Below are 69,709 nucleotides of genomic sequence, written 5' to 3' on the forward strand. Positions count from 1 at the left end.
TTTCAAGCTTTGAAGTGAAGGTTCTGACTGCATGAGCACTGCCTTCAGCTCCAAAGTTGCCTTTTCACTAATTTCTAGATGAAAAAAAACCTGTGACATTTCTTAAAATAATCAAGGGCTGTAAATGCTACTGCTGACATACGAGAGCGATGGGAGCCGCAGCTGCCGCCTCCTCCACGGGACAAGCCAGAGCCAGCACGGGGGTCACCGCTTGGCTCCCTGCTGTGGCTGGCACCGCCGCTCTGAGACTCGTGATGGCCCAGCCAGGGGTCATCTCCTCCCGCTGCCCCATACTGCTGTCCATGCTGCAACTGTCGGGATTTTTTCTTGCACCTACTCCAGCATTACTTTAAGATCATGGCCAGGAATAACTTTGCCATGCTTTTTAAGGAGTGCATTCACCAGTTCATACATGTCTCTCTCTGAGGACGACTCCTGATTCCCCATTTCAATTTCCCACCGCTCACCTCGCTTCCTGGAGGGATGAGTTCCGCACTGCAAGCCCTCAGAGGTCCATTGTGCTCCGTACGCACCCAAAGAAATAGGTACCAAATATGTTTTAAAAGGTTCCACAGCGGACTGCAGACTTAAACAGAAATCCAAATTACTCGTTTGGTTAGCCCACAGGATCCACATATTAGTCCTTGGATCTATCGATGTAATTGTCAAACCCATCAGGGGCATCACCAAAAGCAAAGGAATCTTCATTGTCTTGTGTCACTTGAGTAGGGAGATGCACAGGTTGAGTCCACTTGCTTGTAACCCACAAAGGACCAAACTGTATCAAATGTTCAGGGTGCTTCTTTAAGTCCACATCCTCTGCTTTTTGTTTCTCAAGGAAACTTCGAAGTCTTTTTGTTTCTAAATTTCCTCAAGGAAACTGCTGAGTAAACTAAGGGCTACTTTGCTCTCGAAAACCTATCTGGCCGGATATATTACCTAGATATCAGTTCCTTAAGCAGCCTAAGACCTGCGGATATCTTTACCTTAGTGCAGCCTTGAACCCGAGAGCCGGCAGCCCTTGCCCGTATGGCGAGCCTTACTCGAAGGTCTGGCCCAGGCACGGTACGAACTCCCTTCACCAGCGATGAGTCGCACTTCTGCCCATCGACTGCTGCTAATCGACACCTCCTTCCCGGGACTCACAGTACCACCGGAACAGCCTGAAGGTCTCCAAGGGTCCCTGTTCGGGCGCCATTTGCTGTCGAACGCGAGGGAGACGGGCAGAAACCAATCTGATTTACTGGTGAAATGTGAGGGAAGACGAGCGCAAATCAATGTGATTGATAAGCAAGCTTCAACTTTATTGTTCAATTTTCAATTTTTTCACGTTTTCAAATTACACAGCTTATATAAGATCTCAGCAAAAATATGCAGAGAGATGGATGTAAGTGGTGTAAGCTAGCCCAGAATTGCAAGCTCCATTTAGACTCTCTCCTCAAAGGAGACCAAATGGAAAAAGAAATTTGGTGCTAGGAGGTTCTCTTCATGGGATAGGCCCCAATGATTTTCTTTGTCGCTGTGAGCTTTTAAAGCACCTTTTTTCCACATGCTTAGACATGGCTATAACTGGTGACAGGAAAGAGCTAGCTAAGAATTGCAAGCTCCATTTAGTCTCTCTCCTCAAAATAGACAAAATGGGAAAAGAAATTTGGTGCTAGGAGGTTGCCTTCAAGTGTTAGTCCCCCATGCTTTCGTTTGTCTCTGTGCAGCTGGTAAAGCAAATTTTTTCCACATGCTTAGACATGGCTGTAACTGGTGACAGGAAAGAGCTACCCCAGAATTGCAAGCTCCATTTTGTCTCTCTCCTCAAAAGAGAGCAAATGGAAAAAGAAATTTGGTGCTAGGAGGTTCCCTTCATGTGTTAGCCCCCAATGCTTTTGTCTGTGTCTCTGCGGCTTGTAAAGCAACATCTTCAACATGCTTAGACATGGCTGTAACTGGTGACAGGAAAGAGCTAGCCAATAATTGCAAGCTCCATTTAGTCTCTCTCCTCAAAAGAGAGCAAATGGAGAAAGAAATTTGCTGCCAGGAGGTTCCCTTCCTGTGTTAGCCCCCAATGCTTTATTTGTCTCTGTGGGACTTGTAAAGCAAATTTTTCCACATGCTTAGACATGGCTGTAACTGGTGACAGGAAAGAGCTAGCAAAAAATTCCAAGATCCATTTACACTCTCTCCTCAAAAGAGGGCAAGTGGATTACGAAATTTGGTGCAAGGAGGTTCCCTTCATGTGTTAGCCCCCAGTGCTTTTCTTTGTCTCTGTGTGGCTTGTAAAGCAACTTTTATCCACAAGCTTAGACATGGCTGTAACTGGTGACAGGAAAGAGCTAGGCCAGAATTGCAAGCTCCATTTAGACTCTCTCCTCAAAAGAGAACAAATGGAATAAGAAATTTGGGGCTAGGAGGTTCCCTCCATGTGATAGGCCCCACTGCTTTTCTTTGTCTCTGTGAGGCTTGTAAAGCAACATTTTTCCACCTGCTTAGACATGGCTGTAACTGGTTACAGGAAAGAGCTAGGCCAGAATTGCAAGCTCCATTTAGTCTCTCTCCTCAAAGTAGAGCAAATGGAAAAAGACTTTTGGTGCTAGGAGGTTCCCTTCATGTGTTAGCCCCCAATGCTTTTCTTTGTCTCTGTGCAGCTTGCAAAGCAACTTTTTTCCGCCCTCTTAGACATGGCTGTAAGTGGTGACAGGAAAGAGCTAGCCAAGAATTGCAAGCTCCAAGATGAGCAGCCTGGCTGGAACATGGCTGAAGTCTGGGCTGCAATGGCACCTGCTCTGCTTTGAGCTGCATTAGAGAGTTGGAGCTGCTTGGCATCAGAGAAAACCCCTGCCAGGCCTGCCTGCAGCAGGTAGTCCTGGCACAGCAGACAGTGCTCCACACAAATAATGCTGTTTGCATAATGACAGGGAATCATGAAGTAAAGACAATCCTAGAATAATAGAATCATGGAAAAGTCCTTCAGATCCTGGGTTCCAACCATGCCCTGACATCTCCCTGCCCAGGCTCAGGCTGGGGGATACAAATCCCCATCAGGCTATCAGCAATGCCAGCAGATGTGGCTAGATGCTGCCTTACCAGAGGTGCCAGGCCTGTGCTTGAAGACACAGTAAGCCAGCATGTGGGCACCAAGTTGGGATTTGGCCACAGGCTGATGGTAGCACATCTTGTCCTTTCCTCAGCAGCCAGTGGCACTGGGAACAGGTCCTGGAACAGACTCAAGCCATGCCCAGCTGAAGCAGAGGGCAGCCTGGCCATGTCCTACCACCAGCTGCATCCAGAGGCTGGACAGGGATGAATTCTGCCCCCAGGGCCATGTCCATGCTGGAGGACATCAGCAGTGCTCAGCTTGGCCTCCTGGCTGCTTGTGGGACAGTGGAAGAGTGAAACAGATGGCCCTCAGCTCATCGAGCTGACCCTACCCCCCAGCCCTTCTGCAGCTTGGACCTGCTTGATGGATCTGCAACAATGTGAGCTTGTGAAGAGTGGGTGTCCTGCTGACAGATCCTCTCTGCCCACCCTGCTGTCCTGGTCTAGAATTGCCCTCTTGCCTGACACTGCCTAGGTGTAGGGAGGCCTGAAGCTGTCCCATCAGGGCTGCAGGGCTGCTGGGCTCAGGATGGGAGCTGCTTGCTCACTCTTCCCATGAGCCTCTTGCAGTGCATGAGGAGGAGAAAATACAACAGACAAAGGGTGGGGAGGGCTCCCTCACCGCATCTGGTCCTGTGGAACAAACAACCGTGGTTTGGAGAAACAAAATCACCTGAGCTTATAACAAACCACCACCAAATTCCCAACTGAATGAGAGCAGGATAAATACCACAGGATCTCGAATACAACCTTGCCCCCCAGCCCCTCCCTCCTTCCTGGCACCAGTTCTGCTCTCTCCTTCTCACCAGTGGAAAATAGAGGCAGGCAATGGAGGTTCTGGTCAGTCAAAATCTACTCCATGTCATATCTTCTGCTCCTTCCTACTCTGGAGGAAAGCAGCTCACAGTCCTGGCCTGCAGCATCGGTGCTGTCCCTGGCAGAGCAGGCAGTGCTCAACACTGCTGAAGGAGGTTGTCTTAGGAAGAGTTGCTCTTTGCTTGCCTGTGTTGGCTTTCTTCAGACATTGATTTAGGTCTGCCTGTAAATATGTTTGGTTAGATCTTCTGTAAATGTGTTTGTTGATGTCTTTCTGCAGATTTCATAGATTCATAGTTTTCATAGGTTCATAGGTTCATAGATTTCATAGATTCATAAATTTATAGATTCATAGATTTCACAGGTTCATAGATTTCTTAGATTCATAGAATAGTTTGGGTTGGAAGGGACCTTAAAGCTCATCCCGTTCCAACCCCCTGCCATGGACAGGGACACCTCCCACCAGCCCAGGTTGTCCAAGGCCTGATCCAACCTGGCCTTCAACACCTCCAGGGGGGAGGCTTCCATGACCTCCCTGGGCAGCCTGTTCCAGGGTCTCCCCATCCTTACTGTAAAGAATTTCTTGCTCCTCTCCAGTCTCAATCTGCCCTCCTCAGGCCTCAGTTCCTTGCCTCTCATCCTCTCCCTCTCAGCCCTGGTAAAAAGTCCCTTCCCAGGCTTTCTTGTAGGCCCCTTTCGGGTACTGGAAGGCTGCTCTAAGGTCTGCCCAGAGCTGCCTTTTCTCCAGGCTGAGCAGCAGTCTGTGTCTGTATTTCTCTCAGTCCCTTTGTTTCTCTTTTCCCATCAATATAGTTGTTTCTGTTTCACAAGCTCAGGCTGTGTCTCATCCTTGCATTTCCTTTGGGCCCTGGTGGGGTTTGCCTGGTTGTGGTTTCCACTTGCTCTGGGTTGGTGGGCTAGGGGTGCTGGCAGGGCCACCCTGGGGTAGGGGTTGGTGAGCAGAGCAGGTAGGATGATGGTGCTGAGCGGGAGCTGCTTGTCCTTGCTCCATGGCCATCTCCCACTTTGCTGCACACCCGGGGCTGCTGCTGGTGTCTCTGGCACAGGCGCAGCTTGGGTGAGGAGGGGCCATGCCAGTTGACCCAGGGCAGGTTTAGCTTAGGGGTGAGAAGAAATTTCTTGACTGAAAGGGCTCTCCAAGCCTGGCACAGGCTGCCCAGGGAACTGGTTGAATGCCCATCCTGGGAGGTCTTTCCAGGAGGCAGAGCCTTTCCATGGTACTGAGGGCCATGGTTCAGCCCCAGCCTTGGCAGGGTCAGAGAATGGTTGGAGTGGATGAGCTCAAAGGGCTCTGTGATGTGTGTACTGTTCACATCCAGCTGCTGCCCTGCTCCCAGGCCAGGCTGGCTGCTTACCAGTGGTGATTTCAAGAGGACAGTTGGGCTGGCAGTGGAGAGCCTGCCCCAGAGGATGTGCAGTTGCCCTTGCAGAGCAGTTTCTTGACTGTCAGCTCTTAGGTAGCTGTGTTCAGTTTCTGTACAGGCTGGTGTCACCACCTTGGCAGGGGGTGTGGCATGGTGGGGCAGGAACGGGGCGAGCATCAAACCTGCCTTTTACACGGAGAGCAGCATCACAGAGGGAAGCCAAGCACCCCCTGGATCCCCTGCAGTGCCCATGTGGGCTGCAGTGCCCGTGCCCATGGGTGTCAGCACAGACTTGGTGCCAGGGCTGTGTGCAGATGCTTGCCCCTGGAGTGCTGGGGACTTGGACAGAGGACAGCAGGCATGCAGCGTGTTGGGGCCATTCTGATACCCGGGAGAAAACAGCCTCGAGGGCCATGCTGCCATTGCAGGGGCTTGTGGGGAGGCATGGGAGGAGGCACACAAGGGAGTGGTGGATCAGATGTGCTGCGGTTGCCAGTGCCCAGCTCAGGCTCTGCTCACTGAGGGACTTCCTGCAGCTCAGGGCAGGGTGGCACAGCCAGGGGTTGCTGCTAGCACTGAGAACGTGATGGGAGAGCTCCTGTCAAGGGCTGAACCTTCAGTGCCACCTGGGGCTGAAGGAGCCAGAGGGCTGGGCCAGGAGCAGGACTGAAGGGCTGCAGCGGGACCAGGGCACAGGGGCTGTGTTGTGCCCATTGCCAGGCACAACTGCACAGCTGCCCAGGGTCCATTACTGGCTGCCCAATGAGGATGGGCACAGCACCTTAGGCAGCTGCAGCTCCCTCAGGGAATTTTTCCATGCCCCTGGAGAGGGATGGAGCAGACTTCTGTGCTTGAAAGGATGTGATGGGCTTGTGTCCAACAGGGTTTGGGGAGTGAGGCTGGGGCTGTGGCATGGTGCAGGGAAGAAGCTTCCAGAAGCTTCCTCCACTCCAGACTGGAGCTGCCTCTGGCCAAGGCCAAGCCAGTCAGCACCTCTGAGAGGACAGCACTGCTGCAGCGGTGCATGGCTGAGAGCACTGCAGCCCATGGCAGGGACTCCTGCTTAGAGGAGCAGTGTGTGGGACCCAGCCCCTGATGGCAAGGAGTCACCACTGATGCTGGGCACAAATCCTAGGCTTGACTCAGCAGCAGATGGGAGCTGCGCTCAGGAGCTCGATTCTGGCGGGATGGTGCAAGGGGCGGGGCGGGGCGGGGCTGCCCCCGAAGGCTGTAGGCAATGCTGGGGGAGCGACGGCTTGGGCTGGGCTGGGCTGGGCTTGGCTCAGGGAGCGATGGCTTCGGCTCTGCTGGGTTCGGCAGGAAGAAGGGAGAGAGACTTATGGGCTGGGAAAGAAACTAAAGCAGCTGGGATGGAAAGAACAATGCCATGGGACAGAGACAGAGAGGCATAAAGCATTGTGGGACCCAACCCCTATTGCAAGGAGTGACCACTGGCACCACTGATGCTTGGCAGAAGTCTCAGTCTGGGCTCAGCAGCAGATGGGAACTGGGCTCAGGAGCTGGATTCTGGACCTGGATTCAGGAACTCATGGATGGAAATCAAAGGCAGAGGGGACAGAGTGCTCCTGGGATACCGGCCAGGGAAGAAGAGGCTTGGCCCTGGTGATCCCCCAGCTTGGCCCTGATGATGCCATCCATGGGGTGCAATCCCTTATTGGGCAGTTTGGGGTCACCTGAGCTGTCTGCTGCTCCCCACAGGTGCCACCTCTGCCTTCCTCCAGCCCCAGGTGGCACTGAAGGTTCAGGAGGTAGACCAGAGCTCCCCCCAGAAACAGGCAGGTATTGCCCATCCTGTGCCCACCCTGCTTCAAGATGCTGCAATCCCGACAGGAAAGTGCTAGCCCAGAAGTACAAGCATCATTTGTACTCTCCCTGAATATACACCAAAAGGAAAAAGAAATTTGGGGCTATATTTTTCCCTAAAGATTTTACCCCCTAATGTTTTACTTTGTCTCTATTCATCTCAGAAAGGCTCCTGTTTCAAGAGTTTTAGGAATGGCTGCAATTCCTGACAGGAAAGTGCTAGTCCCTGTGTACCCAGGGTGCCCCTGAGTTATGCTGCAGCACGGAGCTCATAGGGACCACAGAGGGCTGGAGGAGGTTTTAGTCCCTGTGGCCCACAGCACATTTGGGATGGGGCCGAAGCTGCTGAATGGATCCATCCTGCTGAAGCTGCCTGCTGTCCCCATCACCCAAGGTGCCCCACAGAGCCACTCGCATGGCCACAGCACTGTCTGAGAGCAGAACCAGCAGCTTCTGGCTCTGGCAGGGAATGGCTGTGGCAGAGGGAACCCTGCAGGCCCCAGCAGTGAGCCTGTAGCACCCAAACACTCCCAGCCAGCCAAATGCAAACCAGCCTGGGCTCCCTCCTGCCAGCACCACCCAGCCAAGAAGCTGGCACTGTCTGTGCCACTGACAAGAGGGATGGGCAGGAGAACTGGACAAACCCAACACTTCTGGGGATAAGAACTGATGAAGTTTGAGGTCAGCCCTCAGCACCTGGGTATGAAACCCTCTTGAGGAGCAATGAAATGAAGTGGGGGAGGGTGAGGAGTGACAGGGACTTGGGGGACGGGGACAGCTGAAGCAGTGGAAATGTCTCTTTCTGGATCAACATCTTCAGTACTTAACCAATATAAGGGAGCAGTTAGCAGGGATAACACTAAAGTTGTGGCTGCTACTGGGAAAACTCAAACCAAATTCTTTCTGGAATCCCTCAGGTTAGCAGTGGGCAAGCAGGGGATACCACAGCAATTTGTACCTCTGCCAGGGTGCCCAGTGAATTTGCTGGGGTGTCATATGCTCAGAGAACTGGGGGCAAAATTTTCACTCAAAGAGGAAGAAATATCACTTGGAATGCCTGAACTTCAGCTGGCCAAGGCCAAGGGGTTTATATCAGAGAAGAGAACCCAGACTGGTGTGCCCCAGAGATGGAGACTGAAGTGAACCCTGAAGTATGAGCAGCTCAGTGCCTAGGAAAATCAAGGGAAGCCATCTGGTGACCATTGAAGTGCAATCAGCCCATCCCATGAGCAACTGAAGTCCAGAGCTAGAGCAGTAAGGCTGAAGCAATATCCCATTGCCAGGCCAGCTGGAGAGGGGCTGCAAGAATTGACAGATCCATTTCTTCAGTGTGGTCTCTCAGGGGTGTGTGAATCCCCTCAGTGCCCCTGTGCTGCCTGCTCAGGAGCCCAGTGAAAGCTATAGAAGGGGTAGGATTTAAGGGCTGTCAATAAGATAAGAGAGGAGATCCACCTGTCCTGGCAAACCCCTCCGCTTTTTGACTGCTTGAGTGACAGCCAGAAGTGGTTCTCAGTGTTAGACCTTAAAGATGCCTTCACCTGCAGTGCTGCTGCAAGAAGTCCAAAGCAGCCCTACAACCTTTGGTGATGTATTGGCAAGACAAAAGGGCACAGCTGGGAGCTGGAGCTGTAATGAAGACAAGCAGGAAACATGGAATAAGAGTCAAGATGATGCCAATTGCTAAAGCTGCTAATTCCGTCATCTGAAATTTAGAAGAAATCTCCTCAGACAGAGGTAGGGAAAGGGAATATTGGCAAGGAATGACTGGGACTTGTTCAGGAAAGCCTGAAGCTTCTCCCTGTTGCACCAACAAAGCTCAGGAGGTGGCAAAATTCTTGTGGAAAAAAAAACAACATCCAGTTTCCATTCTGGAAATGCCATCCCCATTAGGATTGTTGGCAGAGGACCTCTGTCATGGAAAGGGAGAACAGGGATGGAGGATGGTGATTATTAATTATGAATTATGACCATATGAGTTATGAAATTATTGTTTTTTATTATTAATAATATTCGATTAATTACTTTATATATATTGATTCGGATGCACGGTTGTAATAATATAGACCATAACTGATTTAGTATTTACAATCATACCCAATTATAATGTTTACAGTCAATTTCAAATTAAGGGAACGACAGGGTGCAGTTCCACCGCTTGTCCACTAGATGGAGACTCGTCAAGGCGCTTGCGGCTGCTAGCTAGGTATAGAGATATTTATAATGTTGTCACGAGGCAGGTTAAGCTGGAAATATCACGCGGCTACGCGCGGGCGCTTTGAATAGAATGCTACTAAATGTTATACACATGAAAGATACACGCAGCGAGACAAATTGCCGGATCACACGGGCTTGCTAGGTATCTGCTTCTGTCCGAGGATGGCCCCGTTTGGGCGGTGCTTTCTTTCTCCCTCCTGGCTCTGGGAGGGGGGGCAAAGTTGGCTTTCTCCTCCCGCGGTCTGCAGGAAGGGCAGTTCGCTTCTTTGTCCTCCCGCGGTCTGCGGGGAGGGTCTGGCTCCCTGACTGGAGGATTCGGCTCAGGAGGGCCAGGTCCTTTCGGTGGTCGGCCCTACGATCGAGGGCGGTTTTCCCGTAGGCAGGTTTCGGTGGGGGTGCGGTGATGCGATGCTTCCCCCCCTTCGGCTCGGCTCGAGGTGAGCTGACTGCTGCTTCTCTCAGCGACTGCTTCCATTTAAATTATAATGGTACAGTCATTGCCTTGACTTCAATGGAGAGGCTAATCTTTTGCTGTCTCTTTTCCCTCAGGGAAGTCCCGAGTGTTTCGCCCTGATACTGGCTGCGGAGCGGCTACAGGGGGCGGCTGTCCTTCACTCCCGCGGCCCGCAGGGTCGCCACGCAAGATGCGTTTCTGCTTAGGCTACTTAATTAGCTCGCAGCGAGTGTGGACTGCCAGGCTTGGGCTAGTCCTTCCCCCTTTGGGTTACAGCTTACCCTCTCTGGTGGCTTCCCTCAGTCCCTTTCGACTGGGTCTACGGCGCCTCTGGTGACGGGATCATCCTTTGTGGGTCCTCGATGCACACTCTGTGGGCTGGCTTCCATGTTCGCAGAGGCTTCCATTATGCTTGCGTGGGGAAGGCTTATAGCTTACACAATTGTCAGTTGCGTGATGGGTGAAAGCAAAAGGAGAGAGCAACGTGGCAGACAAATGGGGTAATACTTATAGACACTCGAGGCTGGAGCTGGCCAATGGGCACATTCACCAACAACCTGCTTCCACCTATAGAAAAGGTGAAGCTAGAATTATGCCCGTAGATGGCAAGAGCATAGGCATGCCATTGAGATGGGTGCCTGCAGTTGTTTTGCCACTTAGGAGACAGGATGGAGCCTGAGCCTTTTGTCTTCCCCTACTGAAAGGAAGGTGGAAGGGGGACTTCCCAGAACATGTTGGGACAAGTTAGGTGGTATCTGGGGGCATAATTCTGGGCATGTGATGCCTTCACGGCAACCTCATCTTATAGCAGAATTGGACAAAACTGATCCAAAATGCAGGGACTGAAGAGACAATAACATTTCAGCAGAAACATCACTTCAAGGGCTGAAGGATTCTTACCTTTGCCTTCCTGAGAATAAGTCAACCAAATACATCACAGAATACATCCAGTTGGTAGACACCTTAAAGATCATTCAGTCCAACCTTCAGCCCAGCACTGCAGGGTCAACATCAAACTATGTCCCTCAGCACCAGGGCCACACACTGCTTAGCTACCCTCAGGGATGGTGACTCCAGGACTGCCCTGGGCAGCCTGTTCCAATGTTTGGGAACTCTTCCAGGGTAGAAATGTTTCCTCATGGCCAGCATGGGCCTCTTCCGGTGCAGCTTGACACCAAGGAGCCTCCAACCTCCCTTCAGGGAGCTGTAGAAGCAATGAGGTCTCCCTCAGCCTCCTCTTCTACAGCCTGAGCACCCCCAGCTCCCTCAGCCCCTCCTCATAGCCCAGGTTCTCCAGTCCCTTCTCCATTCTTGCTGCCCTTCCTTGGACAGGCTCCAGCCCCTCAAGGTCCTTCCTGAAGTGAAGGGCCCAGAACTTAACACAACACTCAAGATGTGGCCTCCCCAGTGCTGAGTGCAGGGGGATGATCACCTCCCTGCCCCTACTGCCCACCTTTCTGGATAGAACTCACAAAATACATCCCAAGGAGTGTTGGTGATTAAGAGGGAAGACGAGCGCAAATCAATATGATTGATAAGCAAGCTTCATCTTTATTGTTCGAATACCCAGCTTGTATAACATCTTCAGCTAAATATGCACAAATGTCATTATTCTATTGTTACAACTCAGGTGAATATGCACAAGTGTCATCATTCAATAGGTTTTTGGTTAAAAGCTACATTATAATATCCAGCCCACTTAAGTCTACGTGCCATTTCACAGGCTTCTTTCTAACTAGATCTTTGTTTCATCCTGTAAATTAACCACACAGCTGCAAGCACTGTCACAAGGGCATAGTGACCTTGCCATATCAGCATAAAAGCTATCTACAAACAGTAAGCAAAAGAAAGGAATACGGCCTACACATTTTGCTCAAATAGTTGTTCTATAGCACCATGTCCCTGGGATTCAAGCCATTCTCCAACAAAGGAGCTGTGCAGGCAAACCTCTCAGTCACTCCAACCCTCCACAATAAACCAAAACAAATGCTAATACACAGAGGAAAACAACCATTTACAAAAAGTCAGACCCTGAAATCCCAAATGCAACAGAACCTGGGGTGGTCTCATTTTAACTTCCAATTCTGTTTTTCCAACCAAAGAAAAATATTCATTTGTAATCAGGCCCTATGTTGGGCACCAATAATTCTGTCCTGGTTTGAGCTTCCAGCTCAGGATAGAATTTACCCCAAAGGAGGTAAATAAAAACAGAATTGGAAGTTAATAAAAGTAATATTTGCAAAAGTAAACAAAGTGCAAAAGGAATTAAGGTAAAAGGGATATATATACCAAACCAGCAGTGGCAGTGGATTAGGCCTCCTGATGGACTGGGCTCCACTACGCAGCAAGAGGAGCCTCCTGGCAGCGAAGGGCTCCGTCCCACACAGGCAAAGCCAAGAGTGCCCAGAGCCAAGATTGCCCAGAGCCAAGAGAGCTAACTCTGAAAGTTCTGTCTCTTAATTAGAGATTGTACAGGAAAAGGGGTGGAATACCATATTACAATATCTGATGCCTCCCTCTTGGGATGGACTTTCTACCCTCTGGGAGGGAGTTCCACTCTATGGTTTAGGAGTTAACCCTTAATCTACAATAGAAGCCATTGGCTTTCTTGGCCCTAGGTCCCTCTTGGCATTGCAGCTTTCCAACCACGCTCACCATGGGGTTGTTGTGACCTAAGTGCAAGACCTGGCCCTTGGCCTTGTTGACCTCTATCCAGTGAGCCTTGGCCCATGGGTATCACCTGTCCAGATCCCATTGTAAAGCTTCCCTGCCCTCTAGCAGATGGGTACAGCCACCCAGCTTGGGACACAGCCACCCAGCTTGGGACACAGCCACCCAGCTTGGTGCCATCTGCAAGCTCACTGAGGCTGCCTGGATGCCCTCACCCAGATCATTGATAAAGACATTAAAGGGGACAGGGCCCAGCACTGAGTGCACCCCAGCTAGGTTCAGCTCCATTCCCCACCACTCTCTGGGCCTGGCCGCCACTCAGTTTTTATCCAGTGCAGAGGACACTGAGCCAAGCCTTCTGCCATGCTTGTGTGGGTTCCATGTTCAGGCAAGCTTTATGCTATAGGCTAAATGATCTTGGTTTTCTCTGATGCCATTGGACACTACTGTCCTTGGCAAATACCAAACACAGGTTTAAGCCTGGTTTGTCCTGCAAGCTGCGAACTGCCTGCCCCATGCGAGCCACGAGCTGGAGCACTGAGAGCCGCTCCCCCTGCTGCCTCAGGGGAACCAATTTTTCCTCCCTGAGCTGCAAAGCCAAGGAGGCTTCTCCTTCCCACGCAGCACAAGTGCTCTGGAAAGCAAAGCTGCAAACTCTCCAGAAAGTTTTCCTCTGGCAAAGATCTGCAAAACTTTTCCTCCAGAAACTTTCTGTTGCGGCAAAGCCACCAAGTGGCAGAACTCCATTCTTGCTCCGTTTGCTCCTGCGTCTGCTGTGTCGGTGTGAGCTGAAATTCCCCCCCCACCAACAATAACCAGGCTAGCCCAGTCTGGAAGCAAATGAAAAGCTGTATTTACAAGCAGAGTCTAAAATCTACAATGAAATGCAATGAATATGTACAAATATACAAAATTCACAACATTCACAAATATATACAATCAACAGAAAAAGCACAATCGATCTCCCTTTGCTTCCCCCCAAGGGGACCCTCCCAAAGGGGCCTCCCTCTCCCAGGAGCTTCCCCCCCAGACCCCCCTGGACAGAGAAGCAGAGTTAGTTAAGCAGAAAGTTGTTAACTTAGCTGCCAAGGTCAGTACGTGTTATCTTCAGCCAGAAGAGAAGAAGAAACAGCAGCCAGACAGCCCAGCAACTGCCCCCACTGCCGAACGCAGAATGTGCAGAGTGCCTACTTTGTTTTGGGTGATAGTTCTTAAACATTTCTATCTATCCAATGGAAGTGTTTAGAACAATCCTTATTTTGCTTTCTTACACCCAATAGTGACTTATTTACATTCTTTCACTTTCTCTGTTCTGAACTTTGCAAGGAAAAATTAAAAAGACAGTTTCAAACCACCACAGTCTGCATACTTGGATTATAGATTGCAGCGCCCAGAATGCCTCTGGGAAAGCTCCGTTCCTGAGTAATTTTGGGCTCCTTCCACATATAAAGTCTGCGTCAGGTTCTTGCCGGCTGCTCTGGTTAGTGAGCAAGGGGCTCCCCTTTGTGGACCAGCTGGCACTTGCTGCTTAGCTCTCAAATCTATTGTTTCAAATTTCTGGTTTTGCTTGAATTGTTTGAACTGTGTGTGGATGCATTTTGTGGAGACACTTAACCCCAACCGATACCTTGTACACTAAAATTGTGATAAATTCAGCAGAATTTTTGAACCAATAAATAATTAATATCTTTTTAATAATATTTCTGCCTGATTAAATATTAATAATTCGTAACAGGGACAGTGTCAAAGGCTTTGCTAAAGTCCAGGCAGACAATGTCCACAGCCCTGCCCTCATCTTCTAGGCAGCTCACCTTGCTGCAGGAGATCAGATCAGGCAGGCAGGACCTTTGCTGACTGGGCCTGATCTCCTGCTTGTCTTGTGAGTGTCATGTGATGGCACTCAGGATGCCCTGCTCCATAGCTTTCCCTGGCACCTAGGTATGACTGTCAGGCCTGTAGTGCCCTGGATCATCCCTCTGGTCCTTCTTGCAGATGGGCATCACATTTGCTGGCCTCCAGTCAGATGTTAGCCAGGACTGGTGACAAATAGCTGTGAACAGCTTGGTGGGCAAATCATATCACTTCATCCCAACATTCACAGAAGCACAGAATCAACCAGGCTGGAAAGGACTTCAGAGATCATCAAGTACAACCTATTACCTAATACCTAACACCTCCTGACAACTAAACCATGGCTACAAGTGCCACATCCAATCTTTTTCTTAACACCTCCAGGGACTGTGACTCCACCACCTCCCTGGGCAGCACATTCCATGGCCAGTTACTCTTTCTGTGAAGAACTTTCTCCTCACCTCAAGCCTAAACTTCCCCTGGCATAGCTTGAGACTGTGTCCTCTTGTTCTGCCACTGGTTGCCTGGCAGGAGAGACTAACCCCCACCTGGCTACAACCTCCTTTCATATAGTTGTAGAGAGGAATAAGGTTTCCCCTGAGCCTCCTTTTCTCCAGGCTAAACACCCCCAGCTCCCTCAACTTCTCTTCATAGGGCTTGTGCTCAAGACCTCTCCCCAGCCTTGTTGCTCTTCTCTGGACACATTCAAGTATCTCAATGTCCTTCTCAAATTGAGGAGCCCAGAACCAGACACAGGACTCATGGTGTGGTCTAACCAGTGCTGAGCACAGGGCAGAATGACTTCCCTGCTCCTGCTGGCCACACTATTGCTGATCCAGGCCAGGATGCCATTGGCCTTCTTGGCCACCTGGGCACACTGCTGGCTCATGTTCAGCTGCTGTCAACCAGCACCCCCAGGTCCCTCTCTGCCTGGCTGCTCTCCAGCCACTCTGACCCCAGCCTGTAGCACTGCATGGGGTTATTGTGGCCAAAGTGCAGAACCCAGCACTTGGACTTGCTAGATGCCATCCTGTTGGACTCTGCCCATCTGTCCAGCCTGGCAAAGGTCCCTCTGCAGAGCCCTCCTACCCTCTAACAGATCGACTCCTTCCCCCAACTTGGTGTCATCTGCAAACTTACTAGTGGTGGACTCTATCTCCTCATCCAGATCATTCCCAAAGATCTCAGTCCAAATACTGCAGACTAATTTTTTTCCCAGTGAGATTTCCAGGGCTCAGCACTGGGGGCAGTTCCATTCAGTATCTTAATCAATGATCTCTACAAGGGGATCACTCTCAGGCAGGCCTGGAGTGGCTGGAACCTGCCCAGTAAAGACCTGAGGCTGCTGGTTGTCAGTGGCTGAAGATGAGCCAGTGTGTGCCCAGGTGGCCAAGAGGGCCACCAGCAGCCTGCCTCGGATCAGGAGAAATGTGGGCAGCAGGACCTGCCTGTTGTCCCCCTGAACCCAGTACTCTGAATATTTGAGCTGGTTTTGTTCCCTCACTCCCAGAAGAACACTGAGGGGCTTGAGTAGGTCTGGAGATGTGGTGCTGAGGGATATGGTTTAGTGGTGCCTGGCAGTGCTGGGTTAAGAGTTGGACTCAATGATTGGAAGGCTCTCTTCCAACCAAAACCTTCCCATGATGCTGTTCCGTGCAGCCAGGCAGAGCTCCAGGGCATCTTTCTACCCAAAGAGCTGATGAAGGTTGCTCCTTAGTGGTGGGGAAGTGGACAGTGCTGAATGGACTCCCCCAGGACATTTGGCATGGATTGATCTGCCTGAAGGGCAGGGTGTGCTGGTTTGAGGCCAGCCAGAACATCTCTTGCCCCGAAAGGGACAAAAGAATGACACACACAAATGGATTGGAGAGTGATGGAAAAAGTTTAAATGGAAAAGCGATTGGTGAAACTACAGAAAACTACAAACTACAAAGCATAGTGGAAAAGAACATCCTAAAGCATACAGAACCCCCTCACAGAATTCCCAAAAGCTTCCCAATCCCTTCCTCCCACCTGAGGGTCTACCCAATCTGGGCTCTTCCTTCCCCCCCCCTCTCCCACTACTAGGCAAGTCTCAGGCTGGCCAGGTCTGACACTGCCCCCCCTCCCTCCATTCTCCTCCTGGCATTAGGCCTAGTCAGGTCTAAGAGGCCTGAGATACCCCCCTGGCATTACCCGATAAGAGAGGACATCTCCCATGGGAGCAGAGAGGGAAGAAAGAGGAAGAGAATGACTCTGCAGATGGCCTTATAGGGTGCAGGATTTATGGGTAGAAATACGCCGTTTCCTGTGTCCACCCCTCTGGGTTGGTACCTGGGACACCAGAGGTGTATCTCATGCAGCACTGGCAGAGGGCACCCAGCCTAAACTGCCACACAGGGGAAGGACCTGAATGGATGGAAAGCATCCTGCTGAGAGAAGGGCATGGGGAAAGTGCAGGGTGACAACTCTCCTGTGTGCAGCCATGAAGGAAATGTTGATGGGCAAGGAGCTGTGAGCTCAGCCAGCAGTGTGCAGAGCTTCTCACCCTTGCTTCATGGAGCTGCACTAAGGGCTGAGGAAGATCTCAATCATTTGATGGCAGCCTCCTGTCTCTAGCTGCAGGACCTGTACCACAGCTCACACCATGCTGGGGCCCTGCCAACCACATGCCCTGGCCCTGCTCTGCATGCCCTAAGGGGCAGGACTTTGGCTTCTGGGCCCTGAGGCAGCAGCATGGGGTTGGGCTGCTGAAGGTGTTTGGGCACTGCCACCTTGGATAGCTTCACAGCACAGCCTTGTGTTCCACACAAGGCAAAAGGATGTGGTTCCTGCTGCCCAGACTCGTGGACATCCTGCAGGATGAAGATGAGGGAAGGGTCTGATGACCCTCTGTGTGATCAGGAAGGTGCTCCAGGCCATCAGCAACATTGTTCCTCCACTGGCTGAGCTTCTCCTGCCACTGTTCCCCAGTGCGAGGCTTTGTGTCCCCACCCATGGGCATTGGCTGATGCCAGGAAACTTGGTGCCCCCTAAGCTTTCAGACCCATGCCCTGGTGGTCCTGCAGCAGCTGGTGCTGAGGTCTTGCTCCCTTCCTTTCCACAGGACACCGACTACATGCAGCTATCTCCATGTGGCTCTTCCAAAAGCTGATGGATTATATCATGGAAGATATAATATATCATGGGAGAAAAGCCACTGCAAGTGCAGCTGCACTGAAGCCTGCTGCCCCTCTTCTTCCACCTCCATGGGCAGGACCAGCATGTGGCAGAGGTGAGCACAAGAACCATCTCTGTTTAACAGGGGAAGGGAAGAGGCAACGGCATCATCCTGCTGCCCTCCCAGCTCATCCCACCGTGCCAGAGGAGCCTTTACAAGAGCAGGGCCTAAGAAAAATCTGCCCAAAATCTTGCCCAGGGAGGCAAAAAGGAAGGGAAGTGGAAGCAGGGGGCAGCCCAGGGATACAGAGCCCCAGGTCTCACCTGGCCAGTCCCATGACTGTGTGGTGTGTTCAAGGCATTTAAGCGCTGTCCTATATACAGCCAGAGGACAGGAAGGTGCCAGTGCTGTATCTTACAGCTTCCAGGCTGATGGCAGAACCAAAGCAACAAAGGAAAAAACCCAAGAAAGGTAAAGGCAGAGCACAGGCAGGGAATGAGCTTCCTTTGGGCATCCCTGCTGAGCAGCTGCCTGCTCAGCCCTGCCACAGAGAGCGGCAGACAGAACAGGGCCAGGCCCCCCAGCTGGAATGAAGAAGTAGAGAATGTGACACATAGAGCAGGAGGTTGTTTGGTACATTCAGAGTTTATATTTGTGGAAAAAAAAGGGAAAACAAAGAAGAAAAAAGAGGAGGGCTTGGACTAAAACCCAGCACTGAATGGTGAAGCAGCAGAGTCCCTCTAGCATTACAGAGCCGCACACGACACGCACGGACACACGAAGGTTTCACAACACCAAACGCCCATGGACTGCGATGTGCTCCTCAGCCTCTGGTCTGCTGACACTGAATGCCTGAAGCACACCAAGCAGCACTGGAAACATCTGCATGGCTTGAATGGGAATCCTCCAGATGAAGAAAAGCTGCTTCTCCCCATGGCTGCGTCGGCACATCCCTGAGTCACATCTCGCTCCTCTGCTTCAACGTCAAGATTCTGAAGCAGGAAAACTTGAGGGGGAAAGAGGAATAAAAAAGGAAGGGAAGCACTGTCAGTGGAAGGGCTGCTGGCTGCTGCTGATGCAGACCTGACTGTGGGGTCAGCCCAGCAGAGGGAAGCTGGTTTGCATGCCAGGGTCCACATGGCCTGCTCCCAGGAATGGGCCATTTGCTGGGGAAGAGCCACAGGCATGGATCCTGCCTTGCAGAGGGGCACAGCCATGCTCACATGCAGCCCTTCACCTCTGTCCTCCCCAGGTTCAGGCTGTTCCTGTGTTCATGGGGAGAGCCTTCCACACGGTCGTCTTCAACATCTCATCTGAGATATTAATCTCTGAAGGATCAGGCCTGAAATCAATATTTTTCATAGTAATCTAAATATGACCCAGCAGTCTCCAGGTGGCCAAGAAGGCCAATGGCATCCTGGCTTGGGTTAGACACAGGTGGGCAGCAAGGTACAGGAGGTGACCAAACCTCTGTGCTCAGCACTGGGGAGGCCACATCTTGAGTGTTGTGTTCAGCTCTGGGCCCCTCACTGCAGGAAGGACATTGAGGGGCTGGAGCCTGTCCAGAGAAGGGCAGTGAGGCTGAGGAAGGGCCTGGAGCACCTGGGCTATGGGGAGGGTCTGAGGGAGCTGGGGCTGTTCAGGATGGAGAAGAGGAGGCTGAGGGACACCTCAGTGCTCTCTCCCAACCTGAAGGGAGGTTGGAGCAAGAACAGGGCAGCTTCTGCTCCTTGGTGGTGACAGGACCAGAGGAAATGGTTCCAAACTGTACCAGGGGAGGTCTAGGCTGGACAAGAGGAAATATTTCTGCCCTGGAAGGGTTCCCAAACATTGGAACAGGCTGTCCAGGGCAGTGCTGGAGTCACCATCCCTGGGGGTGTTCCAGCAGTTGTGGTCCTGTTGCTGAGGGCCATGGTTTGGTGCTGACCCTGCAGTGCTGGGTTGAGGGTTGGGCTGGATGAGTTTGGAGGCCTCTTCCAACTAGATGGATTCTGTGACCCTGTGATGAAACTGATGCCACCAAATGCAGTAACATCAGGAACAGGGGGGCCCAGACAATCAAAGCTCAGCGTGGTTTGGTTGGTTTGGTTTGGTGAGGAGAACCTGAGAGCTGCAGAGCAACAGCTCCATGCAATGGTTCTTGAGGGTGTTTAGCCCTGGCCTGGGCTCCAGAGCCACAGTTGGCACAGATCATGCCTGCAACAACTCATTTTTCTGTACAAGAATCTGCAGCTACCCTCAAGTGAGTGATGCTGCAAGATTTGGGGGTCAAATGTGAATTGGGGGTCAGAGCCCTGTGATCACCTCCTGCAGCCCTACCCACAGATTTGATTTTCCTACCATGCTGACCTCTGGTTTCCCCTGGATGCTCAGTAAGGATGCAAACAGAGAAAACTGTACCAAACACCTCCCAAATAACCTTGCAAGGGCTACTGGCACCTGGTGCCACTGTCACTGCTGTCACAAGTGTTTACCTGTCACTGCTTTGCTTGGGGAGATCCAATCCAGCAGTCTTCCCCAGCTTCAGCTGAACTGAATTTGCTGCAGCAGCTTCCATCATCTTCTGGGACTCCTGGAATAAAAAGGGACAAGTCAAGTTCTCTGCCTTTGATCAGAGTGGAGCTAAACCAAAGAGCCAACCAGAAGACCACAAACTGTCCTCTCCCCCTGGCCCACAGCAGCTTTAGTTCTCAGTGCAGCAGGGTCAAGAACTTTGCTGGGTGTTACAGACACCCTCATGATCAAACCTCTTCATAGCCAGCAATCATTTTTGTGAGGCTCATTTTAAAGATCTCAGCTCTATTCCAGTGCTAAGCTCACTGCTAACTGAAGAAACAAAATGTGACAAGGTAAGATCTCAGCTCTCAGGATCCGTTTCTCTTGAGTTCTGACCATCCTCCAGCATTTCAGGACAAGCTGTGATAGAAACAGGCAAGCTCCCAGCCTGAGGGGGATGTCCAGGCCCAAGCACCCAGCAAACTTTACCTCTTCTTCTTTGGCTTCATTTTTGGCATCATCCAACTTCTTCTTCTTGCTCTCTGGCATAAGGTCATCCAGAAAGCTGAGCTCTCGCTTGGAGAAGCAGAAATCCATCACTTTCCGGACAAAAACAAGAGCCAAAACCTTCAGGAGGAAGAGGAACGCCACAGTGAGGCCAGAGGTGATGCTACACCACACTCCAAGGCTGCAGACAGCCCTCTGCAAGCAGCAGCAGCTTTACCATCATGGGGAAGATGATGGCAGCCCGGGATGCCTTGATGGCCCAGAGCAGGGCGAGGCAGAGGAGCTGGATCAGGGTGAAGCAGTGCACCTTGCGTAGGGGGACATGCCGCAGGTAGATGAAATCTGGCTGGTGCTTGGCTGGCATCCAGAACAGCTTCAGGCGATCGAAGAACTGCCAAAGGAAAGGGGAAGAGCTGCAGAAAGCTTCTGGCCCTGTTGAGACCTGGTGAGGTCTCAGGTTCTCGCCTGCAATGAGAAATCCTGGAGGCTGCTATGCCACTCCGGGCTGCAGCACTCGCTTTCCCTTTCCTCCCTCTCGAAGCCAGGTTGCCCACCACAGCTGCCCACCAAGCTGCATTTGTGCCATGTTCCTCTGTTGTCTGCCTTTCTTGGCCCACTGGATTCCCCAGCAAGAATTTCCACCAGGAGCTGCCTTCATTTTGCACTAAATTCCCTCATTTTCACACAACCAAACCCTGCCCTGCCCTGCATCCCAAACAGAGCACACTGGACATGCCAGTTCGTCTCAAGCCCTGTAGACCTCCTGTGCCCCAACCGAGTTTTCCCTGATCACAGAATCACCTGGTTGGAAAAGACCAACCCTAATCCAACAGCTCCCTGTACACAACTCTTAGAGCATAGAATCATAGAATCATGGACTGGGTTGGCTTGGAAGTGACCTCCAAAGGGCAGCCAGTCCAACCCCTCTGCAGTCAGCAGGGACATCGTCCACTGGATCAGGGAGGCAGTACAAAAAGCATCCCTCCTCCTGTCTCTGCAGGCCTTCTTGAAGGCTGCTTCAGGTACTGGAAGGCTGCTGTTAGGTCTCCCCTGAGCTTTCTCTTCTCCATGCTGAACAACCACATCCCAAAGTTCCTCATCCAAACAAATTGTAAACACCTCCAGGGTCAGCAATTCCATCACCCTGCTGGCCAGCCAGTTCCAGTGCCTGATGACCTTTTAGATGACGAAATTTTCCCTAATAACCAAATCTATCCCAGTGCCCTTACAGCAAACATTTCCGTGGTTGTTTTTGGGGGAGGTTTTCCTCACACCCCTGCTTTCTGTGGAGGGGCAGCAGCAGGGAGCAGAGCTGCTGCACGCCGCGGGAGGCCGTACCTGAATTCCTCGGAGTGACGACACCCCCATGTAGAGAAAGACACCGTACAGCACAGGCATTGGGATGAACTGGGGAGAGGAATTGTCCTAGTTTAGAGTGAGACAGATTTGCTCTTGTACCTCCTCCAAAAGGGGCACAAGAAAACCCCTCTCACAAAGTATTGGATTGCGAAGTTCAGATGGAAAGGCTGCTCACAACTGCATACAGCAGCAGAGAGCAGATAAAACACACAAATCCACAGCCTGGGATTGACACAGAATCTCAGTAAGCCACAGCGTCACACAAACCTCCCTTTAAACCAGGCCAACAAACCCAAGCCCCCATGCCCCTACCCCAGCCTCTCTACCCCTCACACAACCCCATGGTGACACAGCTAAAAGTCAGACAGCTCCAGGCCCCAGTCAGGGTGCTCCAGGCCCCAGTCAGGCAGCTCCAGACCCCAGTCAGGCTGCTCCAGACCCCAGTCAGACAGCTCCAGACCCCAGTCAGGCAGCTCCAGACCCCAGTCAGGCAGCTCCAGACCCCAGTCAGGCTGCTCCAGACCCCAGTCAGGGTGCTCCAGACCCCAGTCAGGCAGCTCCAGACCCCAGTCAGACAGCTCCAGACCCCAGTCAGGCAGCTCCAGACCCCAGTCAGGCAGCTCCAGGTCCCAGTCAGGCTGCTCCAGACCCCAGTCAGGCAGCTCCAGACCCCAGTCAGGCTGCTCCAGACCCCAGTCAGACAGCTCCAGACCCCAGTCAGGCTGCTCCAGACCCCAGTCAGGCTGCTCCAGACCCCAGTCAGGCAGCTCCAGGCCCCAGTCAGGCAGCTCCAGGCCCCAGTCACACAGCTCCAGACCCCAGTCAGGCTGTTCCAGACCCCAGTCAGACAGCTCCAGACCCCAGTCAGGGTGCTGCAGACCCCAGTCAGGCAGCTCCAGGCCTGACTGGCAGCATTGCCAAGACTGACACCTGGCCTCCTCCACAAGAGATAACAACACCCTCTGTGTCCTCCCAGGAGGAGGGAGGCAGAACAAGCAGAAATGCTTTGGTTTATAGGGATGGAGGACTGGTGGGAATGAAATACCCTTTTCCAGTCCACCTCCTGGACCTCTATGACCTCTGCAAGTCTGTAACTTTGTAGTTCTTAAAGGCACCCAACCTCTAAACCACCACAGACTGCAAACCTTTACTGGTTTGAATGGCATTGTCAGTGCTGCCACTCTCCCACTGCCCAAGCTTCCCAGCTTCCACAGAATCACAGAATACACCTGGCTGGAAGAGACCACAAAGATCATCCAGGCCAACCCTCAGCCCAGCACTGACATCTGTTGGGCTTTAGTCACTGGGGATTGGGTGTGTGTCTGAGCCAATGCTCTGCTTTAGGCTGAGCTTTGGAGGCCTGGTCCATCAGAATGATCTTAATTAGCAGAGAGCTTGGAGATGATTTCACCACCAAATGCCACATTCTGCCAGGGCAGGAAAATATTTCTGTGCCTTCTTGTGTCAACAGGCAAAAGCAACAGAGCCTCCTCTCTGCCTGCAGCCTCCTTCCTGAAGGAGCATGCATGGAAGCCCATGGGGATGGTAGCACAGAATCCCAGCATGGGGAGGCTGGAAGGAACCTCTGGAGAGCATCCAGCCCAACCTCCCTGCCAGGGCAGGGCACACAGGAACACATCCAGGCAGGGTTGGAAGCCTCCAGAAAAGGAGACTCCACAACCTCTCTGGGCAGCCTGATCCAGGCTCTGGCACCCTCACAGTAACAAAGTTTTCCCTTCTGTTCCCATGGAGCCTCCTCTACTCCAGCTGGCACCCAGTGCCCCTTATCCTGTCCTTGGACATCCCTGAGCAGAGCCTGGCTGCAGCCCTGCACATCTTTATCCCCAGCCATGAGGACAGCCCTCAGGTGCCTCTGCTCCTAGCTCCAAGCCCCAGCTCCCTCAGCCTGGCCTCCCAGGAGATGTTCCACTGCCTGCAGCAGCTCTGGGGCTCTGTACTGGACTTTCTCAAGCAGTTCCCTGAGGTCCTTCTTGAACTGTGGGGCCCAGACCTGGACACAATATTCCAGGCGTTGCCTCAGCAAGGCATTGTTTTTAGCTCCTGGGAAGGGCTGTTCTGAGGCATTTGGGCCAGGAAATGGCAACCCTTTGAGTGCTGTCTGTTGGCAAAGGAGAAGAGGCCCTGCTCTGGTTGGTCTTCACTGTGAAGGAGTGAGCCTGAAAGAGACCTGAAACAGTTGTGTTGAGCACAGCAAGCTGGGGCCAAAGATTTAAAGGAGGCTGGTTCCCCCTTGGGCCAAGCTCCTCCACAGCTTCTTGGGGCAGCAGAGGGGACTGTTTTTGTGGCAGTGCCAACAAGCTGGCACTTGCTGGGCTGTCTGCATTCCCCTCTTACCTTTAACACTGAGGTGAAGAAGACAGAGCAGCCCATGAGCACAAAGATCATCAAGCCAGTGACTCTCTGCTCTCGTATCCCCAGGAACTTGGGCTGCTCTCCCGGAGCCGAGCAGGCAGACTCCACTTTGAGGCTGTTCACGTGGGTGATGGACAGGACAGTGGCAGCCACAAACCAGGGCAGCCCCATCACAGAGCACACCCCGAGCATCACGGCCACCATGAAAAGGTCCAGGTGGTACCCACATCCTTTCTGCAGGGATTAAAACAAGGACAGAGCATCCCACAGCACAAGAGCAAGGACAGAGCCCTGCCTGCACACAGGTCAGCTTCTTGACAGCTTCAAACAAGAACTGGAAACAAACAAGGAAGTATCTAGGCTTGGAGCATGAAGATCTACCAGGAGCTCAGCCAGAGGTGCCTTGGGGAGTTTGTGTGACATCTACAGAAATCTCCACTGCCTGTCACTGGTACTGGAGGAAATCTCCACTACCTGGCAGTGCACCCAAACAAGTCTTTCCTGCAGCCTCTTCTAACATTTAAACCCTGCTGTGAGTAGAATCTCCTGCTCAAGAAGAGCTGCGCAGGAGACCATCCTGCCATGCAGCCTGGCTGACCCCAACCCACCAAAGCATTTGGAAGAGAAGCTTCTTCCCATCCCTACAGCCCAGAGCAATGTGGGCTGGGGGATGATCTCTTGCAGTTCCTTACCTTCAGCCTGTGCTCATTCCTGTTCACAATGACAGCTGTGATCTGCTGGTCCATGAAGATCAGGATGGTGCAGAGCAGAGCTGGGATGAGTGCAGCCAGCACTGTCCACCAAGGGTTGGGTCCTATGGGGTTGATCACCCACCCACGGTCATCTCTGGTAGGCTGCAACAGAGCACACACAGCAGCATCAGCTCCTAGCACAGACACTTCACTGCCTTGGGTTCTTCCCTTCCTTCCCTGTGCCAGAGCATCTCCCAGCCCTGGCTTCAGGTCATCCTGACCTGGGGGCTTCAGCAGTGCCTCTCTATAGGCATCTACAGGTACTTCTCTTATATCTCCTTCCAATTCCAGCATCTCCCCCAGCCCCATCCTGCCTCAACATCACCTTGTGGGCATCCTGAAGGCCTGAAAGAGCTCCAGGCCAAAGCCCTGCATTACCTTGAACATATGTGGGACGTGGAGCTTTGGTGAAGGGATCCCAATCAGGATGTCCATGAGCACCATGGTAACGATGGTGAGGAAAACAGCAAAGTCACTGACTGTGGACCTGACCTGGGGCAAGAAGGCAGAGCTGAAAGGGACACCATAAACAGGGCTGCCACAAGAGATGGAAAACTAGGGGACATCAGCAATACTCAGACTGGGTAACAGAATGGCAGCAGTCTGAGGGCAGGTGGCCAGACCACCCTGATAGGTTTGGGAGATCTGCTTGTGGGGCAGTTTAAAAAGGTTGCTTCAAACCTTCTAACCTCAACCAAAAATGCTGCCAGGTAAGGGCCAGCCACACTCACAGCTAACACAGGGATAAGTCACTGAGGTATCACTTGTTCCTCAGGAGGAAAAAATCGTCTCTTTTTCTGTGGCAGCTCCTCACCTGAGCCAGCCTTGGGCACAGGATGCACAGAAGGTGAAAAAATCATCCCTTTGGGAGAGCTAAGCTCCCACTGCCTGAGCAAAAACATGGCCCAGGGCAGATCATGAGGCAGCTGGGAATGCACTCCTAGAAGGGACTGAAGGACATCCAGGGTGCTGGAGAGCTTGGCCTTCCAGGTCACCGTTTCCTGGCTTGACCACGTGGTGACAAATCTTCTTTGGTGCTCCAGGAGAGCATCACCAATGGCATCCTGGGGTGCATCAGAAGGGCTATGGTGAGTAGGTCAGAGAGGTTCTCTTACCTCTCTGCTCAGGGATGTCCAAGGACAGGACAAGGGGCACTGGGTGCCAGCTGGAGCAGCGGAGACTCCATGGGAACAGAAGGGTAAACTTTGACATTGTGAGGGTGCTGGAGACCTGGATCAGGCTGCCCAGAGAGGTTGTGGAGTCTCCTTTTCTGGAGAGAAGGTGTTCCTGTGTGCCCTGCCCTAGATGCCCTGCTGTGGCAGGGGGGTTGGACTGGATGCTCTCCAGAGGTCCCCTCCACCCCCCCCATGCTGGGATTCTGTGATCTTGGGAAATGTGTGGAGACTACTGTTGGCCATCACCTTCCACCTACCCTGGTTGGGAAGTATCTGCTGGTTTTAAACTTCTTCAGCAAGCTCGAGAGCACAAAGGTGGAGAAGAAGAGGATGCAGCACCAGAAGAGGACATTAGGTGTGTAAGGGCCATCACGGCCACAGGCAGGGCCTTGAAACTCTCCATGCAGGTAGCGACATTCCTGGGGAAACAGAGCAGCAGGACACAGGCAGAGCAGGCGTCTGCAGGACCTTGGCCCAAGAGCCACAACCTTGGCTCTTGCCAACAGAGATGTGTAGAGAATGAGCAGCAGCAGCTGAGCAAGGAACACATCCACTGCACAGACGACAGCCATGAGGTGGGATGTGCACCATACCACAGACCAGGGCAGGTCCTCTGCTGGAACAGCAGCTGAGGATGGCTGAAGAAGACACCAGAGGGGAAGGAAACACTGGAAATGCTTGGGGAGAAAGAGGGAACAGGCAGGAAGGGCTAAGATGACCAAAGTAGGAAAGGAGAAGAGACAAATCCTCCATTCCCAGTGGAGGGCTCACAAAACCTGGCCAGGAGGGGATGCAGACATCCAGAAGAGCCTCCCCTCCATCCAGGAGGCAGCAATGGTGGAAGCAGGCTTCAGCCAAGAACTTGGGCCCTCCGACTTCTACAGCAATCACATCACCCACTGAGCCCTGCAGCAGGCTGGGGGACAGGTGTGACCCACACTGTGGGGGACAGGGTGGACTGGAGAAGGTGGACTCTCCTTCCCAGGACCAGCCAGGTTAAAAGCACACCTTAGATGGCAGCAATGACCTCTCAGAGCAGCACCACCTGAATGCCCCTAGACTGCAGCTGGAGAACTCAGTGACTCAGGACAGATGATGGCAGACACAGGCCAAGTTGTTTGTGGCCACCTGTGCACCCCCTGGCTCATCTCCAGCCCCACAAGGTCCTTTTCTGCTGGGCACTTTCCAGACACTCTGTCCCTAGCCTGGAGCCTTCATGGGGTTGTTGTGACCCAAAGGCAGGACCCAGCCCTTGGCCTTGGTGAACCTCACCCCATTGACCTCAGCCACCCAGCTTGGAGCTATCTGCAAACTGATGGAAGGAATCTTGAGCCTTGATAACCTCACTGAGGTCATCAGTAGATGTTGACCAGAACTGGCCCTGGGGAGCTCCACCTGCTCCTTGCAGCAGTCCCTTGCTTTGAGAAGCAGCAGAGCTTTGCCTGGAGGTTTTTACACTTCTGCTTGCACCCCAGGTCAAGCAAAGCTGCAGGCAGTGAGACTGTGCCTGAGCCCAGCTGCCCACACCTCCCACCTGTCCTGCCCCTGGAGCAGCTTGAGGACTCAGAGGCTCAGGGCACTTACAGTCACCGTGAGGTTATCCCAGGTGATGCTGGACACATTGATGCTGCTGCTGGCCCAGAACTGCTGTGTCTCATTGCTGGGATGGGCTGGAGCCTCACACCTGCAGCTGGCAGGAGAGAAGCCAAGACAAGGGTCAGGAGAAGGTGCTGCAGGTCCAGCCCTGAGCTCCTACCAAGGCCTTTTAAGAAGGACAAACCCACTAGTAGATGGTGAGGAGGTCGAGTTTGCTGTGCATGTGCACAGGGTAGGTCTCCCGCAGGTGGCTCAGCTTCTCCAGGGCCTCATAGATGAAGATGATGCAGATGAGGGAGGCGAAGGCCTCCTCGGTGAAGCGAGTGATGTAGCACACCAGGCAGCTGGCATCTGTGGCCACCAGCACCACGCAGAAGAAGGCAGTCCAGAGCCCGATGCATGCCCGCAGGGACAGGTAGGAGAGGCTGTAGTCCCTGGGAAAGCAGAGCCAGGGGAGGGAGAGAAGGGCAGCAGGGGAAAATCAGGAGCAATTCCGGAGCATGCGCAGGGTGCAGGCAGCTGCTGTGGGCTCCTACAGACAGCCCTGGGGCTGTGGACATGCAGGAGAGAGGCCAAGGATTTGTCACTGTTCAACAATGCTCTTGGGTTAACACCTTGGAGATCAGGGTCCTGTTCTGGGAGGATCTCCCACACCACCCTGGTGCTCTGACACTGAAACCTGATGCTTTGGGGCTCTGCTGCCAGCAAGGTAGGGCTGAAGAATGAATTTCATTGCAGCGAGGCTGCTGCATCCCCCACCAGTCATCCCAACAAACAGGCTGTCCTGGAAAAGAGCCTCTTCCCAGGAAAGGTCCCTCCTGCTTTGTCAGTCAGGTCACCAAAAGTGAAAGCAGCTCAGCAGAAAAAGCCTCAGGGGATCTGAGCAAAATTCATTTCCACTTCCAGCAAAATCAAGCCTGGGTTTGTGCTCAGAGAAAGGCAAAGCAAAGACCTCACCATCAGCCCAGGATGCTTTGCCTCACAGAATTATAGAAGAGTTTGGGTTGGAAGGGACCTCCAAAAGTCATCCAGTCCAACCCCCTGCAGTCAGCAGGGACATCCTCAACTAGATCAGAACCCTGTCCAGCCTCACCTTGAATATCTCCAGCAATGGAGCCTCAGCCACCTCCCTGGGCAACCTGTTCCAGTGTTCCACCAGCCTCATAGTACAGAACTTGTTCCTCACATTCAAACTAAATCTGCTCTGCTCTGCTCTCATTCCAAACCATTATCGATTGGACTTGATGATTCTGGAGGTCTCTTCCAACCTGGTTGATTATGGGATTCTGTAATATTCTGTACTATTAACCTTTGCCCTTGGTCCTGTCACTGCAGTCCTTCTGCAGCCTTCTTGTAGCCCCCTCCAGGTACTGGAAGGCTGCTCTAAGGTCTCCCTGGAGCTGTCTCTTCTCCAGGCTGAGCACCCCCAGCTCCCTCAGCTTGACCTCATAGCAGAGGTACTCCGACTCCCTGATCTTTTTTGTCGCCTGCTCTGGACCCATTGCATCACATCCAGGTCCTTCTTGTGTTGAGGGCACCAGAGCTGGATGCAGTACTCCAGGTGAGGCCTTACCAGAGCAGAGCAGAGGGGCAGAATCCTCTCTGTCTCTGGCCAAGCTGCTTTGTATGCAGCCCAGGCTGCCCTTGGCCTTCTGGGCAGGATGTGGAAAGTGACTGCAAATATTACTGCAAACTGACAGCTGGGTGGCTGTGACCATCTGCCTTGCACAACCCACCCTGGGCACTGGCAGCCTTCTGGTTTATCTCCCTGCTTCACTTTAACCCTAAAGCCCCCAACTGACCCCATAAATCCTGCAGAGTCCAAGGACCCTGGCACTAAAACTAAAACCTGCAAGGTCTCTGCCAGCAGACACCTAAAATCCAACTGCTGACTGCTGCTGAGGGCCCTGGAGATGTCTGCTGAATAAAGGCCAAGGGGCTTGGGGCTTTTTGGTCTGGGTAGGAGCAGCCTGAAGGGGGTCTGATCAATGCTGATCAATACTGCAAGGGTGGTAGGAGGATGGGGCCAGGCTGTGTGCAGTGGTGCCCAGGGACAGGACAAGGGGCTCTGGGCACAAAGTGGAAGATCAGAAGTTCATCTGAACATGAGGAGGAACTTCTTGAATTTAAGGTCACAGAGCCCTGGAGCAGGCTGCCCAGAGAAGTGCTGGAGCCTCTGGGAGTCTGGAGACTTTCAAGCCTCACCTGGATGTGTTCCTGTGTGCCCTGCCCTGGGTGCCCCTGCTCTGGCAGGAGGTTGGACTGGATGATTTCCAGAGGTCTCTTCCAACCCCCCCATGCTGGGGTTCTGCAACTACCACTAGGAAAAAGGCTGCAGCAGCTGAAGGGGCCTACAAGAAGGCTGCAGAGGGACTGCAGTGACAGGACCAGGGGCAATGCTTTGAAATGAGAGCAGAGCAGATTAAGATTGCATGTGAGGAACAAGGTCTGCACCATGAGGCTGGTAGAACACTGGAACAGGTTGCCCAGGGAGGTATTTGAGGCTCCATTGCTGGAGATATTCAAGGTGAGGCTCAAAAGGGCTCTGAGCAACCTGCTGTAGTTGGGGATGTCCCTGCCTACTGCAGGGGTTTGGACTGGGTGACTTTCGGAGGTTCCTTCCAACCCAACCCATTCTGATTCCATCACTGCCACCTTCTGCAGATTCTTGCAGCCCTGGCTGCACCACCAGCCTTACTTGCAGAATTTGTAGAGGATCTTTTCAAACACCAGAACGGGTCCTGTGCTGCCCAGGATGGTGAGAGGTTGGCCAGCAAAGAGAGAATAGACCACACCAGTCATGGATGCACCCAGCAGGGACTCCATGGCACTCTGCCCAAGGAAGAGAGGCAGCAGTGAGCCAAGAGATCAGGAGTGGGGGCAAAGACAAAGCACAAAACCAACCTCACTGCAGCAAGGACTTTGCCCTGAGTTTTATTCCCCACCAGGCCACCTAGCCGGCAGAGGTGTCCCCACCATGCCACCCAACAGAGGTGTCCCCACCATGCCACCCAGCAGAGGTGTCCCCACTGTGCCACCCAGCAGAGGTGTCCCCACCATGCCACCCAGCAGAAGTGTCCCCACCATGCCACCCAGCAGAGTTGTCCCCACTGTGCCACCCAGCAAAGGTGTCCCCACCATGCCACCCAGCAAGCAGAGGTGCTCACTATGTGGCCATGGGTTGCCTCCCCCAGCAGCCCCCCGAAGGTGATGACAGGGGACATGCAGGCACAGTAGAGGAAGAGGAAGGATGCCAGGCACTGCAGGCTGGCACCGTCCCGGAAGTCACTCCAGAACCAAGGAGCTTTGCGCTTCACGTCCCGGATGAAACCTCCAAAGAGCCTGGGGGGAGGCAGAAGCAGAGCCTCAGCTCCTGGGAGGACACCTGCAGCAACCTCTGCTGTGGAAGGGCAACCACAAGCAGAGTGACTTCCATTGCTGAACAGCAGCAGTGGACCTGAGGCACAGAACAAAGCCCCTCCAGCTGAAAGGCCCTGAGAGCCCAACCCCTCTGATCCAGAGCACCACAGAAGGGCCTAGCTGGAGAAGACCTTAAGGTCACAAAGTCCAACCATAACCCAACAGCTCCCTGTATACAACCCTTAGACCATGTTCCAAAGCTCCTCATCCAAACAACTTTTAAACCCCTCCAGTGATGGGTATTCCACCACCTCCCTGGGCAGCCTGGGACAGTCCCTGATGACCTTTTCAATGAAGAAATTTTTCTTGTCCAACCTGAACCTCCCTTGGTGAAACTTGAGGCCATTTCCTCTCATCCTGCCACTTCTTACCACGGAGAAGAACCCAGCCTCACCTGGTTCCAGCCTCCGCTCAGGGAGCTGCAGAGAGCCAGACGGTCTCCCCTCAGCCTCCTCTTCTTCAGGCCGAACAACCTCAGCTCCCTCAGATGTTCCTCACAGGACCTGTGTTCAAGGCCCCTCCCCAGCTTCATTGCCCTTCTCTGGCCTTGCTCCAGCCCTAAATGTCCTTCTTGGAACCAGGAGTCAAAACTGAGCCCAAGACTCCAAGTGTGGCCTCAGCAGTGCCCATCCCAGGGGGACAATCCCTGCCCTGCTCCTGCTGCCCACACCATGGCTGTTCCAGCCCAGTCTGCTGCTGCCCTTCTTGGCCACCTGTGCATCCCCTGGCTCATCTCCAGCCTCTGTCAACCAAACCCCACTGCTAGGCACTTTCCAGACACTCTGCCCCTAGCCTGGAGCCTTCATGGGGTTGTTGTGACCCAAAGGCAGGACCCAGCCCTTGGCCTTGGTGAACCTCACCCCATTGACCTCAGCCACCCAGCTTGGAGCTATCTGCAAACTGACGGAGGGAATCTTGAGCCTTGATAACCTCGTTGAGGTCATCAGTAGATGTTGACCAGAACTGGCCCTGGGGAGCTCCACCTGCTCCTTGCAGCAGTCCCTTGCTTTGAGAAGCAGCAGAGCTCTGCCTGGAGGTTTTTACACCTCTGCTTTCACCCCGGGTCAAGCAAAGCTGCAGGCAGTGAGACTGTGCCTGAGCCCAGCTGCCCACACCTCCCACCTGTCCTGCCCAAGGCAAACAGAAGCCCCCCAGGGCTCCAGCTCAGACCTTCCTGTGCGCTCCAGCTCGGGTCCGCTGTGCTTCTCTGCCTTGCTGTGTGTGGAGCTGTCCTCCAGGGCTCCTGGCATCTTCCTCTTCTCCTGTGACAATGAAGCCAGGTGAAGACCCCCTCTGTGACCCCAGCTTTGGTTTGCTTCTGTTCTGGGCATGTGGCTGTGGCATACTTGTGAGTCTGGGCCCCCCAACAGCATCCCCAGCCCTGCTGCCCCCCTGCCCATGCCCCTGGCACCTTCCCCCCGCAGCGGCGCCCACCTGGGAGGGGACATTTTTGGGGGGCTCAATCCGGATGGATGGGTCCCACTCTCCTGGGGGCAAGACTGTGACCTGGTCCAGGAACTCATCAATGCCAGCCACCAGGTCAGCTCTGTTCTTGGCTTTGTAGGCAACATCATGGAAAATCTGCCAGTGGGAGACAGCCTGGTGAAAGGACACAGCCCAGGCCAGATGTGCTCTGGGCTAGACAGGAGGGCATCTCCCCCACACTTCCTGCTAGGAAAGGCAGCAAAGCTTCCCCCAAAAGGCTGACTCTGTCCATCATGGTACTTGCAATCATCTCCTCCACAAAGCCTCTGTCCCCCATGGCACTCCACAGCCTTCTGTAGCTTCTCCACGCTGGAACCCAGGAGGTTCCACATCAACTTGAGGAGAAGCTTCGTTCCTGTGAGGCTGCTGGAGGCTACCCAGAGAGGTTGTGGAGTCTCCTTCTCTGGAGACTTTCAAGACCCATCTGGATGTGTGACCTGCCCTGGGTCCAACCTTTGGCAGGGGAGTTGGACTGGATGCTCTCCACAAGTCCCTTCCAAGCGCCCCCCCCACCCCCCCATATCTGTCCAGGGTGACCCCCAGATATCTCTTACTTCGTCGCACCTCATCCGTCATGATAGTAGCCATGGACCTGCCAATCTCATGGTACTGATGAGCTTTTCCCTCTGGTCCCAGCAAAACAAACAGGAACCTGGGCAAGAAAAGCAAAATGAGAGATGGTGGTGGCCCTGCTCAAAGAGCACCGCAGGAGCTCCCTGCCCAGAGCACAGCTCGTGAGGGGCCATACAGGCTCCTTAACTTCACAGAGGATCTGAAATTCATCCAAACCCAGCACAAATTTCATTCACTCTCATTAAATCTGGCCATGGGACTTAAAAGGTACAGAAGGAGAAGTGAAGGGTGGGAGAAAGTGGGAAACCAAACTGAGGATGACAGCAAGACTGGAACATCTCTGCTGTGAAGAAAGACTCTGGCATTGTTCAGTGTGAAGAAGAGAAGGCTGAGAGTGGATCTGTTCAATGTCTATAAATGTGTGAGGAGTGGATGTCAGGATGAAGGTTCCAGGCTCTCCTCAGTGGTGCCCAGTGACAGGACAAGGAATAACAGGGATAACCCAGGAGGTTCCACCTCAACTTGAGGAGAAACTTCCTTGGGGTGAGGGTGCTGGAGGCCTGGAGCAGGCTGCCCAGAGAGGTTGTGGAGTCTCCTTCTCTGGAGACTTTCAGTCCCCCTCTGGGTGTGCCCTGCCATCAGTACTCCTGCTCTGGCAGGGGCCTTGGAATGGATACTCTCCAGAAGTCCCTTCCAACCCCCCCATGCTGTGACTCTGAGATGTTGTTCTGTTGGGGGTTTTGCAATAAAACCTCTGTGCTTTTCATCTGGACCTTGTTGGGATGGGAACTTCCGTCATGCCTGAGAGGAGGACAGCAGGGGTCAGGCGGATGAAGGCCACGACGGGCTGGGGCAGGAAGTCCAACTCTCCCACCAGCACGTTGGAGGCTTCTGCCCCGCTGGGAATTTTCTTCATGAAGTGCAGCTCCGCCTGGGCACGAGAAGCAATCTTCAGGCAAAAGCAAGGAGCCCACAGTGCCCTGCAACCCACTCTGCAGCTGTGGCTGCAAGAGCAAAGCCCTGGCCCTGATGATGTAAGAAAGCCCTGAGTGCCTCACCTTGCTTAGATCCATGGTGGTGGGGTCGTGGATGACTCCATTCTTAGCTTCTGCAGTGGTGGGGGAAGGATGAGGAGTGAGCATTTGGGCTGCAGGAAAAGGACAGACACAGGAGGACTGAGAAAGCACAATTGGGAGGTTTCTCCTTTGCAGGAGAAGTCTAATGGGGACAAAACCCTGCAGAACCCCAGCCCAGGTATCAAAGCTGGTAGAAGCCTTCTCCCAAGGCCAGACTCTGAGGAACCCTCACCTGGCTTGTCCAGGAGGTGCAGGTCTGACTGCTTCTTGCTGACGTCGGCAAAGGAGCGGACGATGGGCAGAAGGTTGTTCCTCCTCTTCTCATTCTGGTGGTGATGGTTCTTCAGAAGCACTTCTCGGACTTTAGCCCTCATGCACTCATCAAACTCCAGGGACTGCTCCTGCTGGGCCAGGATCATGTCTGGGGATGGCAAAGGGAGGCGGAGCCATCAGAGCTGGGGAGGGACTTTACCCTGACAGGACCAGCAGAAACGCTCCTGGTGAAAGCCAAGCTGGCAAAAGTGCATCTAAAAACCAGATTGGTGTGGAAAATATTCAGTTGGTGAGGTTTCTAATTAAGGAACCTTGGAGTTCCAGGTTCCACCAGATGCTGGAGTGGAACAGTTCAGATGCAGCCCAGAAGGCCAACATGTCCTAGGCTGCATCACAAGAAGTGTGACCAGCAGCACAGGGAAGGGATTCTGCCCTCTGCTCTGCTCTGCTGAGACCTCACCTGCAGCACTGCCTCCAGCTCTGGGGCCCCCAGCACAAGAAGGACCTGGAGCTGCTGGAGAGGATCCAGAGGAGGCCACCAAAATGATCAGAGGATGCAGAACCTCCCCTGTGGGGCCAGGCTGGGAGAGTTGGGGCTGTGCAGCCTGAAGAAGGCTCCAGGGAGACCTTAGAGCAGTCTTCCAGTAGCTAAAGGGGCTCCAGGAGAGCTGGGGAGGGACCTGGGACAAGGGCTGGAAGTGCCAGTATGAGGGACAATGGCTTTGAGCTGGGAGAGGGCAGACTGAGACTGGAGAGGAGGAAGAAATTGAGAATTAGGGTTGGGGAGACACTGCAACAGGTTGCCCAGGAAGGCTGTGGCTGCCCCCTATCTGGAGCTGTTCCAGGCCAGGCTGGATGAGGCCTTGAGCAACCTGGGCTGGTGGAGGTGTCCCTGCCCATGGCAGGGGTTGGAGCTGGATGAGCTTTGAGGTCCCTTCCAACCCAACCCATTCCATGAATCTATAAAATACCAGTGTGGACTTAGGAAGCCCCAGGGCTGTCCCACCAAGGATGCCCTGCTGCAGGCTCAGCCTTGCTTAGCAGAAGATTTGCCTAGTTCAGCTCTGCAGCAAAAGCAAAAACCTCCACCTGCTAAAGCCATTATTTCCCCTTGTACATCCAGGCTCTGGCCTGTCTGATTCCACTCCTTTACCTAAATCCTGAGCAACCTTCAGCACAGACTCCCCAGAGCTTTTTTGGCTGATCAGCTGTAGTTTGCTGAGCCCAAGGAGCAAAGTGCTAAGGACAGCTCCAACTCCTCCAGGTCCTGAAAGGGCTGAATGGAGTCCTGCCAGTCAAGGAGCATTTTGTCCAAAGCTGCTTTTTCCAGTTCCCTTCAGAACTCTCTGCTTGGTCTCTGTGTGATGAATGATGCTCATGTCCAAAATTATGTCCCAAACATTGCCGTGACATGTCCCTACATATTCAGTTTGAGCCCCCTCTTCCCTCTCCCTTCGGGGGAAGGGGGAGGAGGGGGGGAGGGGGATTCTTGGCACCACCAAGTCCAGGTGAACAACCTCCCTGGGCCCATCGTGGTAAACAAAGCTCAGGCGATATGCTCCTGCTTGCCTTGTTCAAGGCGCATGCTTGCACTACATGTGGCAAAATATCACTTCATTGGTTAATTATTCTGTTTACAAGGGATGCTCTTTGGACCAGTATTCACGTGGCAAATGTCAAATGGGGGCTGCTTTGGTAAACGAGGGCTCCGTGCCCATGCCTGTGCCCACGTGCAGGCCTGTATTTGCCTCACGCACCGCGTTGCCAAAGGGTCTGTTTTACCCGGGACTCGAACCGGCATTTCCGAGCACTTCGCTGCAGACCGCCACCATTGCCCGACCGCTTGCCACGTGAGGGAACCACGTAACCCATGTGCACGGCCCGTGCCAGACCGCTACAGCCCCACCCGGAGTGGGGACATCGCTTTGCCTGGACCAGCAGCTGCCTGGCCGATCCCCGCGGGTCACGAAAGGAGTCGCCCCCAGCACACAGAGAAGCTGCTTTGCCATGCCCTGCGACCCCGGCGACAAGGCTTTTCCCCTGAAGCAGGAAGCTCTTCTCACGCAACGCACTCCACGGACGGAGCTGCCAAAGCCTCTGAGGCTTCCTGGAAAGCTCCGGGACTTTTCACTGCGGGGGAAGCAGCAACCACGCGGCACAGCGCCACACAGTCAGTGCCATTTTCGATTTCCTTATTGCGGCACATCCGTGCCACAATTTCTGGAGGATAAACACAGTGTCAAGGGAAGATTCCGCAAAGTTCTTAGTTCGAGAGTAGGCCAAATATTTCTTCATAAAGTTTCTGTTGAGGTTTGTGCCAAACAGTCTGTTTGTGGGCTTGCTGGTCGCCGACAAGCACACCCCTGCCCCCCCTTCCTCTGCCTCTTTTGGAATTGGTTTCACCTCTAAACTGCCAAATCCTCTCAGGCTGTTGGAAATGCCCACGTGTGTATATATACAAATATACATTCCGCAGAGATGGTTATTCCAACTGAATACTAGTACCTCATGTTCCAAGAGCAGCCTGCAAGCCCTGACACACTCTGGCCAAAGAATCCCAGCATGGGGGGGTTGGAAGGGACCTCTGAAGAACGCTCAGTCCAACCCCCTGCCAGAGCAGGGCACCCCAGGGCAGGGCACCCAGGAACACATCCAGCAGGGGCTTGAAAGTCTCCAGAGAAGGAAACTCTGGGCAGCCTGTTCCAGTGCTCTGTGACCCTTGCAGTAAAGAAGTTCTTCCTCATGTTGAGGTGGAACCAACTGTTCTGTAGCTTCCATCCATTGCCCCTTGTCCTGTCACAGGGCACAAATGAGCAAAGGTTGTCCCTGTCCCTTCCTTCCTGAGCCCCACCCCTCAGATATTGATAGACATTGATCAGATCCCCTCTCAGTCTTTTCCTCTCCAGACTAAACAGCCCCAGGGCTATCAGCCTTTCCTCATAGGGCAGTGCTCCAGTCCCTTCAGCATCCTTATAGCCCTCCCTTGGACTCTCTCCAGCAGATCCCTGTCCCTCCCAAACTGGGGAGCCCAGAACCAGATGCAATGTTCCAGGTGTGGTCACACCAGAGCAGAGAAGAGGGGGAGGAGAACCTCCCTGGATCTGTTGGACACACTCCTCTTGATGCACTGCAGGATGCCATTGGCCTTCTTGGCCACCAGGGCACATTGCTGTCCCATGCAGAACAGGACAGGTCCTTCTCCACAGGACTGCTCTCCAGCAGATCACCTCCCAAGCGGTACTGTTGCAGTTTATTCTTCCTTCCCAGGTGCAGGACTCTGCACTTATCCTTGTTGAGCCTCATGAGCTCTCTGCCCAGCTCTCAGTCTGTCCAAGTCTTACACAGAGTTCAGGTGTCTCAGCCAAGCCTCTGTGGCAGTTTAAGCTGGGTGCCCCCTGCCACTGCCACATAAATTACACCTCTGGTGTCCTGGGTGCCCACCCAATAGGGGTGGACACAGGAAACGGCGTATTTCTACCCAAAATCCTGCGCCCTATAAAGCCATCTGCAGAGTCATTCTCTTCCTCTTTCTTCCCTCTCTGCTCCCATGGGAGATGTCCTCTCTTATTGGGTAATGCCAGGGGGGTATCTCAGGCCTCTTAGGCCTGTCTAGGCCTAATGCCAGGAGGAAAATGAAGGGGGTGGGGGGGGGCAGTCTCAGACCTGGCCAGCCTGAGACTTGCCTAGCAGTGGGAGGGGGGGGGGGGAAGAAAGAGCCCTGGGGGTTTGGGTAGACCCTCAGGTGGGAAGAAGGGAAGAATTGGGAAGCTTTGGGAATTATGTAACTGGCTCTGTACGCTTTGGGATGTTCTTTTCCACTATGCTTTGTAGTTTGTAGTTTTCTGTAGCTTCACCAATCGCTTTTCCATTTAAACTTTCCATCACTCTCCAATCCGTTTGCGTGTGTCATTCTTTTGTCCCTTTCGGGGCAAGAGATGTTCTGGCTGGCCTCAAACCAGCACAGCCTCCCAGTTTGGTAACATCAGCAAACCTGCTGAGCAGTGTCCCCTCATTGATGTCATTGATGAACATGTTAAACAGCACCAGACCCAGAACTGATGCCTGGGAAACTCCACTGGTTACAGCTCTCCAGCTGGACTTGGCACCACTGACCAGCACTCTTTGGACTCTGTTTTGTCACCAGTTCCTAATCCATCTCACTGGCTGTTCTTCTCTCCCTCACCTCCTGAGCTTACTCTCAAGGATATTATGGGAGACTTGCTAAGGCCAAGGCAGGCTACAGCCACTGCTCACCCTGCAGCTTCCCATTTAGATGCAGCGGCACAGGAGGCTATCAGATGAGCCAAGCCTGACTTCCCCTTGGTGAATTACAGAATTAACCAGGTTGGAAAAGAACTTGAGATCACCAAGGCCAACCTATGACCCAACACTTTCTAATCAACTAAACCATGGCACCTAGTGCCTCATCCGGTCTCTTTTTAAACACTTCCAGGGATGGTGATTCCACCACCTCCCCAAGCAGCACATTCCAAGGGCCAATCTCTCTTTCTGGGAAGAATTCCTTCCTCACATCCAGCCCAAACCTCCCCTTGTGTAGCTTGAGACTGTGTCCTCCCTTTCTGTCACTGGGTGCCTGGGAGAAGAGACCAACTCCCACTTGGCTACAACCTCCCTTCAGGTAGTTGTAGAGAGCAATGAGGTCTCTCCTGAGCCTCCTCTTCTCCAGGTTATACACCCCCAGCTCCCTCAGCCTCTCCTCATAGGATTCTGCTCCAGACCTCTCCCCAGCCTTGTGCCCCAGACCCCTCCCCAGCTTTGTGTACCAGACCCCTCCCCAGCCTCGTTGCCCTTCTCTGGACACATTCCATCATCTCAACGTCTTTCTTAAATAGAGGGTCCCAGAACTGGACACAGCATTCAAGGTGTGGCCTAACCAGTGCTGAGCACAGGGCAGAAAGACCTCCCTGCTCCTGCTGGCCACACTATGGCCAGGATGCCATTGGCCTTCTTGGCCACCTGGGCACACTGCTGGCTCATGTTCAGCTGCTGTCAACCAGCACCCCCAGGTCCCTCTCTGCCTGGCTGCTCTCCAGCCACTCTGACCCCAGCCTGTAGCTCTGCATGGGGTTGGTGTGGCCAAAGTGTAGGACCCTGCACTTTTTTTCATTAAACCTCATACCCTTGGACTCTGCCTATCTAACCACCCTGGCAAGGTCCCTTTGCAGAGCCCTCCTACCCTCCAGCAGATCAAATCTTGCTCCCAACTTGGTGTCATTTGCAAACTTACTAATAGTGAACTCAATCCATGCTGACTGCTCCTGATCACCACCTTCTCTTCAAGTGCCTAGAGATGAGCTGCTCCATCATTTTTTCCAGGGATGGAGGTGAGGCTGACTGTTCTATAGTTTCCTGGAACCTCTTTCTTGCCCTTTATGAAGCCTGGAATGACCTTGGCTTTCCTCCAGTCCTGTTCCCCACAACTTTGCAAAAATGCTGTCATGTGGTAGAGGAACAATATCAGGCAGTTCCCTCAGCACTCCTGGGTGCATCTCCTCAGGGTCCATGGCCTGTGAATATTCAATTTGTGTAACTGGTCTAACCCAGTCTTCATTGACTAGTGGAGAATTTTCCCTCCTCCAGGCTTTCTCCCCTTCATCCAGGCTCCAGCACCCTCAAAGTCAAGAAGTTCCTCCTCATGTCTAAATGGAGCTTCCTGTGGTCAAGTTTGTGCCCAGCACCTCCTGTCCTGTCACTGGGGACCACTGAGAAGAGTCTGGCCCCACCCTCCTGACACCCAGCATTGATGAGATCCCCCCTCAGCCTCCTCCTCTCCAGGCTGATCACCCCCAGCTCTCCCAGCTCTTCATGGGAGCTGTTCCAATGCCCTCAGCATCCTCAGTGGCCCTGGGCTGGACTCCCTCCAGCAGCTCTTTGTCCTTCTTCAACTGGGGAGCCCAGAACTGGACACAGTATTCCAGGTGAAGTGCTGCAGCACAGGAGGTGCAGGAGACCCTCCCTCTCCCTGCTGGCCACACTCTTCTTGATGCCCCCCAGGCTGCCACTGTCCCTCTTAGCCACAAGGTCTCATTGCTGGCTCATGGCTCCCTGGTGCTCACCAGCACTCCCAGGTCCCTTTTCTCAGAGCTGCTCTCCAACAGCTCAGCCTCCAACCTGTCCTGCTCCATGGGGTTGTGCTTGCCCAGATGCAGAACTCTACCCTTGCCCTTATTGAACTCCATGAGTTTCCTCTCCCCCAGCTCTCAGCCTGCCCAGGTCTCACTGGATGGCAGCACAGCCTGAGGGGTGTCACCACCCTTCCCAGTTTGGCATCGTCACCACACTGGCTTCTATAAGCCCACAAAAGGATCCCAGCTTAGAGGACAGAGCTGGGGTGACTGCTGCATGCCCAGCAACAACTTCAACACACAGCAGGAGCCCTGGAGAAGGGCCAGCTGCAGGGGCAGAGTTTGCTTCAGGAGTGAAGGTCTGAGGCCAGACCCTTCCCTGGGGGGCTGTGGTGCCCACCGTACCTGCAATCTCCTCGATGCTGCCGGCACAGACGTCCAGCAGCACTGTGCCCTTGAGGATGCAGCTCCTCAGCTCGAAGAGGCTGTGCAGGGACAGGGTGGCCACGTAGGGCTTGCTCCAGCGCTCGCCGCCTTCCTCCACATCCTCCTCAAACTTCAGCCACCTGCAGGCACCAGAGAGGATCAGCAAAGGAACAGCCCCAGCCCTGCAACCCCTCTGACAGAGCTGGGGGGCAGCAAAGGGAGAAGGTTCCTTGCACCAGGACCTGCAGCTGCGTAAGTCTCAGGTGCCAGAGAGTGGAGAGCAGAGCCTGTGGGTGCTGCTGGTGTGAAGGCAGCCAGCAGCAGGGACTCACCTGGCTGTCTCCTTCCACTCAGCACCTTCCCCCTCCTTCACACAGATTTCATCCAGCTCTGTGAACAAGTCATGGGGGACGTGCTGCTCGTCCTCCTCAGTGCCCAGGATGAACTGCACCCGCTGGGATGGGGTGTCTGCGGGCAGAAGGCAAATGATCACAGGATTTCAGCATGGGGGGGTTGGAAGAGACCTCTGGAAATCATCCAGTCCAACCTCCTGCCAGAGCAGGGGCACCCAGGGCAGGGCACACAGGAACACATCCAGGTGAGGCTTGAAAGTCTCCAGACTCCCAGAGGCTCCAGCAGCTCTCTGGGCAGCCTGCTCCAGGGCTCTGTGACCTTAAATTCAAGAAGTTCCTCCTCATGTTTAGATGAACTTCTGATCTTCCACTTTGTGCCCAGAGCCCCTTTTCCTGTCCCTGGGCACCACTGCACACAGCCTGGCCCCATCCTCCTGCCACCCACCCTTGATCAGCATTGATCAGATTCCCCTCAGCCTTCTCTTTTCCAGACTAAAAAGCCCCAGGGCTCTCATCCCTGAACCAATGCATGGAAGCCAGAACAGCAGGAACTGAACCAGTGCATGGAAGTCTGAGGACCAGGATGCCCATGGCTCAGGAGGTGCTTCTGGTTTGTGAACTGAAAGAAGGGAAGACATCAGTCTGGGGCTTTGCATTTAGAAGCTGGAGGCCATGCAGGAAGAAAGCTGCCACACACCAATGTAGAGTTTAGGGGAAGGTGAATCTATGGAGTGCTTCTCTAAGACAATGCACAGATAATGGGGAACAGGCCAGGGACAGAACAGCTCATTCCTGCAGACATGAGCAGAGGAACAGAAAAACAACCAAAAGAAGAGGAAAAGTTCAACTAAGAGGCAGACCCCCAGCCCACTGCCCAAATTCACTGCCAGGTAGGGGTGGGAGGAGCCAATTATAAATGAATTCCAATAAATAATTTGCTTAAGCTGTGTGCTCTAGGAAGCAGCAGGAATGTGCAGAGGTAACTGTGTGTTAGCTCTGTGAAGCTTGGAGGGAAGATCCCTGAGTGTCCAGGGCTGTGTCAAGCACTGCTCATAAACCATTCTTGCTTGTCAGGCTTGGCTCTTGAGCTTTTCTGTTTCTCTGTATCAATGCTCCAGGCCCCTCAGCATCTTTGTAGCCTGCTCTGGACTCTCTCTAGTAGTTTCCTGTCCCTCTTGAACTGTGGAGCCCAGAACTGGACACAGTGCTGCAGATGTGGTCTCCCCAGGGCACAGCAGACAGCAGCAGATCCTCCCTCTCCCTGCTGGCCACGGTCTTCTTGATGCCCCCCAGGCTGCCACTGTCCCTCTTAGCCACAAGGTCTCATTGCTGGCTCATGGCATCCTGGTGCCCACCAGCACTCCCAGGTCCTTTTCCCCAGAGCTGCTCTCCAACATCTCAGTTTCCAACCTGTCCTGCTCCATGGGGTTATTCTTCCCCAGATACAGAGCCCTACCCTTGCCCCCACGAGGTTCTTCTCCGCCAGCTCTCAGCCTGTCCAGGTCTCACTGGGTGGTAGCACAGCCTGAGGAGTGTCACCACCTCTCCCAGTTTGGTACCATCACCAAGCCAGCTGAGGCTCCACTCTGTCTCTTCACCCAGGGTGTTGATGTATTAATAGACTGACCAGGGCTGGACCCAGTGCTGAGCCCTGGGGACACCACTGGCCACAGGCTTCCAACTAGACCCTGCCCCACTGATCACAACTCCCTGAGCCCTGTTCTTCAGCCAGCTCTCAGCCCACCTCACAACCCAACCATCCAGTCCCCACTTCTCAAGCTTGGCTGCGAGGATGCCATGGCAGTGTCAAAGCCTTGATGGAGTTGAGGTAGGCCACATCCACAGCCCTCCCTTTGTCAGTCCATCTAATTATGCCACCATAAAAGGCTATCAGACTGATCAAGCCTGACCCCCCCCATGGTGAATCCCTGTTGACTGCTCCTGATGAGCCTCTTTTCCTCCAAGCTCCAACCCTTCCCATGCCTGAACACAGCCTGCCCTTCTCACATGCAAAGTGGCCATCAGGTCAGCACCAGTTCAACCATGAAGAGCTGGCTCCTCTCCCCTGGGTCTCTGGGCTTGCACAGAACCATGGTCAAGTATCCATTCCACCAAGGGTGGGCAGCTTCCCTTTCCCACAGTTCCACTTTTCAAGCCAGGATCCCTCAAAGGAAGGGGAGCCTGAGGCCATCATGCCTTGAACTGCCCCAAGCAAGCCCCAGCTGAGCTTGTCTCTGGAGCAGGGTCCTTGCTAAGCACCCCTCCGAGGGACAGCAAACCAACCACAGGGACCTGCTCACAGAAGACCTCTCAGCCACACATCCTGAGGAGCTTGGTGGCACTCACACTGGCAGCCCTGCTCCGTCGGGGCTGGGTCCTTCTCCCGTGCCCTCTCCCGGTGCTTCTGGCGGTGGGCGCGGTGGTGCCGGTGGCTCTGCCTCACCAGGGGCATCCTCACCCCCACATACAGGGTCCGGTGCCCTGCAACAGAGCAACGTTTTCAGCACTCCTGGCACTGCAGCAGGAGCTGAGGTGGCTGAATCCCAGGAGGAGATCCTGACTGTTCTTGTTTCGTTCTCCCTGGACCTCCTTTGCTCCAAAAGTATTTAACTCAAAATTTGCAGCCAGAGAGCAACAAGTGGTGGCTCCAGCTCAAAGTCCAGCTTGAGCTGCACAACACTCAGAATTGTTTGTTAAGCAGCACAGAATTCCAGAATCCTATCATGGTGAGGCTGGAAGGGACCTCTGGAGCTCACCCAGTCCAACCTCCCCTGCTCCAGCAGGGCACCCACAGCAGCTTGCCCAGGGGCACAATGGCCAGAGAGCAGCCCCCAGCAGCCAGAGATCTGACTTTCAAGTTAACTTCAAATGCCACACTGGCATCCACTGCCCATGAGCAAAGAACCCCAGCTGGTGGGGTTGGAATGGACCTCTGGAAAGCATCCAGTCCAACACCCCTGCCAGAGCAGGGCAGGGCACACAGCAACACATCCAGAGGGGGCTTGAAAGTCTCCAGAGAAGGAGACTCCACAACCTCTCTGGGCAGCCTGCTCCAGGCCTCCAGCACCCTCACACCAAACAACTTTCTCCTCCTGCTCAGCTGCAACCTCCTGGGCTCCACTTTGTGCCCCTTGGCCTGGCCCTGGGCACCACTCAGCAGAGTCTGGTCCCTTCTTGCCCCCTACCCTTTAGCTCTTGCTGAGCATTGCTCAGATGCCACCTGGGGCTGCTCTTCTTCAGGCTCTCAGCTTTTGCTCCATGGAGCTGCTCCAGGATCTTCAGCATCTTCCCAGCCTCCTCTGGACTCTCTCCAGCACTTCCCTGGCCCTCTGCAACTGGGGAGCCCAGAATTGGACCAAGTTCTTCAGCTATGGCCTCACTGGAGCAGAGTAGAAGGGAGGAGAACCTCCCTTGACCTGCTGCTGGCCACTCTCTTCTTTATGCCCCTCAGGACACCCTTGGGGCCTTCTTGGCCATGAGGACACATTGCTGGCTTCTTGTTGTGCCCCAGCACTGCCAGGTCCTCTTACTGACCACTTCTTCATGCTGACCACTCCTGATAACCTTTTCCTCCACGTTCTTAGAGGTGGCATCCAGAAAGAGCTCTTCTGTCACCTTCTCAGGGATGGAGGTGAGGCTTTTGGTTTCTTGGGACTTCCCAAGAAGTCTTTTTGACCCTGGCTCTCCTCAAGCCCTCACACACCTCTCCTGTTCTCCAGGACTTCCCAAGATGATGGACAGAGGCTTAGCAACAACACCTGCCAAGGCCCTCAGCACTCAGTGGCTCCACCCCCATGGATCTGGGGGGGTCCAGCTTGTCTAGGTCATCTCTAACCCAGCCCTCCTTGACCAAGGGAGAGCCTTCCCTCTTCAGACCTCTAGGGTCTGGCATTCCTTAGCAGTAGAGACTGAAGCAAGGACAGCTCTCAGTAACTCAACCTTCTCTGTATCCCTAAAAGTCAGACCACCCAGGCCCACTCCCTGGGTTTCCTTTTGCTCCTACTTGAAGAAGCCTTTCCTGTTGTCCTTGACATCCCTCACCAGATGTCATTCCAAGAGGGCCTTAGCTTTCCTCACTGCATCCCTACACACTCTGGCAGGTTCCTCCAATCCCCAGCCCCCTCACCCCCCCAAGGCCAGTCCCTTTCTCCATGTTCCATAAATTTCCTGCTTTCATTGGAGCTTTCCCAGAAGCTCCTTGCTCATCCATGCAGGTCTCTTTCCACCTTTGCTTTGCTACTCACCTTCTGAGCTGGGTCCTGCAAGCAGCTCTCTTGCCCCTGCCCCCACCCTTCTGCAGCCCTAACCCAGGGGATTGCTCCAAGCAGGGAACAAGGTGATTATTTTTCCAGTGCTTGTATGGCCCAAGGCAACAGATAGGAGAAGATCAAATCAAACCTCTGATAATGAACTCTGGTTCCAAAAGAAAACCCCAAACCACAGCCTTGCATATGCAGCCATGAAGGTACTCTCCTGATCTCTCCAAACCAGGAGAAGCCTCTGCACAAGTGAATTATTGAGCCCCGTGGCTAAAACTCGTCCCAGGGCCTCCATGGGGACTTCCCCCCTCTATTTAAAAGCCATGATATTAAATACACAACAATAACCCTTCTCGTGTTGTGACAGGGGGCAAGGGATGGGGTCTCAGCAGAGCCTCACCTTCCAGCTCCTCCTTCTCATAGTGAATGTTGACCACGTTGCTTGTCCTCCCCTGGTCGACGACAGCCTCTTCATCCTGTCTCTGTTGAGCAAGGAGAAGCAGGCAGCAGCTGGGGCCAGGTGTGTAAAACTGCCTCACCTCCTCCCAGCCACCAGCCAGCTGTGTCCATGAGCATCACGCTCCTGAGCACCTCCTCCCTCGGGCACAGCCCTGGAAACATGGACTGGTAGGAGGCTTTTCTTCCCACCCCTAATGAACAGCCCATGGCACCACCTGTCCTGCATCCACTGTGGGGCTGGAAGGTTTCCTACAGAGGGAGAGGTCTGTGAGGCTCAACAGGGCTCTGAGCAACGTGGCTCTGGTTGAGGATGTCCCTGCTGACTGCAGGAGGCTGGACTGGGTGACCTTTGGAGATCCCTTCGGACCCAAACCGTTCTGTGAGTCTGTGGTTCTACGACTTCAGACCACAGGGGAGGAGCAGCTGGAAAGCTGCCCAGCAGGAAAGGCCCTGGGGGTGTTTGTCAGCAGCTGGCTGAGTGTGAGCCAAGAAAGCCAACAACATCCTGGGCTGGAGCAGCAACGGTGTGGGCAGCAGGAGCAGGGCAGGGATTGTGCCCCTGGCTGGGCACTGGGCAGGGCACAGCTGCAAGGCTGGGGGCAGGGTTGGGCTCCTGAGGGCCAGAAGGACTTTGAGGGCTGGAGCAGGGCCAGGGAAGGGCAAAGGGAGCTGGGGAAGGGTCTGGAGAAGAGGGCTGGGGAGGAGCAGCTGAGGGAGCTGGGGGGGTTGAGGCTGGGGGAGAGGAGGCTGAGGGGAGACCTTCTGGCTCCCTGCAAGTGCCTGAGAGGAGGCTGGAGCCAGGGGGAGGTTGGGCTCTACTCCCAGGTAACAGTGATAGGACAAAAGGAAATGCGCTTGGTTTGTGCCAGGGGATGTTTAGGTTGGCCATGAGGAACAATTTCTTCCCCTTCAGTGTTGTCCAGGCCTGGCCCAGGCTGCCCAGGGCAGTGGAGGAGTTCCCATCCCCGAAGAAGTTCCAAAGCTGTGGAGCTGTGGTGCTGAGGGCCATGGTTTGGTGGTGCCCTGGCAGTGCTGAGTTGGACTTGATGATTTCAAAGGTCTTTTCCAACCTGATTCTATGATTGGAGACCAAAACCCCTTCTGCTTCCTTCTTGTGATTCCTTTCTACAGACAGTGGATAAATAAAATAATAAAGGGAGAGGATTCCCAAACTGCAGGGCAAAAAAAAAAACAAACAAACCAATCTGCACTGCAGAGCTCAGCAGCTTCACCTCCAAAGGAGGTCCCTGCAGGCCTCACTAGATGGCAGCTCGAGCACAGGACATTGCCACCAGCACCCACACAGGCCCCCATTAACCTCCCCAGGTCTGAACTTTGACTTAAGAGTAACAGGATGGCTTTGGCTGGAAAAACCCTTTGATGGGTTGGGTTGGAAGGGACCTCAAAGCTCAGCCAGTTCCAACTCCTGCCATGGGCAGGGACACCTCCCCCCAGCACAGGCTGCTCAAGGTCCCATCCACCCTGCCTACAGCAGCTCACCCCAGCACAAAGCATCTCCCTCTGCTCATGGGATCTGGGGGAAGTTTTCCCACTGCTGGCAGAGCCCTGGCCAGGCTCCCTGTGGCTCTTCTGGAAGTTCATCCTCACAATGGTCCCAGGTTGGGGGGCATACCAGCACCTCCAGATCAGTCAGGGAGGTAGAGCCCCCCCATGAGGGGGACCCTCTGCTGTGCTCTGCTGAGGTCTCACCTGCAGCACTGCCTCAGCTCTGGGGCCCCCAGCACAAGAAGGACCTGGAGCTGCTGCAGAGGGGCCAGAGGAGGCCACCAAGAGGATCAGAAGCTGCAGAACCTCCCCTGTGGGGCCAGGCTGAGAGAGTTGGGGCTGTACAGCCTAGAGAGAAGAAGGCTCCAGGGAGACTTTAGAGCAGCTTCCAGTAGCTGAAGAGGCTCCAGGAGAGCTGTGGAGGGACTTGGGACAAGGGCTGGGAGTGCCAGGACAAGGGACAATGGCTTTGAGCTGGGAGAGGGCAGATTGAGACTGGAGAGGAGGAAGAAATTCTATCCAGTGAGGGTGAGGAGAGCCTGGCACAGGGTGCCCAGGGAGGCTGTGGATGCTCCTTGCCTGGAGGTGTTCCAGGCCAGGCTGGATGAGGCCTTGAGCAACCTGAGGGGTTGGGGCTGGGTGAGTTTTGAGATCCCTTCCAACCCAACCCATTCCATGAATCTCTAACACCAGAGCAGCCCTCACCAAGAGGAGCTGGAGCTTCAGTGGCATCCACTGTGCACCAACAGCCTGGCACAGAAGTGCCCTTTGTGGAACCACAATCACTGATGTGGAGCCAGGCAGTTATGTCAAAGCAAACCCCAAGACCCTTCCCACTTGGAAAACTGAGTGGATGGGGAGAAACCAGCTCTGTTTGGAGGAAAAACTGCCTGGAATAGAGAAATGTGGTGCAAATGCTGCATCCTGCCAGACCAAAGCAGCTTTGGGGGTTTAAATGTGGCTGCTGAGGGACCTGGAGCACAAGTCCTGTGAGGAGCTGCTGAGGGACCTGGGGGTGTTCAGCCTGGAAAAGAGGAGGCTGAGAGGGGACCTCACTGTTCTCTGCAACCCTCTGAGAGGATGCTGGAGCCAGGTGGGGGCTTCCTCTTCTCCCAGGTTAACAGTGACAGGAGGAGAGGAAATGGCCTCAAGCTGCCCCAGGGGACGTTTACATTGGCCATGAGGAAAAATGTCTTCACCAGAAGGGACACTGAGCTGCCCCACTGGAACAGGCTGCCCAGGACAGAGGTGGAGTCACCATCCTGTAGGTGTTTAAAAGGCACTTGGACAATGGAAGACCAGCAGATGTCATCTACCTGGACTTCTGCAAAACCTTTGGCACAGTGCCCACAGCATCCTTCTCTCTAAGCTGGAGAGATGTGGATCTGATGGTGGAGTGCCCAGGGGATAAGGAATTGGTTGGAGGGCAGTGGTCAACAGCTCAATGTCCAAATGGAGGCTGGTGACAAGTGGTCTTGTCTCCCCAGTGGTCTGTGTGGGGACTTGCCCTTGGAGTTGCCTTGTCTCAGGCAGGGCAGGTGGGTTGGTGCCAGCTGCTACTATCCCAGGACAGAAAACAAGGAACTGACTGGGATGGAATCTGTGGTGAGCTTCTGGAGAGCAGGAGAGCTTCAGCTGCAAGGAAGCCAAAGGTGCTCTGAGCAGGGTACTACCCCCATGGGGATATGGGAAGGGGCTCAGGGAATCAGCACCCACCCTGGGGACACAGCAGTGGCTTTTCCTTCAGTTCCTTTGTATTTGGGATCACACAGAATCACAGAAAATATCTGGTTGGAAGAGCCCTCAAGGACAATTCAGTCCAACCTTCCACACAGCACTAAACCATGGCCTGAGAGGTTTGGAGTTGGCTTGTGCTAGCCACTTCACCTGACTTATCTGAGGCTCCCACCTCACCACCTGTGTTATTTGGGGGTCCTGCCTCCCCCTCCATGTACACACTCAGATTCTCTTCTGGGTTTATTTTCCTGTCCCATGGTTCATGTTTGTCTCTGCTTGGGACTGAAGGGATTTGTAGGTTTTAACAGTCTTCAGCCCAGGGAGGTTTGGGCTGCCCTTGGTGCTACAGAAATGTTTTTTTTTTTTTAGCAGAAGCCAAGGGCTGAGAGCAAACTTCTCCTCCCCTGAGACATCACTGACAGATCTTGTGCCTTCAGTGTCAAAAGAGGAGCATAGGCATGAGCAGAGATAAATCTTTTTGCTTCCCTCCAAGGAATCAAAACCCAACCACATCTCACCCCCAAGCCACAACTGCAGCTTGAGAAAAAGTCACCTGGAAACACCTGGAGTCTTTTTTCCCCTCTTCAGGGACTCCTCTATTAATTGCTGGGAATGTCTGAAACACTACAGAAAATCAGTGACCACTGCTCAGATTCTCCTTCCTTAGCTGCACAGACAGGAACTACCCCAAGGAAACCTCAACCTGTTCACCTCTGCACAGAACAGAGCCTGGTCATGGCCACACAGCTCTCAGCTTTCCTCTCCACTCAAACTACTCTGTTATGAAAGACACAGAGGGGAAGGTTTGGGACTAGAAAATTCATAGAACCCTAGAATGGTTCAGCTTGGAAGAGACCTCAGAGCTCATTTCCTCCAACCTCCTGCCATGGGCAGGGACACCTCTCAGCTGGACTCAGCTGCTCAAGGTCTCATCCAGCCTGGCCTTGAATACCCCCAGGAAAGAGGTAGCCACAGCCTCCCTGGGCAGCCTGTGCCAGAGTCTCACCACCCTGGCACTGCAGAACTTCTTCCTCAGCTCCACTCCAACCCTGCTGTGCCTCAGCTCCAAACCCTTCCCCCTTGGTCTGTCTCCAGACCCCCTCAGCAAAAGTCCCTCTGCAACCTTCCTGCAGGATTCCTTCCAGCACTGGAAGCAGCTCTGAGGTCCCCCTGGAGCCTTCTCCTCTCCAGGCTGAACACCCCCAGCTCCCTCAGCCTGTGCTCACAGCAGAGCTGCTCCAGCCCTTGGAGCATCCTTGTGGCCTCCTGTGGACTCACTCCAACTGCTCTGTGTCCCTCTTCTGCTGGGGACACCAGATCTGGCTTCAGTGCCACCCTGCTGCTGTCATCACAGCAACCAAAACCTCTTGAAACAAATAAAATGCACAAAGATTAGCACCCAGCTGCTCCACTTCTGAAATTGGAAGAGAAGCAAAGTAGCAGAAAGCCTGGGCTGGGGGCAGAGCTGTGGGGCTCTGGGCAGGGCTGGGGGCCTGGGGGCAGAGCTGTGGGGCAAGGTTAAAGAAGCAAGAGCTACAGCAAGGGCTAGAGAGCAGCCCCCAGAAACCAGAGCTCTGACTTTCAACTTCAAATGCCACACTGGCATCCACTGCCATGGGCAAAGAACCCCAGCTGGTGGGGTTGGAAGGGACCTCTGGAGAGCATCCAGTCCAGAGCAAGGCACCCAGGGCAGGGCACCCAGGAACACATCCAGAGGGGACTTGAAAGTCTCCAGAGAAGGAGACTCCACAACCTCTCTGGGCAGCCTGCTCCAGGCCTCCAGCACCCTCACACCAAGGAAGTTTCTCTTCATGTTGAGGAAAAGTCCAGTTTGTGCCCCTTGTCCCGTGTCCTGTCCCTGGGCACCACTGAACAGAACCTGGCCCCTTCTTGCTCCCACCCTGCTGGGGCTGCTCTTCTCCAGGTTCTCAGCCCCAGGGCTCTCAGCTGTGTTCACCATGAAGACTTGGTAAAATAAATAAATAAATAATAAATAAATAAGAACATTAGTAACTTGTCCTGAAGCTGCAAAACCTGATGTGGAATCTGCCACCCTCTGTGCCTTCCAAGCATCCTTCTTCCCTTTGGGTTTGCCACGAACCCCAAATGCCAACCAATGGAAGTAGAAAGGGCTCAATAAAATCACTTGAAATGGCAATGTGAGTTCAATCAAAGCTTCAAGCACAGCCACAGGCTGGGGACCAACAGAGAGATTTGGAGAGCTGCAGCTTTCAAACATCCTGTGGGTGGCACAGGGAAAGTTTCCTCTCTAGAAACTGTTTTGCCTGTGCCAGGCTGAGCTTCACAGAATGACCTGGGTTGGAAGGGATCTCAAAGCTCAGCCAGTTCCAACTCCTGCCATGGGCAGGGACACCTCCCACCAGCACAGGCTGCTCAAGGTCCCATCCACCCTGCCTACAGCACAAATCATCTCCCTCTGCTCATGGGATCTGGGGGGAGTTTTCCTACTGTTGGCAGAGCCCTGGTCATGCCGCAGGTGGTGTCCCCCAAGGGTCTGAGTGGGACCAGAGCTGTTCAGTCTCTTCATCAATCACACAGACAGAGACTGAGGCACCCTCAGCAAGTCTGCAGAGGACACCAGGCTGAGTGGTGAGGTTGATAAGTCTGAAGGATAGGATGGGAGCCATCCAGAGTGACCTGGACAGGCTGCAGTGGTGGCAGAGGAGAACCTCATGAGGTTCAGTAAGGCCAAGTGCAGGATCCTGCAGCCAGGCCAGGACAACCCTCAGTAGCAACCCAGGCTGGGGGTGAGGAGCTCGAGAGCAGCCCTGCAGAGAAGGACTTGGGGTGCTGGGAGGGAGAAGCTGGCCAGGAGCCAGCAGTGGGCACTGGCAGCACAGAAGGCCAAGGGCAGCCTGGGCTGCATCCAAAGCAGTGTGGCCAGAGCTGGAGAGAGAGGATCCTGCCCCTCTGCTCTGCTCTGGGGAGACCTCACCCACAGGACTGGGGCCAGCTCTGGAGGCCCCAGCACAAGAAGGAGCTGGAGCTGCTGGAGAGGGTGCAGAGGAGGCCATGAAGATGATCAGAGGGCTGGAGCACCTCTGCTCTGGGGACAGGCTGGGAGAGGTGAGGCTGCTGAGCCTGGAGAAGGGAAGGCTCCAGGGAGACCTTAGAGCTGCATTTCAAGACCTGCAGGGGAGGGACTGTTCAGAAGGGCTTGGGGGGATAGGATGAGGAGCAATGGTTTGAAACTGGAGCAGGGTGGGGGTAGGTTGGGCATCAGGAGAAGTTCTCCACTATGAGATCCTGGCACAGGCTGCCCAGGGCTGTGCTGCTCCATCCCTGGGGACATCCAAGGTCAGACTGGATATGGCCCTGGGCAGCCTGCTCTGGCTGGAGGTGTCCCTGCTGCCTGCAGGGTTTTGGACAGGATGACCTTGGAGGGTCCCTTCCCACCTGATGCAATCTGTGACTCTGTCACATGGTCCAGCAGCTGTGCACAGGGAGATGTTTGCTTATGGTTGGACTCCATGATCTAGAGGCTGTGAGGCTTTGGCCTGGCCTCCATCCCTTTGGTGCCTCAAGAAGCCCTTGCACAGAAATGTGCTGGTGTGTGATGCCTTGTCATTCCTCACTTCCTGCAGCTGTACCCAGCCCTGCTTTTCTCTCTGAGCTGAGCTAATTCATCATTTCCATGCTGTGAATTCATTTGTTCTTAATGTTCATAATGAACTTCCTCCTCCCTGCCGCTGCTCAGCACAAAGGTCAACTGCCCTGAAAGGTGACACTGGGTATAAAATAACACAGCCAGGGAAGGGGTCACCCAGGGCCAATCAGTTAAAATCCCTCCCTGAGCCAAGCTCAGATCCCTGTTACTTTTTTATTATTTACCATGAAAGCTTCAGGGGCAAAACAGGAGGGAATGGGACAAGTGGGCACATTCCAGGCTGCAGCATCCCATCACCCTTCCCCTGGGATTGCAGCAACCCTTGCATGGAGATCCCACCAGAGGAAATTGCCCCACCCCAAGCTCTCACAGTCCTGGCTGGGCCACTCTAACAGCCTCAGAGTGGTCATTTGCTGGAGGAGCTGCAGTGCCAGCAACTCAGAAGCAATGTGGCAAATGCCATCTCTGAGTGGGTAATAGAGGAAGGAGGAATGATGTTCAGAGCCAGCCTGGATGGAGCCTTGAGCAACCTGGTCAAGTAGGAGAGTCCCTGCCCATGGCAGGGGGCTGGAACTGGATGAGCTTTGCAGTCCCTTCCAACCCAACCCATTCTCTGCCTCCAAAAGCAAGTTCTGCCATCCCAGGATGAGCTCCACACTCACACATTGCCTCCCCCTCCCTGTTGTTCTCCACTGGTGCCAGGCACCTGAAAACCACTAAATTGTCACAACTGAGCTGAGGAAGGGAACCTGGAGCTTTGCATGGCTCACTTCTGAGTTCTGGAGCAGCCAGAGCTCTGCCACTTCAGTTTCCTAAGTGCACAGCTCTGGCTGCTTCCAAGCTAGGTTTGTTGGGTGGCTGGAAGTAATTAGTGCTTGCAAATGCAATCAGGACTCAGTGGAGCAGAGGGAGGCCATTTGGACATGGCTGCAGCGAGTCCCTCTGTGTCACCAGCTCAGTCCATCCTCTCCCCACGACCACCCCAAGAAAACTTCTCCAGATTATTATTTTGCTGCATTTTCTTCTGTCCCAGCAGGAGAAAGGAGCATTGGGGAGCGTCCTGCCTCAACTCACCTGTCTCCTCTGCTTAAGAAAGAAAAATCTTTCCTTGGGGAAGCTTTGGTGGAATTCAGCAAGAGGAAAAGCACAGAGCAGAGAGGTTCAGGTTCAGCTTTGAGTCCTCCAGGTGCCAGGGGAGGCTGAAATCATGGCATGGGCAGGAAAAGCTCTCCTCCTGGCCCCCTCAGCCCATCACACAGAAGGACTGGTCACCAGAGGGACAATTAATGGAATTAATCTCACCCAAAGGGTAACTAACAACACTGAGCCCACTGGTATTATGGGATTAGTGTAACGGTGACTGGACCGGGGGGGCTACTTTGCTGGTGGAGCAGGAGATCTTTCCTCACCCCTCTACAACTCCATCCAGCCCAGACAAAGCCACCCTCCCTCCAGCTCCTTCCTTTGCCATCAGGCACCATTTCCTTGCCAAGACTCCTCTGGCTGCTGTGCCAGGATTTGGGCTGTGACAGGGACCGGACCCAGATGCTGCAGAGCCCCAAACTGGGGCTGTGAGGGAGGGACATTGGTCATGGCTGAGCATCATTGGGATCTGACTGCTGTCCCTTGCCAGGCCAGAGGCAAATTCCTTCCCCCCTTTCCCAGGGGCTATGATTTCAGGGCAGGTTAATTAATTCCCCACCTCTCATCTACCACCAAGTCAGGTCCCATGGGTGCAGAGGGGGGTGGGCAGGAAAAAGGGGGACCCCTGCAGCCTGCAGCCCAGCAGCAGTGGGGACAACAGCTGAGCCTCCCTCTGGGGACTGGGTGGCAGAGGAGCTCTAAGGGGACAGCAGCTTTGGTCCCACCTGCACAGGGCCTGCAGTCACCTGGGGTCACATCCAGATGCAGAAGGAGAGGACAAGGGTGGGGACACCAGCAGGGAGCCCCTCCAAGGATCTCATGCAGGTGCCTTGGCACTCCTCCTGCACCCACCTTGGGCAACCCTCGCCCCTTCCTTTGCCCTCCCATCCCTCTCCTTGAACCCCCTTCCGAGGCCTGGTACCCTCTTGCACATCCCCGGCACCCCATTTTACAGACCCCCCCCCTTAAATCCCCTTCCGCCCCTTGCCCAAGAGGAGCCCTTCGGCCCCCGCTGCCCCTCACTGCAGAGGCTCTGACCTCCTCCCCCGCCGCCCGCCCTCGGAAATGCCGCAGTGAGCAGGCACCGAGCATCCTCCGGCCGCGCCGGCGGCACAGCCCCCGCCCGGGACCGGGCACCCCGCGTCTCCTGCCGCCGCCCCCCCGACCTGGTAGCTGAGGATCCCATCGGGCTCGTTGCTGCCGGCAGGCATGGCTGGGCAGGGGGGGGCCGGGGTCGCCCCCCCGGGGCTGGGCCAGGGGGGGCCGCAGCCGCCTGCAGCCCCGGTGCCGCTCACACCGGCTCCGGCATCGCCCGCGCCGGGGCCAAACCCCGCCCCGGGCCGGGGGGAGGCGGCGGGCAGAGGGCGGAGGCAGGGCCGGGGGACTCCGCTGGGGCTGGGGGCAGCGCCCGGCCCTGCTTCGGCAGCGGCCGCTGGACCCCAGGTCCTCGCCAGCATCCTGGCCTCCGGCTCCCTCCAGCATCATTCTCCTGGCCCAGCCCCCTTCAGCATCACCCCCCAGCATCGACCCCCCCCCCAGCATCACCTTGATCCCCCCTTCCCCCCCCCCCCCAGCACCACCACCCACCCTGACCCCTTCCAGAATCTTAGAGACCCCACTCCAGCATCATTCCCCCTCCCTGGACCCCTCCATCATCGACCCCCCCAGCATCACCTCCATTATCCTCCTCAGATCCCACCCAGCATCTCCCCCTGCTCCCCCTCCACACCACCCTGACGTCCTTACAGCACCCACCCCCAGCTGCCCCCCAGCATCACCCCCAGATCCCCTCCAGCATCCCCTCTGATCTCCCCCCAGCTTCCCTCCAGGCCTCCTCCAGCATCCTTCCCAACGGATCTGTCCCCCCCCCAGGCTGCAGCCAGGGCTTCCCCTAAACCCTTACTCCAGCTCAAGGCAAACCCAGCTCTTTGCTCCCCCAGAATTCCCACTGGCCCAGCAGGAAGGGGTCAGAGCTGGGGGGGGACACACATGGGGACCTTCCCCCTCCAACGAGCCCTGGCACACACTCTCTGCCCCGAGCAGCTGAGGGCTCAGCCCCTCCAATTTTGAGCCTCTACAACCCAAAAAGCATTCAACATTTTCAAGAGAAACTGAGCTCAGGAATCTCTCCAGGCCCTCACAGAGGGGACCAGCAGCAAGGCTCACCCTGCTGCAGCCATCATGGAATGGTTTGGGTTGGAAGGCACCTTAAGAATCATCTCGTTCCAACCCTCCTGCCATGGGCAGGGGCACTTTCTTCTCACCCCTTCCCACCAGCCCCTTTTGCCTTGGTTTTCCCCTCAGAAAGGCCTTTTTCAAAAATCTGCAATTAAATATAAAATCCTCTCCCCAAACCACCAGCCCCAGAAGTATCTGTCAGCTGAAACTCTTCTGAAGAGAAAACAAGAGATGAAGGTTCTGGAGCTGCTTGAAAACCTCCATCCTGGGCTCCATCTCCCAGGGTCAGCCCAAATGCAATGGGACCAGGACCATTCCTCATCCTTTCCTGGAGATGAACACAGGGGCAGTTATTAATTAACAGAGCCATTAGTGAGTTCCCTTCCCTGCTTGTGGCACAGATGGTGGGGGAGGAGATGATGTCCTTGTCCCTTATTTCCACTGACAGTTCCTCAAAGATCAAGAGGCTGTGGACAACCACAGAGAGTTTTGTTTCCTTTCAGAAATATTCTTCTTGCTGCAGAAAATTTGAATTTTTCATTGCTTTGCCTTTGGAGGTTTAAACCTTGGAGGGACTAAATGTCCCCCCCTGCCTACTGGCATCCCTCTGTCTCTTGGGTCCTTGGAAAACAGAACTAAATCTGGGGAGGTTCTTACCCTGCTTGTGCCCAGAGCCTGTGAGCACAGCAATGTGCTTGAGTGTGTGCACCTTGCCAGGACACAGAACCATGGAATGGGTTGGGTTGGAAGGGACCTCAAAGCTCAGCCAGCTCCAACCCCTGCCATGGGCAGGGACACCTCCACCAGCCCAGGTTGCTCAAGGCCTCATCCAGCCTGGCCTGGAACAGCTCCAGGGAGGAGGCAGCCACAGCCTTCCTGGGCAACCTGTTGCAGGTCTCCCCAGCCCTCACTCTCAAGAATTTCTTTCTCCTCTCCAGTCTCAATCTGCCCTCTCCCAGCTCAAAGCCATTGTCCCAAGTCCCTCCCCAGCTCTCCTGGAGCCCCTTTAGCTACTGGAAGACTGCTCTAAGGTCTCCCTGGAGCCTTCTTCAGGCTACACAGCCCCAACTCTCCCAGCCTGGCCCTACAGGGGAGGCTCTGATCATTTTGGTGGCCTCCTCTGGCACCTCTGCAGCAGCTCCAGGTCCTTCTTGTGCTGGGGGCCCCAGAGCTGGAGGCAGTACTGCAGGTGAGGTCTCAGCAGAGCACAACAGAGGAGTAGAATCCCTTCCCTGTCACACTTCTTGTGATGCAGCCTAGGACATGTTGGCCTTCTGGACTGCATCTGAGCTCTTCCTCTCCAGCATCTGGTGGAACCTGGAGCTCCAAGGTTTCTTAATTAGAAAACTCACCAAGTGAACATTTTCCACCCCAGTCTTTCAAGCCTCGGTCTGCAAACAAGAGAAGAGCAGAGACATCTTCCTGTCTGCCCAACACACAGCCAGTGGGGAAAATTCGAGCAAGTTTCATCCAGTCTCAATTTTCCAGTTCCTCCTTATGGGAAACTGACACCCACCAGGAACCTGGACCCAGGCAAAACAATCCTCAGCCACCCACACTGCCCAGCCAGGACCAGCACCCTGTACTTAACACTATTTACCAGGCAGAGGAATGTTCCTGCCAGTGCAAAGGGATGGATTAAATAAAGAAACTCCTGTGTCATTGTGGACCTGGGCAGGGAGGGACTAATTGCACCCTACCACAGAATACCTAAAAATATCTCTGAGCACACCAGGAAGGGCCAGACAGTGAAGGTGGTTGGTTGAACTTCACATAGCATGGCTTGAGTTGGGAAAGACCTTAAAGCTCATCCTGACCCAATCCCCCTGCAGGCAGCAGGGACCTCTCCACCTAGATCAGATCACTCAGGGCCCCATCAAGTCTAACCTTGAATGCCTCCAGGGATGGATCCTCAACCGCATCTCTGAGCAACCTCTTCCAGTGTCTCCCCTGCCTTGTGGTGCAGCTTCCTCCTGTCCAACCTAAACCTGCCCTGCTCCAGTCTCAAACCATTGCCCCTTGTGCTATCCCTACAGGCCCTTCTGAAGAGTCCCTCCCCAGCCTTCCTTTAGGTCCCCTTCAGATGCTGAAATGCAGCTCTAAGGTCTCCCTGGAGCCTCCTCTTCTCCAGGCTGAACAGCCCCAACCCCCACAGCCCTGGGCAGAAGCAGCCCCAACATCCATGTAAATGGAGACACCAAGCTCAAAGCTGTGGCTCTAAGGAAAGAAGCTGCAGGATTTGTTTTGGAAGCCTGGGGGATCACAGCACTGCCCAGGGACCACAGCACTGCCCAGGGACCACCCATGCACATCTGATCTGAAAGGCAAGGTCCTAGGCACACACAGCTGTTTGTCCTCAGCTCCAGCACAGTCACAGCAAACTCACAAATGCAGCTCCAAAGAGCAGTGGGAATGAAGTCAGGCACCAATGGTTGCTCTCCAGGGCTCAGTGCTGGGGCCAGTTCTGTTCAGCATCTTCATCTGGCTGAGGGGACCGAGTGCACCTGAAGCAAGTTTGCAGCTGACCTTAAGCTGGGTGGGAGTTGATCTGCTGGAGGGCAGGGAGGCTCTGAAAGGGACCTGGCCAGGCTGGAGCCATGGCTGAGGTCAACAGGATGAGATTCAACAAGGCCAAGGGCTGAGTGCTGCACTTGGGCCACAACAACCCTAGGAAGGCTCCAGGCTGGGAGTGGAGTGGCCACAGAGCTGCTCAGTGTAGAATGACCTGGGGGTGCTCATTGATGGCCAGCTGGAGAGGAGCCAGGGGGTGCCCAGGTGGGCAAGGAGGGCAGCAGCAGCCTGGCAGGGAGCAGCAATGGTGTGGGCAGCAGGAGCAGGGCAGGGATTGTGCCCCTGGATGGGCACTGGGCAGGGCACAGCTGCAAGGCTGGGGGCAGGGTTGGGCTCCTGAGGGCCAGAAGGACTTTGAGGGCTGGAGCAGGGCCAGGGAAGGGCAAAGGGAGCTGGGGAAGGGTCTGGAGAAGAGGGCTGGGGAGGAGCAGCTGAGGGAGCTGGGGGGGTTGAGGCTGGGGGAGAGGAGGCTGAGGGGAGACCTTCTGGCTCCCTGCAAGTGCCTGAGAGGAGGCTGGAGCCAGGGGGGGGCTGGGCTCTTCTCACACACAAGTGACAGAACAAGAGGAAACAGCCTCAAGTTGCCCCAGGAGAGGTCCAGGTTGGATATGAGGAACAATTTCTTCCCAGGCAGTGTAAGGAGCTGCTGGTTCTTCACTGGAGCCTGGGTGAACCTCCACTGGATCAAAACCCTCAAGCAAGGTTTTGATCTTGCCCTGAGGAACAGGAGCAGATAATGGCACCAGAGGCTGTCCCCACTGAGAGCAGGGTGAAGATTCTGTTACCCTTCATTAATGGTCCCTGTAGCTGAAGTGTTGTGTAGGACTCTCCATCAGCAGCTTCCCATGTGTTTCACAAAGCAACTCACCCACTGGGCTGGGGAAACTGAGGCAGGAAGCACAGATCTGCTCCAAAGCCCCAAAGAGGCCTTTTGCTTGGTTGGGGTTTTTTGTTTGGTTTGTTTCTTTGTTTGTGGTGTTTTGGGCTTGGGTGTTTGGGGGGTTTTGTTTGTTTGTTTGTTTTTTGTGGGTTTTGGTTTTTTAGTGGTTTTTTTTTTTTTTTTTTGACCAAAAAACTTTCATCTTAGGCCTTTGTGATTTGGAAGTGACTTCTGAGCTGGGTTTGTCATCCTGTGGTGGAGGCAACTGGAGGTGGTAGTCAATTCTCCTCTGCTTCCATGGAACAGGACTGATTGCAGTCTGCAGCTCCAGCACCTCACCCTCAGCAGTGCAGAGGGGAGCTGTGAGCCACATCTCTTCCCAGGAATCACAGAGCCATGGGACTGTCAAGAGTGGAGGAGCCCTTGGAGCTCATCCAGTGCAGCACTCACCCACAGCCCTCAGCACCACAGCCAGGTGGGTCTGGAACCTCTCCAGGGATGGGGACTCCACCACCTCCCTGAGCAGCCTGGGCCAGTGTCTGAGAACCCTTGCAGGGCAAGGAATGGTTCCTCATGGCCAACCTGGACCTCCCTTGGCACAGCTTGAGACCATCTCCTCTTGTCCTGTCCCTTGTTGCATGTGAGAAGAGCCCAACCCCCACCTGGCTCCAGCCTCCTAGCAGGGAGTTGCAGACAGCAATGAGGTCTTCCCTCAGCCTCCTCTTCTCCAGCCTCAACACCCTCAGCTGTCTCAGATGTTCCTCACAAGACCTTTGTTCAAGGCCCTTCCCCATCTTGGTTGCCCTTCTCTGGTCCTGCTCCAGTCCTCAATGTCCCTCTCGTCTTGTGGTGAGAGGCCCAGAAGTGACCCAGGGTTTGAGGTGTGGCCTCAGCCATCCACCTTCCATTTCAAGAGGCTAGATTGGAAGACAGGACAGTGACACAGGGTGGTCACATCCCTGCACTGGAGAAGCCACTCTCTGCTCTGCTGCTCTCTATGCACACCAAGGCCTGAACTGGGAGAGCTGACCCCATGGCAACAGGTCCAGGTGAGATCCTTCTCACCTGGAGAGGGATCAGTTGAACTCCCATGAGTCCTTGGGCTGCAGCTGATGAAGTCCTTATGAGTGAAAAGAGCTCTTGGCTATACCCTTCCCAGTGACACACTTGGAAGGTCCAACCCAGTCTGTGCCACCACACTGCTGAGTCTCTTTCAAAAGACCAATTCAGGTTTAGTGGCCATGAAAGCTTTGAGGTTCCCCCACCCAACCTTCCATGTCCTGGGGAAAAGCCACTTTGACTTTTCCAACATCCCAAATGAGTGCCACAAATCCATATCCACCCAGCTCAAAGTGACTTTGGACATTCCCACTTCCCACTGACTCACAGCTCCACACAGCTCCAGACCCCAGGACAGAAGCAGCTTTGAAATCCATGGAGCTCAACAAGGCAAACCACCCCCAGAGCTCTCAGCTGGCCCATCAAGGAGTGCCCTGGGAGCACCCTGGGTTGCATGGAAGAAGGCTGCTGCCCAAGCTGACCCCAGCCAAAGCCAGCAGCAGCATCTCATGGGGGTCCAGAGCTCCCCACACCAGTCCAGGTGCCCACATGAATGTTCCTTCATGAAGTCATCCTACAGCCTGTGGGCTAAGAGATGTTTTAAATAATCTGCTTGGCCTACAGCATCTGGGGGCGGAGAGCTTCTGGCAGATCCCACAAGCCTGAGCATTCCCAGAGGTGAGGATGGCAGCAAGGCTCCTGTCCTCCAGCATCCAGCCTGGCATCCAGGACATCTGCAAGGAGCAAAGGGGAGAAGGCTCAGTGGGAATCCCAGAATGGGCTGGGTTGGAAGGGAGCTCAAAGCTCATCCAGCTCCAACCCCTGCCATGGGCAGGGACACCTCCACCAGCCCAGGCTGCTCAAGGCCTCATCCAGCCTGGCCTTCCCCTTTGGGGGGAAGCAAAAGGAGCTTGGTTGTGTATATTTGTAAATGTTGTGATTTGTGTCTGTTTGTACAGATTCATTGCATTTCATCACAGATTGTAGATCTGCTTGTAAATACAGCTTGCATTTGCTTCCAGACTGAGCTGGCCTGGGTATTGTCAGTGGGGGGGGAATTTCAGCTCACACTGACACACACCTCCAGGGAGGGGGCATCCACAGCCTCCGTGGGCAACCTGTACCAGTGTCTCCCCAGCCTCCCTATCAAGAATTTCTTCTTCCTCTCCAGTCTCAGTCTGCCCTCAGTCTTGGCACTCCCAGCCCTTGTCCCAAGCCCCTCCCCAGCTCCCCTGCAGCTCCCTTCAGGCACTGGAAGGTTGGGGGCAGCCTCTTTTCAAGCCTCTAGATGTGTCCCAGCCTTCATCCTGGGGTCTGCCACAGACCTCAGGTTTTTGTGCCTGCAGAAGGGCTGAGGACTGCTCCCCACTGCTGGAGTCTGGGGGAGTTTGAGTCCCTCCTTGTTCCATCCTCCCCAAAATCCACCTGCATGGCACCTGAGCATCCCCCCCTGGTGCCTGCTCATGTCCCAGCAGCTACAGTGCAGGACAGCAGAGGAGAAAGCTGCCTGTGAGAGGAGCCAAGTGGAGCACGTGTGGCAAATCCCTCTAGTGCCATCTTCACTGCAGTGCTGATGAGGCACAGGAGGGCTTTAGCAGAGAGACACTGCTGGCACTGCTGGCACTGCTGGCACTGCCTACACTGCTTCCACTGCTTCCTTTCTCCCTACCCCCTTCCTTCCACTCCTACCTTCCTTTCTCCCTCCCTTCTTTCTCCCTTTTTCCCCCATCCTCCCTCCCTCTCTCTTTCCTTTCCTTCTTCCTTCCTCCCTCCCTCTCTCTTTCCCTTCCTCCTTCCTTCCTCCCTTTCTCCCTTCTTCCTTCCTTCTTTCCTCTCTCCCTTCCTCCCTCCCTCCCTCCCATCCTTCCTTCCCTCAATTCCTTCCCTCCTTTCCTGCTTCCTTGCTTCCCTCTTCTCTTCCTTCCTTCCTCCTTCACTCCTTCCTTTCCTCCTTCCTTCTTTCCTTCCTCCCCTCCTTCCTTCCCTCCTTCCTTTCTCACTCCCTCCTCCCTCCCTCTCTCTCTTTTCCCTCCCTTCTTCCCTCTTTTCCTTCCCTCTTTTCCTTCCTCACTCCCCTCCACCCTTTCCTCTTGGATATGCAGCACAGCAAGATGAAATAATTTCCAAGGACCTCATTTGGATTTGAAAGGAAAAGGGTTTGGCATTATCAGGACCCTCTCCAAGAAGGGCAGGGTTGGAGTCCCACCTGTGGGACACAGTGTGAAGGCTTCACCAGGAGCACTGAGGGCCCAGCTCAGGCTTTGGGGTGAGAGAGAACAAAAGGAAGAGTTAAGGGTTCATTTAAGCTGCAGATCTAAAGGAGGTCAATACAGGTCTGGTTTCCCCCCCCGCCCCCCTCGAGACAGAATTGGCTGTTCCAGAGGTTCCTCAGGGTCAGGGAAAGAACTTCTCCCAAAGTGCATCAGGTGCTGCTTGGCAGCCAGATCCCAGAGGTCTCCTGAGAAGCAGAGGGTTGGTTGCCTGGAGACTTTGTCAGCACATAACCCTAAAGCTCCACTCTGCCACAGCTTCCATGAGGGCAGTGGGCTGGGACTGGATGCACTCCAGAGGTCCCTCCCAACCCCTCATGTTGTGAGCACTGTGAATAAGAAGCATCTGCAGCAGCTTTAACCTGACTCCAAGTGGGCTCCCAAACTGGCAGCTCTGGGTTTGATGGGGAAGGCAAAGCCAAAAGCCACAACCACCAGGGTGGGTTGCAAAGCTCATTTCTGCCTCCAGGTCCACCCACACCCCCCTCCCCCCCCCCTGCTTTTTGCAGTGAACTTCTTGCCAGCATCAGGAGCAGGCTTCAAATAAGATTTGTCAGCCCAGATCTGCAGTCTCAGTGCATCTTCCCCAGCCCTGCTGCTTACCAAAGAGGGGTCCCCTCCTCACCATGAGCTTCTGGAGGAGTTTGCCCTGCTTAGTGGACAGATCCTGCAGCCTGGCAAGCTCCTCACAGAGCTGGAGGAATATTTCTTCCATCTCCATCACACCTGATTAGGAGAAAAGCAAAAGGATATGACCAGGTGTGTTATCCAAAGGCAGCAAGCAGCCACACAGATTACCTGGAGCTGGTGGGATACAGCCTAGGAGGTGCTGCAGGATCCCTGGAGATCACTTGTGCAGGGGGAGCTGCAAAGAAAGAAGCACTCCCAGTTCTCTTACAATTCACACAGAAAAAGAAACTAAAAGGGAAGCGACCCTGAGCCAGGGCACAACTGAGCAGCCAAGCCTGGCTTCACCTTGCAGCCCACAGCTCCAAACAGCAGGGTGGGCAAGGTGAGGACTGCACAGGAGATGGCAGAGGGGACAGGCATCCTGGGAAGGGCACAGGGAGGTTGCCTGGTCAGGGGATCAGGGACGAGGTCAGGAATGCCAAGGAGCAGCTGGAACTGAATTTGGCAGGGGATGTGAAGAAAGCCAGGAAGGGCTTCTACAGGTCCCTAAAGCAGGAAAGAAAGCATAAGGAAAGCAGGAGTGGGGAACAGCAGAGCAGGGAAGCCTGAGGTGCTCAACAACCTTTTTGTCTCAGTTTTCACTGGCAGCCACTCTCCTCATGGCTCCCATGTTGATGCCACACAGGGTGGAGACCAGGGGGACAAAGTCCCTGCCCTGAGACAAAGTCCCTGCCACTGTATGCTCAGATAGGATGTGTGACCATCTGAGGAACCTGGACATACACAAATCCATGGGAACAGATGAGATCCATCCCAGAGTCCTGTGGCAATCAGCTGATGGAGTTGCCAAGCCACTCTCCATGGTATTTGAACAGGCCTGGCAGTCAGGTGCAGTTCCTGGGGACTGGAAGAAAGGAAACATCACACCCAGTGTTACCAAGGGTGGAAAGGAGGAGCCTGGGAACCACCACCCTGGCAGCCTCAGCTCTGTGCCTGGGCAAATCAAGGAGAAGATCCTCCTAGCAGCCATGCCAAGGCACTTGGAGGAGAGGGAGGTGACTCAAGACAGGCAGCAGGGCTTTACTAGGGGCAAATCCTGCCTGACCAACCTGGTGGCTTCCTATGGCAGAGCATCAGTGCACAAGGCACAGCCTCTGGTTATGATCCATTTGAACTGCCTTTGACATAGTGCCCACACCATCCTGCTGGCCAAGCTGGAGAGTTGTGCTGGGTGGACTGCACCAGGAGGCTGCTGGAACACTGCAACAGGTTGCCCAGAGAGGTGGTTGAGGCCCCATTGCTGGAGATATTCAGGGTGAGGCTCAACAGGGCTTTGGGCAACCTGATCTAGTGGAGGATTTCCCTGCTGACTGCAGAGGGGGTTGGACTGGATGACCTTTGGAGGTCCCTTCCAACCCAAACCATTCTGTGACTCTATTAAAAAGTCCAATTTATTCAAAAATCTGCCCTGAGCAAGTTGTACTTCCCATCTACTCAGTACAAAGGGTTTTGTGCAGTGGCAGGAGTGTCATCTAGTTTGCATGTGGGAGTTGATCTGCTGGAGGGCAGGAAGGCTCTGAACAGGGACCTGGCCTGGCTGGAGCCATGGCTCAGGCCAATGGGATGAGATCTCCAAGGGCTGCGTCCTGCCCTTGGGTCACAGCAACCCCAGGAAGGCTCCAGGCTGGGGGCAGAGTGGCTGGACAGTGCCCCAGCAGGAAAAGGAGCTGGGGGGGGGGTTGCTGACAGCAGCTGGAGAGGAGCCAGGGGGTGCCCAGGGGGGCAAGGAGGGCAGCAGCAGCCTGGCAGGGAGCAGCAATGGTGTGGGCAGCAGGAGCAGGGCAGGGATTGTGCCCCTGGATGGGCACTGGGCAGGCCACAGCTGCAAGCCTGGGGGCAGGGTTGGGCTCCTGAGGGCCAGAAGGACTTTGAGGGCTGGAGCAGGGCCAGGGAAGGGCAAAGGGAGCTGGGGAAGGGTCTGGAGCAGAGGGCTGGGGAGGAGCAGCTGAGGGAGCTGGGGGGGTTGAGGCTGGGGGAGAGGAGGCTGAGGGGAGACCTTCTGGCTCCCTGCAAGTGCCTGAGAGGAGGCTGGAGCCAGGGGGGGGTTGGGCTCTTGGGCCAAGGGCCAGGACAAGAGGAGATGGCCTCAGGGTGCCCCAGGGCAGGTTCAGGTTGGCCATGAGGAACAATTTCTTTGCTGCAGGATTGGTCAGGGACTGGCCCAGGCTGTCCAGGGAAGTGCTGGAGTCTCCATGCCTGGAGGTGCTCCAGAACCCTGGGGTCATGTTTTGGTGGCCATGGTGGGGTTGTGTGGATGTTGGACTGGATGACCTTGGAGGCCTTTTCCAACCCAAACCATTCTCTGATTCTATGAGAACAAACAAACCTCTGCAGGCAATGATATCAAACCCTGGGGGCCCAGAGCCCCTTTCTTGAGATGCTCAGCCCTAAGCTGCCCTCTGCCCTCACAAGCAGGCTCCAGTCAAAGCCCAGATGCTGCCCACCCCATATGCATTAACTAAATATTGCTGCTCTGTGGACAAATCTCTCTGCACCCTGCCCCACACAGTGCTCCTTGCTTCAACAGCTGTCTTGTGGGTTAGACTTCCCAGTGTCACCATCTTGCACCAGTTATTACCAGTCTGGGAGACACTCAATAAAGCCAAACTCAGCACATCTCTGCAAGCCATCTGCAAAGCACATTTTAATCTGAGAGGTTCCTGCACTCTCAATTAGCATAAATATGCAAAGCAGCTTTGCTTCCTCTCACATTTTCCAGGTTCACTTGCTGCTCAGCACTGCAAATTTAAGCTCCAGCCCTGTGATTAGAGGCTTAGCTGATGGCTTTGATGGAGCTTCCTCTGCTGCTTGAGGCCATGTGGATTCCTTGGTAGGGGCAGAGGGCAGAGATCCTGACCAGCCTGGAGGACATGCACCCAGTATAAGGAAAACTGCAGCCCGAATGGTAAGATTTGCTTCCAGTGCAGGGATTTCTGTGCTTCTTACCCCATAAAAAAGCCCTGCTGGTTACTGTTTTGGCTGTTTGGGTCCCAATGGTTCTTAAAAAAACCAAGCCCAAGCATTTTCATAGAATCATATAACTGTTTAGGTTGGAACAGCCCTCTAGGAGCAGCAAGTTCAAACATTTTTGCCCCCTCCAGGGTAGTTAACTGCACAGCTGACATAGCAAATTCAAGATTAAGAGGCTTTATTTTGGCTGAGAGTTATATATATCAATGCCAATTAATTATTAAGAAAGATGTGATTGGGAACTGTCACTCCCAGGCAAGCCTGTACTGATTTTGTATGATCCCTGCTGGCTTTTTTTCAGTAGTTAACTGCTTCTTCATTTCCCCTAAAATTGCTTATGTGACACTAGGAGGACACTGCAGAGGGAGGGTTTAGTCTCCTGTGTAACCTGAAAAGCGTTTCACAAACTGCAGCCAGAAGAAGCAATCCTACAGCACAGCAGCCCTGGGGAAATCAGATGCTCAGTGCTCACTGAGCAACCCTGCAGGGCAGGACCTGCCTGCACTCCTCTTCTCCCTGGGTGCTGGGAAGGAAATGAGGCTGCGTGAAGGCACTGCAAAGCCCATCCCCACCCTGTCCCCCACCACACAGACCTGCTCCGGACCCCCTCCAAGCCAAAAGCAGATCCTTTTTATGCAGAAGCAAAACTTACTGTGATGGGGGAGCCTCCTTCCCCAAGCTGGGTGGCTGTGGTGCAATGTCAGGCTCAGCAAGTCGCAGCTGAGAACAGAAAGTTCAGCAGCAGCAGCAGTGAAGTTCGGGGCAGGGAATTTCCCCTTCGGTATCCATGGTAAGAGCGAAACCTCAGCGTGGCGGCAGCGAGGCAGGAAACCAAGTGGCAGTGAGTTACAGGCAGCTGCTGAACAAACCAGGGGTTGGATTTAGTTCTGAGAAGCACAGCAGAGGATTATGAAGGCCAAGGGTGGCCTCATGGCAGGTGAAGTGTTGGCTCCTCTCTGTGGCACACAGCTGATTTTCTGTGGCTTGTTTTCCCCCACCTTTCTCCAGTGACTTTTCAGGGCCTTAACGTGAACGCTGCTGGGGATTTGCAGGTCTGTGGTGCCCTGGAGCCCTGCCTGATTTATCCCCAGTAAAGCAGATGATATTCCACAAAATATCCCAATAATCCTAATTAATACTCACTCTGCACCAGCTCAAATCCCCCATGCGGCAGCAAAATCCTCAGCTGGGTGACTAAAACCTGCTCAGGGCTCTTCCCTCTGGGATCTTTGGAGAAGCTTCTGGGGTTTTCCTCCTCACCTTCTTGGGGTGCACAGGAGGCTTAGAGGCTGCTCATGCCCTTCCTTGCAAGCACAGGAATCTCCTGCCAGGGGCCTCTGCCTGTCACATCCTCCCTGCCAGGGCTTCAGGTGGCTCTGTTACACCACCAAGATCTCACTTGGCTTGTCCAAGGAGGTTTTGTGCAGTGTCTAGCAGCTGCTGGTCCTCAGGCCAAAGCTTCATGAGGATTCCACCATCCAGTGTTAAACACAGGCCTTGAGGAGGTGGGAATTGGGGTGCTCAGTGAGGAGGGGTCACCCTTTGTGGTGCCACCATATCACACACTGGGAGCATGGTTACCTTGTCCCCAGGCACAGTGGAGAGCAGCAGCCTGGGGCCATTGGCAGGTCGGTGTGAGGAGAGTCTGAGAGGGGATGACACTGAAAGATGGGACAATCAGCAAATGGATGGGGTGGTGCTGTGCCCTACTGAGACCACATCTGGAGTATTTGGTCCAGTTCTGGGCTCCCAGGTTCAAAAGGGACAGTGGAGTCCAGTGAAGGCTACAAGGATGATGAAGGGACTGAAACACCTTTCTGATGTCTTATGAGAATGTCTTGTGCCCCCAGCATAAGAAGGACCTGGAGCTGCTGGTGAGGGTCTAGAGGAGGCCATCAAGATGATCAGAGGCTGGAAAACCTCCCGTGGGGCCAGGCTGGGAGAGTTGGGGCTGTTCAGCCTGGAGAGGAGAAGGCTCCAGGGAGACCTTACAGCAGTCTTCCAGTAGCTGAAGAGGATCCAGGAGAGCTGTGGAGGGACTTGGAGAGGGCAGATTGAGACTGGAGAGGAGGAAGAAATTCTTGAGAGTGAAGGTGAGGAGAGCCTTGCACAGGGTGCCCAGGGAGGCTGTGGCTGCCTCCTTCCTGGAGGTGTTCCAGGCCAGGCTGGATGAGGCCTTGAGCAACCTGGGCTGGTAGAGGTGTCCCTGCCCATGGCAGGGGCTGGAGCTGGATGAGCTTTGAGCTGCCTTTCTAATCCATTCCATGAATGTATGAAATGGTGAGAGCCCTGGGGCTGGTTAGCCTGCAGAAAGAAGGCTGGGAGGGATCTGATCAATGTTTACAGATATCTGCAGGGTGAGTATCAAGAAGGGGCCAGGCTCTGCTCAGTGGTGTCCTGTGGTAGGACAAGGGGCAACAGGCACAAACTGGAACCCAGGAGGTTCCACCTCATCTTGAGGAGAAATTTCATCAGTGTGAGGATGCTGGAGGCCTGGAGCAGGCTGCCCAGAGAGGTTGTGGAGTCTCCTTCTCTGGAGGCTTTCAAGCCCCAGCTGGATGTGTTCCTGGGTGCCCTGCTCTGGCAGGAGGGTTGGACTGGATGCTCTCCAGAGTTACCTGCCCACCCCACCATTCTATGATTCTGTTTATAGTGACCTGTGTGCTCACAAAAGAAGCCAGCAGTGCTTCCTACATCCCAGTGCAACCAACAGCAAATGAAATCCCAGCCGCAGGGAACAGCCACGCCCAAGCTGGGACACTCAGGAGGCTCCACAGCACCTGAGGAGTGATTAATGAACACCAATAATGACAAGGAACGTGGCACCAAGTGAGGAACCAGCGTGGGTAGAAAGGGCATCCACACCCTGGTGGCACCTCTGTCCCTGCCCCTGGCAGTCGAGCAGTACAGGACCTACAGCTCCTGGCAGTAGCCCCAGTGCCAGGCCTTTAGCTGGCACCAGCACA

At 54.3% G+C, this 69,709-nt stretch overlaps 1 protein-coding gene across 1 annotated transcript; it reads right to left on the bottom strand.

Annotated features, from left to right (window-relative positions):
* Window positions 1-18,697: 18,697 nt before the first annotated feature.
* Window positions 18,698-55,336, bottom strand: SLC4A8 (solute carrier family 4 member 8). The gene is made up of 24 exons (XM_054398680.1): window positions 55,292-55,336; window positions 46,053-46,134; window positions 43,740-43,874; window positions 41,373-41,508; window positions 41,020-41,180; window positions 34,488-34,676; window positions 34,238-34,326; window positions 33,953-34,110; window positions 33,171-33,258; window positions 32,556-32,702; window positions 32,292-32,383; window positions 30,869-31,043; window positions 30,400-30,533; window positions 27,890-28,135; window positions 27,690-27,795; window positions 26,363-26,524; window positions 25,309-25,422; window positions 24,871-25,032; window positions 24,161-24,412; window positions 21,785-21,853; window positions 20,664-20,837; window positions 20,429-20,566; window positions 19,918-20,015; window positions 18,698-18,785 (listed from the first exon to the last, which is right to left on the bottom strand). The coding sequence occupies exons 1-24, from the start codon at window positions 55,334-55,336 to the stop codon at window positions 18,698-18,700; spliced, it is 3,240 nt and encodes a 1,079-aa protein (XP_054254655.1).
* Window positions 55,337-69,709: the final 14,373 nt, after the last annotated feature.

Source organism: Indicator indicator, unplaced genomic scaffold, assembly GCF_027791375.1.
Source record: "Indicator indicator isolate 239-I01 unplaced genomic scaffold, UM_Iind_1.1 iindUn_scaffold_78, whole genome shotgun sequence".
Classification (NCBI taxonomy): Eukaryota; Metazoa; Chordata; class Aves; order Piciformes; family Indicatoridae; genus Indicator; species Indicator indicator.

Coding starts and splice junctions, on each gene's coding strand:
- SLC4A8 (XM_054398680.1), bottom strand. CDS start 55,336: ATGCCTGCCGGCAGCAACGAGCCCGATGGGATCCTCAGCTACCAG. Junction 34,111..34,237: donor CCACCATGGATCTAAGCAAG/GTGAGGCACTCA, acceptor TCTCGTGCCCAG/GCGGAGCTGCACTTCATGAA. Junction 28,136..30,399: donor ATCCTCTACAAATTCTGCAA/GTAAGGCTGGTG, acceptor CTGCTTTCCCAG/GGACTACAGCCTCTCCTACC.